The sequence below is a fragment of the Embiotoca jacksoni genome, unplaced genomic scaffold, assembly GCF_022577435.1.
Source record: "Embiotoca jacksoni isolate LCO1_2020_lvr unplaced genomic scaffold, fEmbJac1.0.p SCAF_14, whole genome shotgun sequence".
In the NCBI taxonomy this organism is placed as follows: Eukaryota; Metazoa; Chordata; class Actinopteri; family Embiotocidae; genus Embiotoca; species Embiotoca jacksoni.
The window spans coordinates 14,063,289-14,135,377 of record NW_027185274.1 but is presented as its reverse complement, the minus strand read 5'-3'; the positions used below and the strand labels follow the sequence as shown (position 1 = coordinate 14,135,377).

General features: G+C 43.1%; 3 protein-coding genes across 4 annotated transcripts in view; 2 read left to right on the top strand and 1 right to left on the bottom strand.

Moving 5' to 3' along the window:
- The first annotated feature begins 16,435 nt into the window (after window positions 1-16,435).
- On the top strand, window positions 16,436-53,144 carry npas1 (neuronal PAS domain protein 1). Of its 2 annotated transcripts, none has more exons than XM_069148122.1 (12): window positions 16,436-16,600; window positions 25,980-26,147; window positions 27,656-27,894; window positions 38,141-38,208; window positions 39,956-40,045; window positions 46,470-46,644; window positions 46,804-46,916; window positions 47,374-47,570; window positions 47,778-47,884; window positions 48,101-48,248; window positions 49,671-49,783; window positions 49,886-53,144. In XM_069148122.1, the coding sequence occupies exons 2-12, from the start codon at window positions 26,053-26,055 to the stop codon at window positions 50,974-50,976; spliced, it is 2,436 nt and encodes an 811-aa protein (XP_069004223.1). In that variant the 5' UTR covers window positions 16,436-16,600; window positions 25,980-26,052; the 3' UTR covers window positions 50,977-53,144. The 2 variants fall into 2 exon arrangements, with proteins under 2 accessions (XP_069004223.1, XP_069004222.1); XM_069148121.1 differs by having other exon boundaries at window positions 46,801-46,916.
- Window positions 53,145-57,987: 4,843 nt separating this feature from the next.
- tmem160 (transmembrane protein 160) lies at window positions 57,988-63,857 on the bottom strand. Its single transcript, XM_069148120.1, has 4 exons — window positions 63,515-63,857; window positions 63,264-63,288; window positions 60,896-60,988; window positions 57,988-59,321 (listed from the first exon to the last, which is right to left on the bottom strand). Exons 1-4 carry the CDS (start codon window positions 63,740-63,742, stop codon window positions 59,005-59,007), a joined length of 663 nt encoding a protein of 220 aa, XP_069004221.1. The 5' UTR covers window positions 63,743-63,857; the 3' UTR covers window positions 57,988-59,004.
- A 7,675-nt stretch (window positions 63,858-71,532) lies between these two features.
- Window positions 71,533-72,089, top strand: part of egln2 (egl-9 family hypoxia-inducible factor 2) — a 16,194-nt gene continuing 15,637 nt past the window's right edge. Inside the window, exon 1 of the mRNA XM_069148119.1 lies at window positions 71,533-71,827. The gene's annotated coding sequence lies outside the window, so the exon portion shown is untranslated. The remainder of the gene's footprint in view (window positions 71,828-72,089) is intronic.

Below are 72,089 nucleotides of genomic sequence, written 5' to 3'. Positions count from 1 at the left end.
TTGGACATCAATTCCCTTTTGCTTTCAAGAAAGATTGTTTTATATTCTAATCAATTCAACTCCGTCCTGTGAAATTAATTGACATTCATTCAATGATTTTAAATTCCTTCGAGGCTGTTCTTTTGTTTCAGCCTGTCAGTGAGCTGCAAGTGAGATCGGGCTAAATGTTTTGTCATCTCACACTCTAGGGTGAGATGCTCAAAGCGTGAGCCTGAGGTCATCTTCACCTCCTCACAGTCTCGTTTCTTGTTGTCTTTACAGCTCGTGAGCAGGGGAAGCGGGGAGACAATACAGATTCATGATCAGAAACTTGGGTGAAGCTCACTCTTCTGTGGCAGCCTTCATATGTCTCCTCAGGACCATTTTTTTTTTTTTTCAGAATCATAACAGGGGTTTGAAAGGACGAGTCCGGCGCTCTCAGGCCGGGGAAATAGAGGAGTGGTATTGGCTGGGGCAGCTTAATGCCTTTAGTTAAATGATGCTGGCACGTAGAGGGATTGCTTTGGGAAGTTGTCATCCATCATGATTTTAGAATGACTCAAAGCTGCATGCTGCTTTTGGGGTTATGGTCTGGGATCCATGATTGATGTGGAGTGGATGTGTGTGTTGGAGGGAGGAGTAGAAAAGAGACTGTCTATTATTTGTTTGCTGAAAATACCTAATGATTTGCCTGTAGTTAAGTCTTCCTTCGCAGAAGTTTGTTTATTTTCCCTTTGATCTTTTTTTGTATTTTGTAAAGGAAGCTAATGGGAGCTCTCCTGATTAAAGTTGGTCAGATAATAATGATTAGTGCAACATTTTGTGAATCCTACCATGTGGCAATATGTCTATAGCTGCTTGTCTTTGAGGGAGTTCTGATTCCTTGCATGTCTTTACCTGATTTTGTAAGAGAGCGCCTATGCTTGCGCCTGGATGCACCCACGTGTGCATTATTGTATTTCTTTAAGCTGAGGCATTTTGTCTGTCTTTGCCTTTCTCCCACTTCCGTTTTCCAGCTCCAACTCTCACCTAAGTTAATTCTCCAATTAGTGTGATCCCAATATTCAGGAGAGATCATGGAGAGTGCCCTGCCAATCGATGTCCGATTAGAGAGGCTCCCAGAGAAGATGGGGGATGACCGCTGTAGTCATTTTAGAGAACAGGAGGTCGGGGAGGGGTCTGGAGTTGAAGGTAGAGGTTTAAAGGGAGAAGGTGGAAAAAAGAAGGGAAAGGAGGAAGCATGAAGAAGAGATGAAAAGATGGTGAGAAGAAAGGATTCAATGTCTGTAAGAGTGAGGAGGGAGCACTGGGGTCTGAGGAGTTGGGGTGTAGATGTTAGATGCTCAATCAAGCTGTGTGAGGACAGTGTAATTAATCCATTGAAGATGTCTGATTGCAGATGACTTTGGGAATACCGGAGTGGTGGCTGGGCCTGAGGGAAGGGGGAGGGCAGGAACAAGATGGATGCAGGGATGCGGGGAGAGGAAAAGCGGAAGGGCAAACAGAGGGAGAGAGTGAGATTAATTGAGACAAGGAAGATACAGTACCTTTTAAATGAGAAGGATGAGTTTCTGTGACAATGTAGAATAAGGAAAGAAAGGAGAAAAAAAAGAAAGAATTGATCATGTTAGGGTTAGGTCGAACCATCACTCAGCACTGTAGGAATAAAGACCTCCACCAGAAGTCACGTATAGAAAGAAACACAACGTTGCCGACTCGTCCCTAACTTTCTTGCTGCTGAAACACTTTCCTCAGAGACAAATGGGTGTCCATCCTGTCCTAATGCTAATATGCTTTTAAGGTACTATTAGCTGGCAGAGGTTTGCCTTTTTTTAATGGACTATTAATTTGTTTGAATGCATTTCGTCTCTGTGGCTACAGTATAGAGTTGGCTCGGCTTAAGCTCACCTCCTTACCCACAGCTATTTGGAGGCTAAGCCTTTATAATCTAATTAAATTTGATAAAGCTGAGTAATCATCAGAGTATTATGGCGAGTACTCATCGTACTCATAGGGTGATTTTGTTCTGTTGTGATTGAATGCATTCATTAAGCTTTTTTTTTTTTTTGCCTTCATGTCGGAATACGTTTTAAGCTGCATTCACTGTGTTGCAGTGTGTGGGTGATGGAAAATAAAATATTCAGACAGTGACAGTACACTTTGCTGGATTTTCACAAGGTGTCAACTCTGGCGCATGCTGGTAAAAAATGCTGACAAAAGTTGGATCCTCTAAATGTCTGTTATCACGGCAGAAAAGACCGACTGGATCGTCAAAAAGTGCTTTTCCTTTCTTGACAATTCAATTCAAATGGGTGCACACACCTGTTCACAGTGCAGCCTGTAAGCAGTGGGACAGTGATATACCCTTGTTGTTTTTGGCTCTGTGCTGTTTTTATTTTTATTATTTAGTGTTGCTATTTCCATCCTGTGTCTGGGTTTGTGTCTGTTGCTTATATTCTCTACATTAATTGCAGAGCACCTTGTGACATCTGGTCTAGAAAAGTGCTGTATTAAACTTAATTTAGCAAATTGGTTTTAAATTAAACAATTACTATGTGATTAAAGCAGCTTTCAGCTTTAATTTGAGTGTTTACATATCAAATGAATAGTGTAGCAACTGTAGCACTTTTTGTAGTTGCTTATTAGAGGACACAAGTACAAGAAGGCAAGTTGATGACCCACTTAAGGCATGTTTTAATACATGTAAAAGTAGTTTTTCGGAAGGCCGCTAAATAATCCTGTATGCGCAGTATCGCAACTAACTCAGATTAAAGGTGAGCACAGAGAAGATGTTTGTACCAACAATGGAATCAATGTGCAAAAGTTTTTAGACACTAAAAGCAAAGTAAGAATGCTTTAAAAAATAATTCCATGAATAGTTTTTATTGGTTAATTAAGTTCATACAAAGTGCAATATTTAGTGTGACCACCCTTCCTTTACAACAGCACCAATGCTCTTACATTGTTTTATATACTTGGCAGGTAGCATCTTTGAGCACAGCTCTACTGTGGATGTAGGCTACCTTAGTTGCTAAGACTGACTTGATGATGTTGAGATCAGGTCTCTGTGGGGTCTCTACCATCTGTTATTGGACTGTTTTGTCCCTTGAGATAGCTCTTTGACTCTGGCTGTATGTTTGGAGTTGTTGTTGCATGCTGCAGATTGGTTTGTCATGATCATGAAATTTTAGTTGACCCCGAGTTGTGATATAAATAATTGTGATAAACGATGTCTTTTTTTAATTTTTTTTTTTCATTTCATGCCACTATTAAAATACAAAGCCTAAACAGATATTACATAACACCCACTCACCTAATCAACAAGAAGAGCCACTTATTAGCGCCTATGTTGTTGTCAATAAATGGTCATCGAAATATGGGCAAATATGAAAAGATAAGTGTCATGAGATAAAGAGCTGGTGGCGCAAAGCCTCCATACATGCCATTAAACAATAGCAGAAGAAGATGGCACAACAAGATGATCGCGCCAATCAAACCTCAAATGGTGAAACATCATGAAAATAGTTACGGAAATATGCCATTTCTGTGAGTTTCAGTCAGATGTTTTTACACAGATGAAGGAAAACGATTGTAATGATTATGCAAAATGATTGCAATCATCTTAAACGAATGCGATCAGGCGATTATGTAATTATTACGACAGGCCTAAACATCTAAAGTGCCTAAAAATTTTATTGTATATCATTTCACACATTGAAGGTCAAACATCCAAGTAAAATGAAAGCAAAACACATTTTTTTTAGTGGGGAACTGTAAAATATGTGTAAATAAATATGAAATAATTTCAGTCCTTTGCAGTAAAAGACTGTGTAAGTAAACAACCCACAGGCCCAAGCAGACATTTGATTTAATTTCTATCTCGACTATTTTATGCCTGCACTGCATCTACTCAGTTTGTGTCCGTTTCAGGGGATGTTTGTCTTTAGACGGTTCTTCAGCAAGTGAAACACATGATTAGTTGGACAGACAGATTTGCCACAATTCCACTGTTTACCTTTCTTTTGGTTGATCTTGCTGTTTTGTTTGTTTGTATACAGAAGTTACATTTAGCAGAGACCTGATAGCGGAGTGGTTAGGGTGCACACCACATGGGCGCGTGTGCCCAGTTCAGTTGCCGACTGGCCAGACCTTTATTGCATGTAACCCCCCCCCCCTCCTCCTCCACACATGCACACACACACACACACACACACACACACACACACACAAACACAATCTCTCCCCTGCTTCCCTGTCAATCTCCACTGCTGCTGTCAAATAAAGGCACAGAAATGTGCAAGAAATAATCTTTCAAAAAAAGTCTTAGGCTGTTCATCTAATACAAATTAGGGATGGGTAATGATTTTTGAAATTGTGAAATACTCATTACAAAATATTGAAATGCCTAAACCTAATACAAATACACAGTAATAAATGCCCTCAAAGCTTAGAGCTGAAACTCAGCACTCGGACCTCATTTGTAATCCAATTTAGAGTACAGAACCTAAACCATGTAATCACTGTCCTATGGACTACACAGTACATTTGTCTACTTGTGTTCATCTTCCAGTAAATATAAGGTTGTGAATGAACATCTTTTTTCTCAAGACTTTGTTTTGGGTCAGCTGTGTTCCTTCATTTTCCTCCCTGTATTCATATATAGCTGAAATGCAAAAATGTAAGCTTTAATACATTCAATGAATAATTGAAAATGAACATGACACTATTTAGTGGATTGCTTTTTAATACGTCTGCCTGCGTGGCTTGGCCAAGGTTTATGAAAATCACCACGGTAACAAAGGAGTTTAGCTTTGCAACTGCAGCACTGACCTGTCTGACTATTTACACTCCCGTGACTCAATGACATTGTAGTAGAATTACATTTTCAATTCAAGTTCAGGTTGACCCTCACGATTTTTCTATAAAACATGTACCAGTTTAATGACTAATGATCGTAAGAGAAATGAATCGTGATTCAGTGTCTGTGTGGGCCTGCTTCAGGAGTTTGTAACTGATAGCTGTAAAAAAAAAAACTACATAAAGTGCTTGTTTGTGCATGTGTGAATATGAATTTACTCGCGACCCAAAAGTGGGTCGCGGGGCTGATTTGACTGGGTTGAGGATGTGAGCATTAAAAACAATGTGAGCATGAAACTTTCTTTTTGAAGTCTACAGAACTTTTTTATTTTGAAGGACATGCATTTCTCAAGACGCAGCTCGCATGCAGTAGCGGTGTGCTACCAGCATTGTCATGACAGTAACTAAGTACTTACTAAGGGACTAATAAATCCATTTATTTCATTTCATACAGTTCAGTTTAGATTATTGAAATTTGATGGGCATCACCAGTTTAAGCTCGTTTGAAAAGCATGTTTATTCAAAATAAGTCTGCCATATATTTCATTGGGTTTTTAGCCCTGTTTTTTTTTTTACCAGTGCATGACAACATTGTGTTGTACTGCAATAGTTTTAATGAAATAACTTTGAGCTGCGACTGGGGAAAAATGTGGGTCCTCAAGTCGAACCAGTTGAGAACTACTTCTTTTGAAAGTTTCAAGTGCACACATATACCTGCCAACACAATAATACTAGCTTTATGACTCAATTCTGGCCCTCGCGGCTCAAGGCATCGGGCGTTCTCACCAGTAAATACCATCATTTCTCGGGGAGATCTGGGGGCACATGAGGTCCTGAATGAAAAAAAAAAAATGAAAAAACAAGGTGAAGAGGAAAGGGACCAAATAGAAATTAGTGGGTGAGAAAAGATAAACAGAAATATGACAGTCTGAGATAGAGTGATAGGGAGATACAAAAGGACTGCGGAGAAAATTGTCCAGAGTGGAGAAAAACAGTGAGAGGCAGTGGCAGAGTGGAGGGGGAAATGTAACAGACAGACTGGGCGAGAGCGAGGGCGAGAGAGAGACAGGCAGAGACAGACAGAGGGAGAGATAGACAGTGACAGAGGGAGAGATAGACGAGCTGTGTGAGGATGCAGAGTGTGTCCCCCTCTCTCGGCTGCTGCCAGAGGCAAACAGACAGCCTCTCTGCTGGTGGAATGCTAATGCAACAAGCTGCTCCTCTCTTGTCTTCCCGCCCTTCCTTACCTTTCTTCTTCTTTAACTCTCCTCTGTGCAGAAAGTTTAGAGACTATAGACGAAAGCGTAGACTTTGATAATGGAGACCCTGACTCTTTCTTATTATTTGCACTTTGCAGATCCATCTGCACGTGTTGCTTCTACAAATCAGGCGCAGCGGGCGATTCTCATTGGAAAGAAATGACCTAATGGGCGGTTGGTTGTGTGTGAATGTGTGTGTGTGTGTGTGTGTGTGTGTGTGTGTGTGTGTGTGTGTGTGTGTCTAGAGGAATCTCAGATTAGTTATTATTTGACCTCTCTCCTGCTCCTCGCCACCCCTAAGTCGTACACTGACATCATGTTTGTCTGGAGCTCAGTAGCCATGGCTACTGTGGTGTTGTGGGGGGGTGGCCATGTCAGGGGCCAACCGCAGGTCAGTCAGTCGACCTCTCTCTGTCTGTGTCACAGTCGGCTGACCTTTGACCCCCAGCTCTGAGCCACAGCCCGAACGAGAGACACAAAGCAGTTGTTCCGGGACGATAAATGTCGCCTGGCTTTATCGTCCAGGCAGGTTGTTCTTCCATCATTTAAGACATTCACGTCACATGGCACAGAGAAATGCCCGCAAGTAAAGGCGACGGTTATTTTTCCTCCTGAACTCCGGCACATTTTCCCGCTGTTGTGACAGTCATCAGTTCTCAACTTCAGGCAGGACATAACCTTGAGTGGAGCAAACCGGTTCAGCTTGGCCCCCCCAACACACACACACACACACACACACACACACACACACACACACACACACACACACACACACACACACACACACACACACACACACACACACCCGCCCAGTCTGTCTTTCCTGTGTGTGTGTCTGTCTGCATGGAGATGGCAGCTTCTGAGAAATGGTGGCACACTCTGAAGTGTGATCCATTTAGATAGCGGTGAGGTTCTCTCCCTGCGTACATGCACACATGCATCCACACTTAGCTGAACACACACCACACAACAAACACACAGACGTGAGGTGTACGCGTGGACATGGAAACAGATCTTTCTTCTCTCTCTCTACGCGCGCGCACGCACGCACGCGCACACACACACACACACACACACACACACACACACACAGACAGAGAGCAGTCTCTTGACATGCACTTGCGTGGTTGACAAGTCATCTCAGATAAGCTTGAGTGGCAGGTAGGGAGTGTTGACTACTACTGTGTGTAGAACACTGCGAGATATCGCCACCCTATGATTATTTTGTAATATTTATTTAATCCGATTTGTGTTATTTACTTCTAAAATAACAGCAATCGAGTTCTAACAGATATGGAGCAGATTCTTTTTTTTTTTTCCCCCATTTTGCTCTTCCTCTTAAATTCATCCGGTATCGGGTCTATTTTTTTAAGATGCTGCCTCCCACTGTTTCACTTTGGTAGTTCATTTCCCTGTCACCTTTTTCTATCTCTGTTCAAACATATTGCGCTGCCTCTTGTCATCTAGAAAGAATCTTGTCAGTTTTTTGGCAACAGATGTATGTTCAAGCTCTATTTTGTGGTTTCAGGCCTTTTATACCCACTCGCTTACACTCCCCCCCTCTCCACTCCGTCTGTCCCCAGGCCTCCCCGTGCTCCATTCCTCTATTTTCTTATCTACTTTCTTCTCCTACTTGCTCCTCTATGTCATTGCCAAATCTCTCCTGTCTGCTCCTCTCTGTCTTCTCCACTCCCTCTCCCACCTCTCTCCATTTCTTTTACACACCCTCTTCTCTCTCTATCAGTCTCTCTATTCTGTGACTGCTCCGGCTGGTCCCCCTGTGGCACACCGTGTCGTGTCCCTAATTTATTTATAATTAGTGCTCTTTGTCGGGATGCGCGGGGAATGTTAAAGTACACGCCACCTCGCTCTGGGTACAAATGGGCTGGTGTTCCTCCATCCACTCTGCCCGCCCCAACTGCCCAACCGACACGGCCACTGGGATGGACAGACCTTACATCCCAAACCCAGACACAGACTCTTTAAAATGATAACGACTCCACAGAAAGGGAGACTGTACACTGCAAAAGAAATCTCTGTTTCAGGGGGTAATTGCTGCCAGAACATTTCAGAGCGAATCAATTTGTAATTAATTTGTTAATAATTTTCAAGAAGTGAATGTCTGTATCTTAAAACAAGTTGATCCACCACAATCAAGAAAAAGGCAACTTGATTGAAAAATAAAGTAAAAATAAATCTTACCGTTGCAGATTTTTTTTTATTTTCTCTAAGGAAAGAAGACAAAAACAATGACTTAATAAGAAGCAGTGTCTACACCCTGACTGACACCTGCTGAGATACAGATACACATTGTCAGTGCATTCACCTGTGCCGCGCCTGAATGCAAAACAGAATAACAAGATGGGACAATGTGTAATCTGAAAGTGTAATTTATTAAACATCCTGTAGAATTTTAATGGACGTCACTTGTAAAGTTGACTTGTTTTGGGGATTCGAGCTGCAGCAAAAAAAAAAAAATGTTTTTTTTTTTTTATCGCACCACATTAATGTCAACGCCGTCGTCACATATAACGTACATGACCAGAAATGACGGCACTGACAGGACTGTGTGTGTGTGTGTGTGTGTGTGTGTGTGTGTGTGTGTGTGTGTGTGTGTATGTGTGTGTGTGTGTGTGTATGTGTGTGTGTGTGTGTGTGTGTGTGTGTGTGTGTGTGTGTGTGTGTGTGTGTGATCAGCCAGGAAGAGCTTTTGTCCTTGGGCTGAGAGGGCACCTGGCTCCTCTTCCTGTCCTTGTGATCTCTCTGTTCCCCCTCTCTCGTGCCGCTCTATCCTTTCTCTATCTGTCTCTTCCTCTCTTCTCCCAGCTCGGATCCCTTCATCCCCCCATCTAGCGCTTTCCCTCTCCTCTGCCCAAGGCGATGCCGTCCTGCAGGCTTTGATCAGGGGGGCCAGGAGGAGAGAGGAAGTGGGTCAGAAAGTTGTGCTGGAGACTGCAGGAGAACAAGGCTGGAATATCGAGTAGGTGAGGCAGGGAGTGGGAGAGATGGGGGTAATCTAGTGAGAAAGTGATAGAGCGAGAGTGGGTGAGATAGTGGGGGGGAAAAAGAGGGAGGGTGTGGGTAAAGAGAGAGGAAGGAGGGGTGAAATGGGGGGCAACCGTGAGAGGTACGGGGGGGGGGGGGGGGGGGGGGGGGGGGGGGCTGCCTGAACTAAACGAGTGGAAGGAGATAAAAAGAAAATGAAGAAAGCAACAGGAGGAGATAGAGGAGAAGGACGTGGGAAAGAAGAGGTGTCTTCATTTACTGAGAGGAAAAAAAAGACAACACATTTGTCTTGAACGTGATGCTCAGCATTTAAACAGCAGGTTGGAGGATAAGGCCCTGTTTTAACTAATCTACACAGTGCAGGAAAGATAGTTGAGCTCAGTGCGTGCGTGCTTGCATGCACAGGGCTGTGTGTGTGTTTGTGTGTGTGTGTGTGTGTGTATCCCAGCAGTATAGCCCTGACTGTAGCGCTTTGTTTTTTTTTGTGTGTTTTTTTTTTTATAGATCATTAAGATGCATGGTTTATTAATATTCAGATCAAACCATTAACATTCGCAGAGCGTTGCCGCTCTCCTTGTGTCGTCAGCTCACCTGGGACTGAGGAGGGCAGAGGGGGAAGAATAGAGGAGTGAGGAGGGGCAGATGTGGGAGGAGGGGGGCAAAAAGAGGAGTTTAAGGGGTAAATGAAGGAGGAGAAAGACAAGATGATGGCGGAAGTGGGACAAAGTGGAAGCGATGGTGGGGATTGAGCGGGACACCAGGAGACGAGGGGAGCAGAGGCTGCAGCGGAGGTGGTGGAGGCCCTATGAGGGGTCGGGCGTATTGTGATGGACAATCTGTCCGTGCGGGGCTGTGGGGCGGGGGTGGAAGGTTAGGGTGTTTGGAGGGTCCACCGCTGGGACTGTGAGGTGAGAGGGGTGAGGGATTTTAGCAGAGAGATTGGAAGCTGTGGGGTTTTGGTTCCGGAGTAATTGGGCCAATGGGAGGCTAACCGTAAACACACACACACACTCACATATTCAAAAACACACATGTCCATTTGCACATTGTTACATTTATATATTACGATCATTAACATACATTTTCACGCGCATACACACACACTTGCATTTGAATGTGTTTTATGTGTGTGAATAACACTTGCACACAAACTCATCAAACACTGATGTGCACAAACCATTAATGTACGCACGCATGCATGCACGCTATAATGTACACAAACAGAGACACTTAATCACACACACAAATATCTTTATGTAGTTCTATTTAGGTTGCAACAAATAATTATATTAGTTACTGGTTAGAGAGTTAATTGCTTCTTTGAAAAAATGAATAATTTGATTTGCTTTGTCTGAACAAAAGTCCAAAACCCAAACATGTCTTTGTTACAACAAAGCAAAGCAGCAAATCATCACATTGGAGATGCAGGGTTCAAAGATTGTATTCTAATTTATGGCTGATAAACTAACAATTAATTGATTATAAAAACTGATCGAGTGTTGTCAGTTCACGTAATCAACTATTGACTGCTTCTTTCACTTGTACTCACATTTATGTGAATACATGCACTTTATTGTCTCTCGTCTGCATACATAAACACACACACACACACACACACACACACACACACACACACACACACACACACACACACACACACACACACTCAAATACACACACACTCAAATACACACACAGCAAGTACTCCAGTCAGTTACAGATACACTCGGGCATGCACAAAAGCGGACAGCAAATTAAAGTGGTAATTACTTTTAAGCCCAGAAAGGTGAAGGATTGTATGGCAGGGAGCAATGGGTCACTGTTGAATAAAGAATAGCAGAGCAGGCAGACCGTGTGAGAGGCAGATATGCATCTCAATGAAATATGGAGCAGCGTACTCAACAAAAGGCGAAATGGCTCCTTAATGGCCACATGCCCTCAAAGAATTATTGTCTGATAGATTTGGAATATTATCTACTTTGTGGCAGTTATCTTTAAACACCCTTTTATGCTTATCCTCCATGTGAGCTGCTGTACAGGAAGAGGAAGAAAATGCAACTCGATAGTGTCTTTTTGGTCGAACCAATACTCCTCAGCACTAGTAAACCATTAAGTTGAATCTATGAGACTATTCTTATTTCTAGTCAACTGTCGAGACGAAACCATCTCTTAATAATTCAAGACTGAGAGGAAGACAAGGTTATATAGCTAAAACTTTGCTTTAACACCCGCTCTGTATTGAGTGATTGTTATCCAAAGAGAAACGGTTATCTATTTACTGTGTTGCTGTGACACTGTGTTTTTAAAATCAAACTTCAGTTTTTATACATCTTTTGTAGCCCAGTTTATTTTTGGAAGTATTTTGGCAGAGCAACTTCATTTTCATTCACGGCACAAACACAGTGTGTTTTAGCTGTAAAGAGTCTGCCAGTTTCACGGTGTTTACTTCCTACGGAAACAAAAAGCAGTGTGTGGTTGGGTCAGAGGACACATTATAGATCTCATCAGTCTCCAACATAAAACTGCCACATGTTTTCCCCGATTGTTTCATGGCCTCAACTTAAATTGCAGCTATAAGTTCTCTGTTTTTTGGGTTCGAGTAACATTGGTTTCCTATGATCCCCATGTTTTAAAGAAAAAGGTCTGTTTTTCAAGTAAAGACTTCTGCTCAGTTTAAACTCTGAACTCTTTTATTTATGGTATCTTTCATTGCCTACTTCCGATGCTGAATTTCAATGAGTGTATAGTAAGCTTTAAATACAATTTAGAGATAATTGTTACTTCTGTTTTACACTTATTTCACAGAGTTACAGACATATACAACATGATAAAAAATATTTGATCAACTTGTGAAAGAATAAGAATTGTCATGGATGAAACTACCCAATATTACGTCACAAAGAATTAGCTCTACCATGACCTGTTGTTACAGTAAAGAGGTGCATCATCAATTATATATCAGTAACGACAATCTATGATAATAAAAAAAAAACTAAACTTAGAAAAGGAACTAGAACTTTTTTTTTTTTAATGCAGATGATTTAAATTTAGCCTTTAGGACGTTTACTTGTTATTGAGTTTCAGTTTGTTGAAGCTGCTTTAAAAATGTTAACGTTTCTTCTCCCTTTGTCCTGTTTGCTTTTCAGAAAAGGCAGTTTCCTGTCACTACATCGAACTGGCCACAGCCGATAGCATGTGTAGACAGGCGGAGAAACAAGGTCAGACATGGGTGTGACTGTCTCGCTCACTGCAACAGTCGTCACATGCTATTCCACATGCAGAAACTCACTCACTCAAACACACTGAATATTATTTTGCTTTTATTTACCGACTGTTTTAATGACAATTCTCCCTCATCCGGCCGGGGTTTATTCTCCAGCTGCAGGTGGTTTCTGTTACTTCCAGGAGCACCCTGATTTGTGAAGGGAACACCTGTAATACTGCTCTGCGAGGCAAGCCTCCGGTGCTTAAGTCAGCCTGTGAGGGCTCAAACACACACTGTCACACACACACACACACGCACACACACACACACACACACACACGCACACACACACACGCGCACACACACACACGCACACATACACACACACACACACACACACACACACACACACATACACACACTCCAGAGTCAGATATTCCCCGCAAGTCTCCTTCAAGGACGCCTGGGGAAGACTTGGAGGACAAAATCACACACTCCCTCTCCCAGTGTCTCAGACGCGCTGCACTTCTAATGCAGACAGAAAGCCTCCTCCAAAGAGACGAGGCACACACAAACTCTCTCCCGCACAGACACACCCTTACACTTACACACACTTAAATAAACACACAAATACCCTGAAAGGCACGGCCACCTTCCTGTCCATGTGAGAAAAGCAGGACATTTTTAGTCCGTGTTGTTTCTCTTATTTTCACTCTCCTGCGCTCAGCTGTTTCAAAAACGTTGAGTGCGTGTCAGCGTGTGTGTGTGAAACAGAGGGGGCTCACTGGGACTCTTTGACGACCTCATTCAATCCCTTCTTCTCCCCCTCGTCCCAGCCACAGTCGACATGCCCAACAATGAGGCAGGAGGGTGGGAGTCGCACAAAACACGCTGAATGCGTCTTCATTTGCCTGAACTTTTCACACGTCTCTTCCCTTTTGTTGTGGGCCGCCGGTTCACTACAGTGGTGCGAGCCGCTCGGCCAGTTTCCGCTGCCAAGACAGCCAACCAAAGCGGTACCCCCCCCCCCCTCCCTCCCCTCCTTTGAGCCCCCACCCCATCCCCCCCCCCCCTTCCCTCCTTTCCACAATGTTAAGCCCATTTTTAGCTTGACATAATCTGAAATGGTACTTAAGTGAATTTATGTCTACCTCAGTGCATTAACTTCTGCTATTTCCTCCTTTATGTTGCTGTTTTTTTTTTTTTTTTGTAGCGGGCGCAGCGACAGAGAGGCAGCGAGAGGGAAGGAGAGATTTGAAACTCAGACCACGGAGTAGACAGCCTATCAGTATTCAGTAGAGAAAGTGAGTGATGGAGGGAGAGAGAGAGAGGGAGAGAGAGAGAAAGGAGGAGGGGGTGATGTATCAATATTCTGAGTAGTGTTTGAGGGCAAGGGGAACGAATAGAGGAGAGGGGGAAGGGGGGAGGAGGGAGGGAGATTGGTGGGAGAGAGAGTACTTGAGTGAGTCTGAGTGTGATTATTTGTTCACGTATAGGGTGTGGGTGCATCTTTGATCGAATGTACCCGGTTGTGTGTCGTTGAATGCATTGACTAGACTATAGATTGTACATAAAGTCAGTGGTAGAATATAACATGAATACATTTACTCAAGTACTGTACTCTAGTACAATCATGGGCACTTTATTGGAGTATTTCCATGCTATGCCTCTTTAGAGACGGTTTCAGAGTGGAAAGGCAGCAGGTCTTGACAGGCTTTCTACTGAACTCAAATATTTATTAAGAGAACCCATGTTAACCTTCATCACTTGTTTTCCGTTAAGGGGAGTATCGAGAAAAAAAAACAAAAAAAACTCTTTTCTACAAAAATGTGTATCCCAAAACTGTCCAAAGTTTTGTCCCGTATAATTAGAAGACTGATCAAGCTTAATTAAAAGTTGCAGCATGGATATTTATAGCAGTAGATGAGTACATTTTTATATCTTTTAGCAACGGGCAGCAGGTGGTTTTGCAGTCTCCGTAGAGGGGGAGAAAACGGATCACTATTTCAAATCCTTATTTTATTTACATTTTTTTTCTAACCTTTAAGTAATTTAGTTTTTTTTTTTTTTTTTTGAATGGTTGTGTTGTTGTTGTTTTTTTTAATCATCTGGTTGCAGATGATTCATAGATGGTTCCAGATCCAGAAGATCCAGAAAGTTTCTGAGGGGCCGCAGACAAGAGCGTTTCCACTGTGGAGTCCATAGTGAGTGTAATGCTACTTCACCTTTGTTTTTGCATTAGATTTTAGAGGCTTTACCTATACTTATTTGAGAGTTATAGTTTCTAGTTAATTTGTGCATGAAGATTTTTTTTTTTTGCTTATTAATGATACTAACTTACCTCTACTGTATCTCTCCATACAATCACTAAGCGCGCGTGTGTGTGTGTGTGTGTGTGTGTGTGTGTGTGTGTGTGTGTGTGTGTGTGTGTGTGTGTGTGTGTGTGTGTGTGTGTGTGTGTGTGTGTGTGTGACAGTGTGTGTTGAGCTCCTCTCTGTCTGATTGGTTGTGTTGCAGCTGTTCACTTGTATGTGATGAAAACAGACTCTTCACGTGTCTTTGGGGAGTAAAATGCCCCCGCCCCCCAAAAAAACAACCTACAGTTTGTTAATGGTTACAGGACACAGACCCTTTGTGATTTGGGGAATTATTCAGTCCTAGGCGCAAGTAGCCTGATATAAAGAATAGATGGCTGGGTGAGGAAAGCATGAGGTTGTGACACGGGGAGACTGCAGTTTGTGTCCAAGTAGCTGTTATCTTAACAGTTGTGGTGTCACATTGGTGTCAGTGTTGATTGATTAGGATCGGCGAGGCGTAAGATCCGGGTCTCTTCAATGGAGGAGTAAATTAAACCATGAACAGGTCAAAAAAAACACAAAAAAAACATCTTATAATTTCTATGAATGCTAATATTGTCTGAGTTGTTTTGGAAAAAAAAAAAAAAAAAAAGGGACAAATGTATTTTATTTTTGGAGACGTGGTGTTGGACAAAGATATATTCCTCACAATAGATAACCTGACATTTTTGGGGTAAAACTTGCCTTTGAGCTAAGCTTAGGGTAAGTGTTCAGGAACTAATATGTGTAACGTGTGTGCCAGCGTGTTTGTACAAGACAGGAGTCACACTTTACAATCCCTTTGGATGTGATGGAATCTCCCACTTGTTTCAGCCATCCTCTCTCCCTCTCTCTCTCTCCTCCTGTCTCTCTCTCTCTCTCTTTTACTCTCGCTGCTAATCAGCATTTGAAAGGCAGCTTTGACAGTGAGAAAGAAAGTGAGGGTGGGGTGGGGTGGGGTGGGGGGGGGGGCGGCACAGGGAGGTGGGGGTAAACGAAAGCATGAGACACAGCGAGTTAGGGAGGGAGAGCCACAGAGAGACTGAGGCTGAGGGGCTGTACAAGCATGCCTTTTATATTTACTAGTGACTGAGAGAGAGAGCGAGAGAGAGAGAGAGAGAGAGAGCAGCTGAAGGCAGAGACAACTGGTGTGCACGGCTTTCCCAAGAGGAAATGAAAAGAAAGAAGCTCAGCGAGGAGAGTGAATGAGTGAGCGAGAGAGAGAGAGAGAGAGAGAGGAAGGGTGGGAGGGAGGGAGCATGCCGGCTGGAGAGAGAGAGAGAGAGAGAGAGAGAGAGAGAGAGGAAGAGATTCTCACACTGGCTGTGTCCTAATCCGAGTCCATCTCCAAGAAGCAGCGGAGCAGAGTGTTAGTGAAGTGAGTCTGAGAGCCAAGGAGAGCTACATCAGCTAGCTCTACACACACACACACACACACACACACACACACACACACACACACACACACACACACACACACACACACACACACACACACACACACACATACACTCTCTCCCTCTCTTTCTCGCTCTCTCTTTCACAAACACACACTCTTGCAACGGGAGTCCACGATGGGTCCGGCTGGGCAGCCACGGCTTTTTGTGAAAGGAAAGTGAGGGGATTGACGCTGCCCCTGTCCCAGCCCCCTTGGCTCACAGACACAGTGTTTGTTTGCTGTGTTTGAGCTCGAGGTGCTGGTGGAGGTGGTGGAGGTGTTGTGGTGGTGGTGGTGGTGGTGGGGGGGCACTGCCAGGGCAGAGCAGGGGCACCGAAGAGGAGGAGAAGGAGAAGGAGAAGGAGGAGGAGGAGGAGGAGGAGGAGAAGAAGAAGAAGAAGAAGAAAAAGAAAAGGAAAAAGAAGGAGAAGAAGAAGAAGAAGAAGAGGAGGAGGAAGAAGAGAGAGACAAAGTGGATCAGATCAACAGCAGCAGACTGAAGGCTGGAAATGACCGTCAGGTGAGTAGATAATGGATCTAACAGCTTACAGTCAACACACACACATGCACATGTATGACCGGACACACACTTTCTCACTCTGTTGCTTAATATTCTCACACACACACAGACACACACAGACACACAGACACACACCGGAAACACACTTGTAAAGTTGTCTCCTTTTATTCGATTTTTGCTGCCAGTTTAAAAAGGGTGATTTTGACCCGTCAGTCTGTCGTTATGTCTGTTATTTTTTTTTTTTTTTATCTTGATAAAGATCAAATCTTGTGGAATATTTATTGTATTTAGTTAAATGTACTCCAAAAGTACTTTTTTTTTGCTTTAGATAAAATATAATTATGGAAGCATCAGTGACAACTTTTTGCTTTCTCCTTTATGACAGAACAGAAATGTTACGCCTAATCAAATATGTTACTAAATTGGATCATTTGCAGTTAGATTAAAGTCAAAATATTTTGTTCTTAAATCACAAGTGATAAAACAGTTAAAGCTGACCTTTCTTCTACTCACTATCTCGTTTTACTCTGTGACAGCATGTTTGAATACACATTTGAGAAAATACATAGAAAAATGTCGATATAGTTTTCAAGATAAGTGCATATTTATAATTCACTTCAAATTAATATTAAGATGAATGAAATTTTACAATTAGAGTAAAAGTACAGTTATTGTTTTGTTTTTTTACATGAAGTTCTTTGTGTATTTCGTCAGTTTAGTTTCCTGTCAAATATTTTCACTGCACTCACTCATTATTCAGATATAGCAAGTAATTCATGCGTGTTTATGTTGTGAGCTGAGTGCACCTCTTCCTGACGGATTTGAAGTGCATGTGTGTGTGTGTGTGCTGTTTGAGATCTGGAGGCAGTGAGTGAGCGGCGGCGTGCCCGTCTCCACCTGCAGAGGCAGAATTGGTCACAGTTTACTGGCCTGGTAACATTCGCTGCCTTCAGGGTGTTTTGCAGCAGGTGGTCCGAATTGGCAGAATGACTGTGACAAACGCACAGTGTTCACTGCCTCCTCAAAGTAAATCACGGCATTAAACCATCACACAGCGATCTCAGCTTCTCGGGGTTTTATTTTTTTTTTTTAATGTGACTTTTTTTTTTTTCATACTGTTTGGAGGCTCGTCCCTCGAAGTAAAAGTCAGACTCTCCGAACAGCGGAACAGGTTTTGCACAAAGAAAACAAATACGTGTCGGCATAGGAGTGTGCAAGTGGAGGATTTAAGTGTGGGTGTTTATTTTGTGGGATTTCGTACCAGATTCCCTGTTTGCCTTTGTACATCTGCGTCTGTCCATATGCAGATATTTGTCTTGAGTGTTTATTTTGTATACTCTCGTCGAGCATCGCTTCAAAATCAGTGTTGCACGTTTGCTTTAAATTGTGCTCTGTTTCGTACACTGCCAACAGCATCATTTACGCTCACACCTGCTGAGATTTCAGATGCTGCAGATAAATTACAAACCAAATTACTACCTTCAGTTCAGAGTCACTCTTTCAGGTGGCAGGATGAGGTGTCAAAATGTTACGAGTGGTGAAAAGAGTTATCGTCCACCGTAATCTGGCAGCCGGAGCAGCAATATATATATTTTTTTTTTTTTTCTTTTTTCCACTTTTTAAAATCCTATGTAGTGAATGTTTCCACTTAGCTTTTGGCAATGCTTCAGTAAAAGTGGGATACGGAATATGACAAGAAACAGGGTCAGACCGAGTCATTGCATGAGCGTGGTACAGTTTATACCCCGGCCCACTGAGCCACTAAGCCTCTCCATCCGTTTCAGTTCTGGCTTGTGCAGGATGCTTTTGGTCGTGACCTACCTTTAGGCCTTTTTTTTTTTTTTTTTATTAGACCCAGACGCAGGTTTCTTCTCTGGCTTTTTGGATTTGAGGAGCAGCAGTTCATGCCAACAGTCAACTGTGCGACAGACCCTGACTTGGATTACTTTGTGAAAGTGAAGAAAAAAAAAAGAAGGCGCCAAAGGGCCCTGTTTAAAGACTGACTTTTTTTTTTTTTTTTTTTTTTTTTTTTTTTTGTCACTTAGTTATATTTTTGTATATTTGTTTTGCAAATAATCATCACATGAGTAGGTGAAATTTCAGCAGGTCGGTAATTTATGAGTTCATCCAGGATGGTAGACGGAAGCAGTCACTACTTGTGACTCATTGACAAGATCGCAGATAGACAGACACCTCAGCTCTCCCTCCCTTCCTCTTTTTCATCCTCTCTTGATATTTTTGTCTCTCTCTGTTGCTCTCTTACACACACACACACACACACACACACACACACACTGAGGTGGTCAGTATGTGGCGTGTTGACAGACAGCCGCTCACACACTTCTTGCTCTTGTTGTGCGCGCGCGCGCGTGTGTGTGTGTGTGTGTGTGTGTGTGTGTGTGTGTGTGTGTGTGAAGAGCGTTGACAGACAGTGTGTGGGTCTGTGACAGAGGGTGTCAGCGCGGTGTCAGGGAGATGTGTTTAGTGTCACACTCTGCTGACCTGATCTCCGGTCGGACTGTCCACTCCGGCCCCGCTGTGGCTCCTTACATAACCCCCGCTGTCATTCACACACCAGCCTGAAGGGATCCTCCAGCCTCCGCGCGCGCACACACTCACACGCGTACGCAGTTTCTTAGTGATATGCACACAATGTATAGGCATCCACACACTTCCCCTCTAAGTCGAATATCAGAATCAGGTGCGGTCTGAAAAACTTTAGTCTTCCTCACGGTCAATCTTTCATGTCGTCTCTACGTTCTCGTTCTCAAATTTAGGCCATGACGTGATGTAGAAGTTACTTAAATGAACAATATATTTGGAAATATCCAAACAAAGCGTCCAGCTCCGAGCGCTGTGTGGGAATATATGAGGCCAGCGGGTATCCTGGTCTCCACAAGTGTGCTACAAGACACCTACACAACTTGTGCAACTCTTATCAAGAGTTTGACACCGGTCTGAACTCTGACATCTGCACCATGCTAATTGATGTGTCCATATTAGCATGTGGACTTCTCCACGCTGGTGTGCAGAATGAGAGTGTGCTTTCAAGTCCTGGTTTAGAGTACACACATTGGCGTGTGTGCGAGTGTGTTGGAGAGAGAGTGAGTGACCCTGTGTGCTGTTCTTTGGCCTCTGGTTATTTGGAGGTCAGTGCTGATGTGGTCTCTGCCCGCGGGAGTGGATTTACCATCTTCAGCCGTATGGAGAGCTGCATCCACTCGGCTGACTTCTTCCATACGGTTTCGGTCTTCTTTCTACTTTTACTGTTTGTTCACTATTTATTTTGGGAAGCATTTGAAAAATAGGAAGACTATTTAGGGTTGTTATCGGTGTTACCATCACACGAGCCCTTCGGCATTCCTCGTGTGAAAGTACTCCCAAGTAAGAAGCTCGTTTTATTGTCTTTCCTCACTTTTCACCTCGAGCCTTCGCCTGAATTCGAGTTTGGGTTTTGTCTTGCGAGCATAAATATCCAGGACGGTCAACTTCATGATGAACTGAACATTTTTATTCAATGCATTTCTTTTCAAAGTCATCTACGTTTACATGTTTTCTACTTGTATTTATAGCTTTCAGTTGCTCTGGTGAACTTTTTGGGTAAAACTATTATCCCCATCATGCCCATAATACTTTTACTCATTGGGGAAAACTAACCCGAAAATGCGTTTGAGTTTTTATGGCTCGAGGCGTAAATGATTTAAGAATAAATATTCTGTAATTGCCTTTTATTTTAACATACTTGCAGATACTGTTTGGGTGACCCGTCTTGTTTTTGTATGCTCGTCAGGAGACACATTGTTGTCAAAAATGTCAGTTCATGCAAGACAGTCTTTTCCTTTTTCAAGTTATTGTGGAACTTCATTGTTTTTAATGACTTTTATTATTAAGCAAGTAATGGACATTCAGCTTTTCTTCAGAAAATCTCATCAGAACAATCTTTAGAGAGTAAATCATTTTTCTCGTAAATAAATGGGATTCAGTGCACTGATAGTTCCAGCTTCATATTTAATACGGTGCAGGTGCAGAGGAGCATTTCTTTTGTGTATATCCAGGCCAAGGTAGACAGTAATTATGACAGGCATGGATTGGATTCTGCGTATCTCCACGCCCGTGAGGAGTGGACATCAAAGCACACTCACCAAAGCCCTCTGTAATAAAAGAGGAGGAGGAGAAAGATATTGATTACCAAGGGTGAACATTAGCAAATCTCTTTCTCTCTCCTCCTTTTTTTTTTTTTCATCTGTCTTCATCCGTCCATCATTTCACTCCCTCTCTCTCTCTCTCTAACTCTTACTGTCTGATTTGCCTCCCTCTGCCTCTACTTAAACTCTCTCTGTCCCCCATGTGCTCTCCATCCATCCCCCTCTACCTCTCTAATCATTTATTTATCGCTGATTTCTTTATTCTATATTCTTTCAGTTTAGGGACGGTCCACACAGTGACAGTGCTGATCCACTCACACACAGGCCGTTATCATCATTCCTTTACACCCTTCACAAACACCTCCTCTTCCTCCTCATCACCACGGCGATACCTGGGGGCGGGCGGGGTCACACTGGTCCAATCTTACGCCGTATTGATTCCATTAGATAATTAATGACCCAGGCAAGGGCCAGGGAGGAGCAAAAAAGGGGGTTAGAGTATAGAGAGATGGGGGGTGAGGGTGATGGGAGGCGCGAAGGGGGTGGGAGGTGTGTGTGTGTGTGTGTGTGTGTGTGTGTGTGTGTGTGTGTGTGTGTGAGAGGAGGGATGGGGCGGGGGCAGGGGGGGGGGGGGTGGACGCCAAGGCCCTTGAGAGTTGGAGAGAACCTTGGGTTGGGAATGATCCAGAGTCGTCAAGGTCAACAGCAGCCGGAGCTTCGATACGGAAGCAGAATGCCGAGCGAGTTGGAATATGGAATGCTGAGCGAGAGAGGAGGGAGAGAGATCTTCGTGTCCAGCAGCTGTCGATTGATCAGCGGCTGAAAAATTGTACATTAAAAAGTCTTTTGACTTCCAAATCCTGAGGTCCAACCAGGGCCGTAATGCATGATAAGTAGTTTTCAGCCCTCCAACCAGAATACCAAACTTCATCTCCCCGGATGCTCCAGACACTCATTTACAACTACTCAACAACATGAAAGGCAAGACAGAAAACTAGCTACATCAAATATTCTGTTCATGTTATTTCCAACCATGTTTTCGACATCTTTCATGATATTGAACGTTTTCTGTTTGATAAAACATTATTCCCATGAATATCTTACATAGCTGTTGTATGTGTATTGCACTTTTACCTTTAGTTTGAGATAATTAAAGAAGATCGAGCGCTGGAGAAAGAGAGGAGAGCTGTATAAAAAGCGTTATCATTAAAATTTTACTTGCGTAAATACTGGAACGACTATGTCTGGAATGACTAGAATGTTAAAAGGCCAACTTTTTCGGCAATTTGGGGGGCAGGTTCTGCTTTTTTGAACACAAAAAAAGAGGAGAGGAAGAAGTGAAAGGACATCTACCAAGTGTCCCAGGCCAGAGCCCAAACCAGGGTGCCCCTTCTTTCTTTTCTTTTTTGCCAGCTTGACTTATAGGCACAATGCAAATGACAACAGCACCATGTTTCAAAAAGGGTCTGCCAGTAAATTACAGGAAGTACACAGCTCATTTATTGAGGTTTGAGGAGAGAAATGTGTCAGAAACGGTGAAGAAATGATCTAAAATTGCAGTTCGTATTGTGCAAATTTGTTTAAATGGATCTGTAGGTAGTATTGCGCTGGCCACTACAGTAAGCCATCAATCAGGACGTGCATGTCCTAAAATGTCCTAAATGTGACTTTTTTAACTAAAGGGAGAAAATACGCAATATTCTTTTGAAATGAATCTTTTACACCTTTCTCAGATTTTCTAATTCTTCAAAATTGGTCAAAAAGCCTAAAAAATCCTCACAACTGGAACTGGTCTTCTTTTTTTGTTGTGAATTGTGCATTGCATAGGTTTGTTCCTGCTCTTCACCTTTGCATGAATTCAGTGTGCATGTAGTCTCTGGTGGGCTATGAGTGCTCCTCTGCCTCCGCATTCACAGTCTTGGCCAGGCTCTGTATTGGGCCCCAGGGGTTGGGGAGATGAGGCATAAAACAACCATGTCTCTACCTAGGGGAGCTGGTGGCATGGCAGTGGAGCTATTGTCTGTCGGCGTGCTGTTTGACTTAAATGTGTTCATTTGCCTGATGCCCCTGACTCCCTACTGGGAGGGGCGGCTTGGGGAGAGGAGGGGCATGCTAACGAACCTCTGACAGCTGGAGGCCCTAATTAAACGTCCCTGCTGAAAATAAATAGAGCAGGAGCCAAGCGAGCAGCCAGAGAGAAGCGCACAGCAAACAGCGGCTGTGAACGCTCGCCGCAGTGCCCTCCTCTCTGTTGCTGTTGAGACCATGCCAGGAGAGCATGGCTTTATAGGGTAGGGGTCTCAATCACACACACTCAGATATATATACACACACACACCACACACACACACACACACACACACCACACTTATGAATATGTAGCACTGCAGCGACACATTGTGAACACCTGCGGTCACACTTGATACAAGTTCATCTCCACAGCTGTGGGCACGGTATATTTTTTTATTCTCAGCGTTCTCAGAAGTCACACTTTCCTTTTCCATATATATTTCCCACTGTGCCAGAAGAAGTGGGCTCCGTCCTATCGAGCGGGATTGTTTCACACTCTGTCTAGATGACACTTCTGACATTCAGCCTGTTGTGCTGTTAGCTAGCCGGAGCATTAGCAGTCAAAGTGGCGGGGTCCATTTGGGTGAGTGCATTAATGGGCCGCCCAACCTGCGACAAGGTTATGAGGCTGATTGAATAATTACTGTGGAGGCCCCTGTCCATTACGCCCCTGTGTCTGCCCAGATAGAGGGAGATGGAGAGATAGTTTGAGACAGAAAGATGAAAGGAGAGATTAGATAAGCACAGATAGGGTCAATTAAGAGATAAACATACAGGTATGGGTTGGAGGCAGACTGTGTGTGTGTGTGTGTGTGTGTGTGTGTGTGTGTGTGTGTGCGTGCGTGTGCGTGTGCGCGTGCGTGCGTGCGTGCGTGTACGTGTGTGTCCACGAGGCGGTGAAAATTTGAGAGTAAATTGTTTCCTGTCTGTGTCTCCCTTTTGATCCCTTTGTCCTACTGTACACAGTTTAATTTGACTTGTAGTGCATTTATCCAGGTGAGGAAGGGAAGGTGACAAAGGTGAGGTTGTTAGACAGAGGTGCGCTGCCCTCTGCTCGACCCTGTCTCCTCTTCACCAGATGCTCTGAAAAGAGGACTGTCAATGTTGCAGGCTGGTAGCTTCAGGGTAAAAGATATAGGTTTCCCATGGATGCAAAAAAAAGCGTCGGCCTTCGACCTTAAGCTAGGACAAAATATTCTGTCAATGGAAATGCCCCGGAAGGAGGCTGGAAAATGAACCGGATTGATCGAATTAGCAACTTTATCAGTGTCTGACTGACATACATTTACTGGCACGGCAATCGATTTGAAATTCCCTAAAATAAAAGTAAGAGCAGCTGCTACAGACACTAATATCTAACTAGACATTTAACAATCAATCAGCCCACTGAAATCCAGAAACTTAAATTTGTCATTCTGTAATTGATCATGCACTCGTTTATTTTTTATCATTAACATAAATTAGACAGTTTACTGTGATTAAAATTTTAGTTGAGCCGGCTCTAGTTATCATCTTTATCTGCAATAGGGTGGTGCATTTATACAAGTTCATGTACTGTAGCCATACTAGTGACCTGGCCATAGGCAATGATAGTCAATTGGTCATTCCACTACTCTGATCAAGACTGGAATGTATCAACAACAATGAAATGGATTGATATGCCGGACGTCCATGATGAAGAGGATGAAGTCCACTAACTCTGGTTGTCCCTTTGTGTTTCCTTTAGTGTTGAGCTTTTTAGGCTCTATTCATGCATGCTTTTTGAGCAAACATTTCATGGTTAGGAAGCAGCTATTCAGACTATATTCATTTCTTGAGGCCAGTCAGTCACTGACACAGGACCTTGTTCCAAATAGAAAAAAAACTATTAAAGGTAAGTTGATGACCCCATCTACCCTCTCAACAACTATTCTCTCTTTGTAGAATTGATTATTGACTTTTCCGCCTTTGAAATGTGCCCAAGAAGTTTTCTTGCATACACTTAAAGCCGGCTGTTTCAGCTCAGATTTGTGGAATGATATCTGCCAAACCTGCCCGGCTTCCGCTGACCCCTCTTAGCCAAGGTCAGCATAGCCATGCTCAAACTCGAGACATAATCCATTTTCTTTTGCCCTGGCAAAGCTCTACTGACACGATTGTGCTGACCCAGCCTCGCCAAAGAAAGAGAGCGTTACAGAGTGAGGGGCAGAAATGGAGAGAGAGAGGGCATCTCAGGCCCAAGGGCATGACACTGAGGTGCTCGGGGCCACACCAGCCCTTTAAATGTCAACACAGCACAGAGGGGAGGGAAGCTGGTGAGGAGTGGGGCTCTGTTTGAGGACAGGGAAGAATATTGGCAACTTGCACTGCAGGAGGGTGGTGTCGGAGTTTGGCAGAAGGCAGCAAAAGATCTGGAAGAGAAGACGGTGTGTTTTGTCTTCAGAGATATTTGGTTAAACTCCAGTCACAGAAGTTTGAATAGTCTCTCAGGAATGAGGGGAGACATTTAGAGACCTCTGATTTTTAGTGTAATTGTGACTTCAAAGGAGGTTCAGTGTTTTGTCTTATGCCTATTACCTTGGTAACAGCCCTTGACCTTTATTTGGTGAACTACATACGGTACCTAATTGCTCTTTCTCTCAACTGCAGTACTTCTTTTTCTACCTTTCTAAATTTTTGCTACGGTTCCAATAAGCATTTAGCAAAATGCATTTGTCAGGTATATCAAGGAAGAAATCATGCTGATGGGTTATAATAATAAGCTTTTTTTATGCAAATTATGTTTTATCAAATTAAAAGAGCTGAATGGAAACTGCAAAGGGAGAAAAAATGTCAGTTTTCTTTTCTTTCTTTTTTTTTTTTTTTTTTTTTTTTTTTTTTTTTTTTTTTTTTTTTACAAAACAGGCTTCATGCTCTCTCCAAAATTTGGAAGTTCTTTGCCGAAAAAAAAAATTATGCGATAGGTTTTGATGAAAACATGTTTACTCATTCTAAAGTTATAGGCTCCTTAAAATGTGTTAAATCTGAATCTAAATGCTACACGAGCTCTCACCTGGAAAGGTGGAAGTAGTTTTATTGATCTGACTATTTAACAGACGTTATTGGTGAATGAACCAACCTCAATTCACTCACTCTTTTTTCCTCTTTTTGTCTTTGCTCCTCTGCTGTCTCTCATGGATCACCAGGTCTGAGCGTGTCACATCCTCAGCCAATCAAAGCCTTCGTTAACAGCGGCGTCGGCGCGTGATTGGGAGAAGGATGGCAACCATGCCGTTTGTCAGCGAGGGGAAGTGTGTGAGTGTGGAGTGGGATTTCCTACAAGGACTACTGGCCAAGCCTCCCACCCTGCCCTGGTGAGGCACAACACGCACACGCACACGCACACACGCACACAGAGTGATACTGTATAAGCCTGCATGCATGCCCATGAATTAATCTGTGCAAGGTGAAATCTATGCATTAACACCCTTGCAAACACTGACAACCTGAAGAAGAGTTTCCTGACAATGAAACACAATCCCGAAGACATAAATCTGTTCTCCTCAGTGCTGCATATAACCCGCGTTGTTGCTCACCTGCCAATCCTGTCAGAGCCGTGAATCCCCTCCCCTTGGTGGGAGCTTAAGTAAATTTGGCTGGAATTATTAATGGCCAGTCATTTACAGGCGGATATAAAAACTAAGCAGAATCAATGTGTGTGTATTGATTGTTCTCTGTGGCTGGGGTCGAGGCAGTATAATAATGAGATGTTACAGAGGCTGGCAGCATGAGTCCACACACACTCACAGAAAGACACACTGATTTCACTTACTGGAGACTAACAGGGTGAAATACAACAGCTGTGTCAGCTGATTAAGATACAAACACATGTACACACATGTGTGCTGGTCTTTTCTTTGTTTCTTCTATCACGCATGCACACACACATGCACGCACACGCACACACACACACACACACACACACACACACACACACACCTCACTGATGGTCCCTTATAGGATGAGCATTAACAACAGACACGAGGGAGAATGGTTGGCCTCTCTCTCACACATGCACACTTTTTCTCTCACACACACACACACGCGCACACACACACACACACACACACACACACACACACACACACACACACACACACACACACACACACATGCACACGCACACACTTTATTCCAGCGCAGCACCGACACAAATTGTGAAGTGGCTGTGACAACATAATTCCACCACTCAGGCCCCATTGAGGAGAGTCAATACCCAATCACAGAGACAGGCTACCTGAGCCCCCTCTGTCACTCTGCCCCTCCCTCGCCTATTGATCCCTCAATCACGGCTTCAGCTCACTAGCCCGGGACCAGATGAGAGCGAGGGAGAGAGGGTGAGAGCGAGGGGTTGGACAGAGGGAGGGAAAAAGAGAGATAGGCAGCGAGAAATTGTGTATGTGTTCACATATGGATTTTGGAGCAAATGGTATTATTAGGACTCTGCTCTGCTAGATAAAAGAAGTGAGTTTGTCTATAATTACCCAGACAATCTGCAAGAGATGGGTCAGAATGGAGATTGTTTCACTTAAATTGCAGAAGCCATTACCATTATATGTATTTATGAAATGAGTTTTCTGGATTGATGCTGAGGTCATTTATACAGAGCATGAATCAATCAACAGGTGGTCAGTAAATGGCCATAATGTGATACACTTTACCAGTTTCTCCCATCTTACACACTGCTGATTCAGACTCTCTGCCCTTCTGAGATTTTCTCTCCTCCCTACTTTCTTCTGTTTCTTCTCTGTACTTCTATCTGTGCCCCTCTACACCACTTTTTACCCATTGCCTTTTACACCCTATCTTGTCCACCTCTCAGTCTTCAGAACTTACGTAAAGAGAAATCTCGCAATGCGGCTCGTTCTCGACGGGGGAAGGAGAATTTTGAGTTCTTCGAGCTGGCCAAGATGCTCCCGCTGCCCGGAGCCATCACCAGCCAGCTGGACAAGGCCTCGGTCATCCGGCTGACCATCAGCTACCTGCACATGCGCACCTTTGCCAGCCAGGGAGACCCACCGTGGAGCCCTCTGCTGGAGGGAGACAGCAACTGCAGTAAAGGTGAGCTAAAGGGAAACGCACAAAAAGAAAGAGTACTGTAAAGAGTCACTGCCCAGAAAATGCATTGATTCACTTGAGTCTGCTGTACAGGAAGAAAGGTTTTGATTACTTTTGTAAAATTGCCTTTTTAGAACCAAAAAGAGAACCCCAAAAAATCGTAACCAAAACTATTTTAAAACTGGTTTTCAAACACAAAGTGAAGCAGATTCTCACCTCGCACCGTTTGCACAAATAACCCTAACCCTTATTCCTCGACTGTGTTTATTTGATCTAAACATCAAATGTTCCAACTATACTGTAAGATACAGTAGCAAGAACAGACACACTGACCATGACTGCTGCAGACTCAGTATACTTAAAATTGATTAATTTTACACGGTGAAAGGATTCACTGTACGTTTCCCTGCACATTTAATTTTTGGCTGCTTTTAGATGAAACACTATTTAGGCCACAAGTTGGTTAACTAAATCTACATAGAAGTGAATAATTGCAGGAAATAAGGAACTCCAGATAATACTAATTTTAGGGTCTTTTCTTGGGCCTGGAACCTGGTCAACATCTGTTAACTGTTTTCATGAGTAGATTTAATTGTTTTATATGTTCACAAATACAAGTGTACAGAATTAAATTAAACATGGTTGTGACGGAACGATTACTGCAGATAATTTCCTCCAATTTCAACCTATAAGAAAGCTGCACAGCAACGACAATTAAGATGATATGTCGCCAATGGACACAAACTGTTGAAATCCACGTTTCAACTCACATCTCACTTTCAATCCTCAGCAGTCCGATCCTGCCCAAAGAGACGCCGCACGCCACAAAAACTCAGTTCAGACAAGGACATTTATCCAGCCTCCTATTAGCGATCATAATCACTGCTGCTCTGTATGTGAGCGCATGAGCTCATGTTCTTTCACAAGCCTATAAACATACATGTCCATATTATCATATGCTAGCGTGAGCAGAATGTAATTTTTGTGTTGTGTGTATGAGAGAGAACGGGAGGGACGTAGATGATACACAAAGAGGGAGGAAACTATTGGTGCAAGTTGTAATTACAGAAATTAACTATATAACGAGGACATTGTAATTATATAGCCTGTCTAATTGCTACTATTACTGAGGGGAAACGATGCAGCTACAGTACAATTAGGTGTGTGCGCGCGTGCGTGTGTGTGTGCGTGTGTGTGTGTGTGTGTGTGCCTCTTGATTTGAGGAAATGTGAGCAAAAAGCAGTCATGTTAAAAGCATGTTTCTGTTTTTCTTTGTGTGGCGTGCTTTACCGCGATACGTGCCGCCCAATCCTGATGGCGAATAATGTTTTTGTTACTGTGAAAATCAACACTGGTGCCGGTGCCGAGCCCGAGTTTCCACACAGATACCAAAACAATACTCTTCTCAGAATCCTGAAAGGGACATTCTAGTCATTTTTCATATAAAGATCAGATGAATTGCCATTTGGAAGAAGTACTCACCCTGTGAAAACAGTCGTGTTTCGTCTTTTGTTGGGCTTAGACAATTCAACTTTATTACAAGAAGCCTGAGGTGTGGAGTTAAAGACATGGCATATATCAGACAGAGATGCTCTAATGAAATGACGCAAGATGGTTACATTATGGAAAATATACAGCCTGGTGTTTTGTTTTGTATTATTATTTTGAACTTGAACATTATTTCACCATAAACCAAAAGTGTCCCCCTCAGTAAGCTTAAACTTCATAGTACGTACACAGTGAGCCCTAATCCAAAGCCATAGTATCTGAAAATACCTTGCTATGGGTGGATGCATCGGGATCGCTCCATACCAAATCAACCATGCTGTGCAGCACAATCTGAATGTCTAAGTGACATACATACACCTGCACCCGGCCGGAAGCCTTAACTGTATTCAACATGTAGTGAATTGTTTTGTTTTAGTGTTGAAGCTTTTCTTGGCCTTGATACAAAGTACCTGCCGTTTAGAACAGTAGGTGTGCAGTCCTGTGTGGACTGGAAGGAGAGTAGAAAGACAGATGTGAAGTATGCTATTTTCACCACAATGAGAAGCACCCCTCATACAAATGTGCACAATAACTGTTAAAAACCCTGTACAGAAGCCTGCAGCAGCTACTTGAAGGTCATGGAGACTTGTGAGGCGCTTGACAAACACACCGAATGGCAACGCTTTTTGCCAGCTACGAACAATAGTAGTTTCAATAATTCTTACCATTTTGTAGAGAAGATCGGAACCTGATATCTTAAGTATTTTATTAAATGTTTGGCGATTTTTACAAGCAAGTCACACAGTCCCCGCAGGGCCAACACTGAAAATGCAATGCTAATTTGGACATCAGTTTGAACAAGTCTACCCACAATGCATTGGCAGGGTTTTAAGTGTGATGCATGACTTTAATTCCGTTAGTGGAATGTGGTCAGAGATCCGGCTGAAAGGGAGAGGAGGCCGGAGAGGAGGGGAAGGGACAAATGTTGGAGGAATAAAGACAGAAACAGGGGAGGAAGGAGGAAGGAGAGGAGTGTGAGGAGGAGAGACGAGGAGGAGGAGGAGGAGGAGGTGGTGGGGAGAGGGGGGGGGGGTTGCATTCCTCCACATTCCCTCTTGTCCGAGGGTTTTTGGATGGGCGCGGGCCAGCGTAGAAGGAAGGAAGGTGGAGGGTGGAGGAGAGGGATGGAGCGAAGGGGAGGGGCCGGAGTGGCTTTTGTCTGCTTCCCACGTTTCAAAGCCAGTCTTGAAAAATGAATAGACAGAGGAAAATCAATTGCATGACCTTCACACAGAGAGAGAGATTGAGAGAGCAGAGAGGGGGGAAGAAGGAGGAAAGAGACAGATTATGGAAGGAAGGAGCAAACGAAAAGGAAAGGCTGAAGGCAGGAAACGTAAAATGACCCATGATGTACATTCCCATTCGGTTTGTGATTGTGTGTGTGTGCCTATTTGCACAGCACATTCAAGGACTATTCCAACTCATTTATATTTCAAAACCTCTATATTGAGTAAATTTTGCTTTGCGGGACAGTTTTATTTCCTATTTCCCTGCCTTCTTAAATGTCATGTTACGAGATAAGTCCGATTTATTTTAATCGGAGCTGTTTCTTACCTTTCTCCTGCTTGTGATAAGATTGTACTCACCATGTTAATTGCTGAGATCTGGGAAGAGTAGCAGCATCACAAAAAAAGCAGAGACACAATCGATCAAACAAGCTAAGAGTTTACCTGATTACCTAAACTGATAAGACCAGCGGCAATGTCCTCACTGGACAGGAAAACTGTGCCCTTACAGCTGCACCGCGCCTAACGGTGATGTCATATCTGCACACCCTGAACTACACCTCTACATCCCTTCAGTGAAGTCAAACCACATGATGTCAGTAAAAAGAGTTTTTAGCTGCTGTTCAGTTGCTTTTTAAAACCCGTATGATCACCTGAACCTTTGTGTATCTTGCAGAGCCTGACCACTGCTGGATTTCTGAGGTCAATCATTGAGAACTGAAAACAACAATAATCACATATTGGCTAATATTCTGTTTTTTAACAAAAACAACAACAACATAAACACATTTGAAAATGGTCTTTTAATTTGGCAATTAAAAAGCTGTGATCATAACATGTACAGAGAGAGACATTGAATGGACTTGAGTGTCTTGGTTATGAGGCTTCTCCCAGCTTTGATTATATTCGGGATATGACATTTACATGGAAAACGGAGAAATCTGGTTCTTCATATTACCTTAAACATGAAATACTAGTATCCTGGTCTCTGATTACTGGATGCCTGAGTTATTTACAACATGAACAGGGAATTTTGACATTGTGAATCTGATTTGACTGTTGAAAAGACCCGACTTTGTTCTAGTAAATGCCAACATCACTTTGAAGATTTAGTTTGTCCACCTTAATGCCAGCAATGATAGAGGAGAGCGACAGGAAATATGAAGTATCATAGTGTCGGGCTGCCACTGAGGATACTCAACCATTACTGATGTCCTGTCGCCCATACACTATTCATGCTTTAACACGTCGGCATGTTGAAGCTCTCCCCAATCTAAACTGCCAACTATATTAAATTCTTTCATCACTGAAAGACAAAACTCTCTTTCTTCATTGCTCCAGAGATGTGGCGCTTTTTTTTTGCCACCATTGTTTGTGTTCCTGTTACATCACTTGGCTGAAGCCGTGGCTGCTCAGGTAGTCAGCAGAAAACAGAAACCAAGATGAGAAGAAAACATGCAACAGTATCCTGGTTTCGTAAAGAGGTCTCCAGCTACTGTAATCATGTTTCTGAAAACCGGGTTAAAGGCTTATCCAAGTTTCTGACATCATGATATGCGTCAACACAAAATGGGATGCTTAAAAAAACTGCAATCGCCGGAAATGCACTCATTGTGGCGTATTGTGCAACTATTTAATGCCAGATTGGTTTGTAGTTAGCTCAAACCTGTCTTTTGCATTGTTGTGCAATTCCATGTTACTTACAAGCCTACAGATGAGTTAATACCACGACATCTGGGACAAGCAAATATTTACAATCAACAGTAAATGCCATGGTAATATAAGTTGGCGAGTATAACTTTAACATTAAGGATAGAAAATAAGAATAAAAGCAAAACTTATCTTTTTAAAATCTTGAAGTTCCCACAGTTTGAGTATTTTAGATGAAACAGAAAAATAAATCAAATTTCGAGCACATCAGCCTTTAACAGGTGCGATATGGCAGCTGGAGAACCCCTCAGTCTTTTACAAGGTGCAGTACAATGACAACTCACTGCCAGCAACAGGGCCAGCTGAAGTGTTTTACTGTCTCGGCTAGTGAGGTCAAACACACCTCTCTCCTCGCCAGCGCTGGTGACATTGACTTTCATTCTGCCTCCACTCGCTCCCTCTCCCTCTCCCTCTTCTGCTTTCTTTCATTGCCTCCGTCTCCCTCACCTCCCTTCTGTCTCCCCCACCTCTTCACGATCTCTCTGCGTCTGCCTCCCCTCTAATTCACAGCGTTTAAAGCAGCCGGGGCTTTTAAGGGAAGTTAATTGCACTCAAATTATGTTCGACCGCAAAAGGAGCGAGGGAGCCATGGAAAAGAGACGGTGAGATAGAGGAGAGATAGAGGGAAGGAGGGAAGGAGGGATGGATGTCAGAGGGAGAAGATAATTATGCCAGAGAAGGACGCTGCGATTAGGGTCACCCTTTCTCTCACTGTCTGTCGAACATCCGAAACGTCACATTTGGATGGTAGTAAACAACTTGGCATGTGATCAGGCTCTTGTTTTGAAAGGGTAAAACTACAGCGGCTGAGCCAAACTTGAGAGACAAAGATGAATAAGAAGATAGAGAGAGAGGGAGGGGGGGGGGTTCACTGCGTCTGTTATCTGTTTGGTTCCCATGGTAACACCCTAACCTGGTTAAAAAGGTTGACACCGGGGGGGTGGAAGGGAAGACGGTGAGTGTGTGTATGTGCATGTAAGTAGGGGGAGGTTTGGGTGTGTGGCCATTTCTCATGGACTTAACTGGAACTAAATTATGTATTAGACAGAGGTATAATGAAAATCATTCAAATTTTTCATTCAGTCATTCAAATCTTTTCTTCTCGTGGGGCGCTGGGGAGACCCTGAGAGTTGACCTGCGAGTCGGACTATAATTAACGTGTCCGATCGCGCCCTGTCCCACTCTGTCCCTCATTCCCACAATGAAATTAAACCTCACAGCAGAGTCCCGGGGAGCTAATGAAATGGGAGTGTGACCGAAGGGAGCGATCAAAGATCACAGGTGCACGCAGGCCTGGATCCAGGTCTGCACACAGACGTACGACATGCGTGCGTACAGAAGAAACAGTCAAAAATACGAGTGTTCACTCACATAAATCATTTTAAAGGCGCCACCATTTCTATGGTAACATTATACTCACTAAAGAAATTGCTAAGATCTGGAAGCACTGAAACAAAGCAAGGACAAAGTCAGACAGAGCAAGGAATGAGTCAGCAGGCAGTCGGACAGGTTTTGAATAAGTCACTAGTTTACTCAGACTGTGTGGAGCGCTTTATTGGAGTTGTCAGTTGGTAGCAATGCCCTTTTGCTAACAATTCAATTAGGCCAGGAGTCGCTTGTGTGGAATCCTGGTACATTAATCTTTTATCAGACTAAGTACCATCTTAGTGCTGCCACTTTCTGTTGAATGGAGGTACTCCGATTTCTATTTAAACAAGCCAGACAAGGTAAAACTGTGCATCTGTATGAGATGCAACATTTTGTACAAAGAATTTAGATGTACACGAATGCCCCCAAACTCCACGAGCAGGATTGTGGGGCAATGCAAATAGCAAAGATGTCCAAACCTGTATGAAATGAAGAATGCACAGTTTATTGTCGGATGAGGGTTAGTTACCAGTGTTTTGGGTGGACTCATTTGCAGTTTTATCCGCCGCACTGAACATCTGTCTCCTCCCCCTGCCAGTGAGAGTGATCACAAAAACACCGTTGACACATGCTCACGTCACGTCCTGCCGTAGCCTACCCTGTGGCAGCTGGAAAATAGTGGATAAATAGTTTTGGGCATCACGACACCCACAAAATGACTTCTTACATGAGTTCGAATTTGATCTGTTCCGCCCAATAACATTTGGAAAGTCTAGAAGTCTGAATTATTTTATCCCCATGCAGGTTAGCATGGGGGATAAACCTGGAAGTTATCCGGCTCGGCTGACATCCCTGCTTCTCTTGCTCTGCCCGTAGAGCACGTCCAGCATGCATTCATCTGTCCAGTGCAGGAATGTCACATCGGACACCAGATTTTAAATATCTTGTGTGCTGTGAAAGTTTGCTGATAAGTTCAATCAGCATTGTGTGAAAGGGCGTGAATATAACAGATGTTCAATTATATGTTAAAGCCACGCACTCCAGCTTTACAAGAACGTGTCTACACTGCTGGTGTGTCCACTTGTGTCTCTTGTTGCTATCCTGTTGTTGTGTTGACGTTGTTGCACAGCCGGGTTTTTGCAGGACAACCTTATGAACTTAGCGAAGGCCAAAACAACGGAAAAAAAAGGCCCAAGTTGTAAAAATCTGAATCATCATATAAGGGATTTTGAACAATGAACAATTTAAGATTAGACAAGATATTGTAGAAGTGATAATATTTAGGGATATACACAGAATAATGTAAAGCCCTCACTCTCACTCTCTCTCTCACACACACACACACACACACACACACACACACACACATATATATATATGTATATATATATATATATAGAAGAAGGGCTTCACAGCACCACTACAGAAGGATCTTTGTTCTCAGGGTGAGATAGCAACACCGCTGTGAGACTCTCTCTTCAGATGTGCACACACACACACACACACACACACACACACACACACACACACACACACACACACACACACACACACACACACACACACACACACACACACACACACACACCAGGTCCACTGTTTTGGTTTCCTGGCCGCCCTATTGTACCATGGCAGTCTTTAATAAATGGTCCTCTGTGTATTTGTGTCTGTGTGTATGTGTGTGTGCACATGGGTGTGACTCATCCGTCAGCCCCGCCGGCCTCATGTCACATCCAGCGTTTCCTTCGCCCCGCTGACACTACTCAGCACAACTGATCACCCACCATCACCTTCACTCCTCCAGGGATCTGCGGCATGACACTCAGGACACACACACACACACACACACACACACACACACACACACACACACACACACACACACACACACACACACCAAGTATTTTTATTCACTCTTGTGGCATGTGCAAACTAACATCAAGGTGTGTTTGTGTCCTTTTTGATTCATTCTCATATGGTCATAATGGGGGTTTGCTTCCTCCAGACTCCCCAGCGCTGCAGCTCCATCCCTGCCCCACAAGGGAGCCTGACAGGCAGGCAGAGAGCGAGATGGGCTCCCCATCCCCCTCCAGGCAGCGACTGACTAGGCTGAAGGGTCCCAGCACCAGACCCCCTTTCATAGCCCTGAATGGACTTGCCTTATTTATATTCACACTCTGTCACACAGGGGGACCCCAATCTCACAATGCCACTGTGGCTTTGTCCGGCAACTCTGTATTTATGTGTGTGTGTGAGAGAGTTTGTGTGTGTGTGTGTGTGTGTGTGTGTGAGCGCCGGTACTTGTGTTGTTTAATCGGAGGGCATGTTGCTGCTGTGTAGTCTGTGCATGAGAATTCATCGCTGTGTGTATTCCTGGAGTGTGTGTGTGTATGTGTGTGTGTGTCTATAGCTCTAATGGAATGCCTCCCTCTTCTATTCACCAAGCCCACATCACAAGCAGGCAGCTGGGCAATATATATATATATATATATATATATATATATATATATATATATATATATATATATATATATGTATGTATGTATGTGTGTGTGTGTGTGTGTGTGTGTGTGTGTGTGTGCGTGCGTGCGTGCATGAGCACTGCAACCCTCCCTCTGTGTTCAGTTGTAACCCAGAGCAGCGCTTTCATTTTCCTGTCATAACGTGTATTGATTTCCCTCAGCCTTGCAGCAAACACACACACACACACACACACACACACACACACACACACACACACACACACACACACACACACACATACGCACAGATATCCGTTGATCCTTAAAGTCGCGCAGGCAGACTTGCCCACATGCACACATTCATATCCTCTTGTACACACACAATTTACGTGCACACACATACACACATATTTTGTCTCTGCTGGATGGGGAACATTGTGTTCAAAAGCAGCCTTGTTGGAGTGTGATTAGTTCTCACATATGGTCCCCACTTTTGCAATCACACACTCGCAGGTGCCTACACACACCGTCACATACTCTTTCTGACATAAAACAGTAAATACGGCTGATTGCTAAATTAATCTTCCATGTCACTGCAGGCCCCTGTGCCCACGTTTGCTGGGGAGAAAGTGATCACTCTCGCCTTCCTTGGTGTTTTTTCATTTTCCCTACCCTCTCTGCTCCTCTCGTACCTATCTTAACCCCCCCCCCCCCTCTCTCCCCTCCGACTAACCACCTCCAACTCTATTTGTATTGTAATTGCCTCGGTAAACAGCACCACTTTGGCACTGAAGCAGCTCTGATAGCTTGTGTTTGGGATGCATTAAGAGTGGTGATGCAGACACTAGGTGTGTGTGTGTGTGTGTGTGTGTGTGTGTGTGTGTGTGTGTGTGTGTGTGTGTGTGTGTGTGTGTGTGTGTGTGTGTGTGTGTGTGTGTGTGTGTGTGTGTGTGTGTGTGTTTGTTTGTTTGCGCGTCTGGTTGAGATTGAGCGGTGTGCATCACATAGCGCCCCTCCTCATGCGAGATCGTTTTCCAGACACGATCAGACATAATTGGTTCAAGTTTCACTTTTCATTTCAGTGCAGATGTAAAGACATCACAGAGATGCAACATTTTCACAAAAGCCCACTGTTTACAGATCACTTTGTATAATTACTCATATGTCTAAGTCGTATTAACCCAGCCTGAGGTGGAATAACTGCCAGGTTTGACAATATCTTTCCTGATACTACAAATGTGCGTTCAAATATTCAGCTTTTCTTGTCATTTTTTTCGCTTCTTGCTGCAATTTTTCTTCTTTTCTGCAAATGTAAAGATACACATCAAATTTCTTGATAATATTTCAAATGTGTCATGTGGCATTTTTTTTTTTACTTTTATTAGCGAGCTGACCATATTGTGACAGACGGTCAGAGAAGTGAGAGATTGGGAACCTCATGAAACATAACTCCACTGTGGAACTCAAACTGGGACACACCTTCATTCCTCAAAATTAAATTAAAAATATCTCAATATCTGAGAAATCATTTGGCCTGAGGGGTTAAAGTTTCGTCCACAGTATGTGCTACGCCGGCAGAAACGGTCTAACATCTGTATTTAAAATAATAAATCAATTGCAAATGAAATGTCTCTTCATAATGGCAGCGCCTGATCATTACTGCCAAATTCTGAGCATGGAGGTTTGTCTGCAGTATTTCTGCTTTTTTCATAGGAGATTTATTGCCATGCCAAAGTAGGAAACACAAAGGTGTGTATCATATAATGAATGGCATGTTATTAGTAAAACCTCTGCTTCTCCCACAGGTCAAAATGCCTGCGGTGAAAAAGGCCTGCTGATGATAAAACAAAAACAATCCGTTTTATAGTCCGAATATCAACAGGTCATGTTGAATTTAGTCCGTATCTGATGTGTTTGTTTCCTTTCTCTCTGCAGTCAGACGATCATCTCGCTCTCTGGCCACTGACATGTTTGAGCAGCACCTAGGGGCGCACCTCCTGCAGGTAACGACCACAGCACCCTCCTTCTTTTGTGTCATGATTATGATGATATCAAGCAACTACATGTATTTCCCTGATGAATCAGCGACTGTAGTCTTTTTAAAAGGTTTATTCAATCCCGTAAAGGAACACTTAATCCCTGTCTGGTTTTCTTTGGATAGCGAGGCTTTAATGTTTATGTTGAGAAGCTTTTGTTTTTCAGATGGATCACAAGGTTAAATTTGTATTTTCCTTCACAGACCAGGCCATTTGTCTCCTAATTATTCTGTAGTATGTCGCTGCCATATGTGATCACAGTTTGCACTGGCTCAAGTCTTCCTCCCTCCACTTACATTTCCAGGCAAGCTGCTAAACACATACACAGTCGCACACATCTCATTAACCTCAGATGTTCGGACGATATTGTCGGCTGCCAAAGAATGCCTCCCTTTTGCACTGACAGATGAATGGAGCCTGAGGGGTATTCTGGGGCAGGAGGGCTGAAGGGGTGACGAAACGCAGAATGTAGAGACAAAAGACAAAGGTAACACTGCAGACTTTACTTTGGAGGCGGCTGAGGGAGGAGAGAGACAGGTAGGAGTGGGAACAGGTAAAGAGAGAGAGAGGGGAAAAAAAAAGAAAGAATAGAAGATGAGAATGTAGAAGTGAAAAGGTTGTGTTAAAACAAAGAAACATCGCATATGTCTGCTCTCCTCTGGCATTTTAAAGAGGAAGGAAGGCTTAGGGAATGGCGCTGATAGAAATCAAATTAACGCTCCAGAAAAACTGTATGATTCTTCCCTCCCAGCCGTCCTCCCGCCGTAATAGCCTGATAATTGCACTTTAGTTCTCCGACATTCAGGCGGCTGGTTCCTCTTCGCCGCGACACACGACGCCCCACACCCCGGCCACATATTTGCATACTGGATGTGTCACTTGCATAAATTACCACTGCCACTTTAAGCACTGGGTCGCCAAAATAGCAATCATTTTTCTAGAGCAAAGTGGCACATGTGTGCTTGTCTGTGAGGCTGAATCTGCGTCGGCTCACTCCTAGATGCTTGTTATGACGATTAATATTATTCTCTGAAGCAGTCCCCTCTAATGGGCTGCCTGTATACCTTTCACTTCTCATTAGAATCACTGCAGGCTGTAATGACTCTGGTTCCGTCTGTGTCTGTACCGATGTGTCTTTTTGTCTGCGTGGCTGCAGATGATCCAGGACCAAGCTTTGACTCTTTTTATTCTAGTTTATTACAGTTGATTGAAACAGCCCTGGCCTATAAACTCAGTTTCTCATGTCTCTTTGCTCACTTTGTTTACATGTGCGTTTGGGGATGTGCACATGTGCGATGTAGCGGCCTCTGTATATTTCTCCATGTGTTTGATAATGCAGGTCTTGTGCTCAGCTGTTATGTGTCGCTGCAGCTTCTGTCTATGGGGGTTGTGTCATGTCTGTGCACATTTATGCATGTGTGTGTGTGTGTGTGTGTGTGTGTGTGTGTGTGTGTGTGTGTGTGTGTGTGTGTGTGTGTGTGTGTGTGTGTGTGTGTGTGTGAGTACACTTGTGAATTGAGAGGAGAGGCCGAGGGGTGACGGGTTGTTTGTTCTCCAGCTCATTGTAATTTGTTCGATACGCACTAATTGCTCTAATTTGTCTGTCTTGTTTCTGTTTTCCTTTATATGTGTGTGTGTGTGTGTGTGTGTGTGTGTGTGTGTGTGTGTGTGTGTGTGTGTGTGTGTGTGTGCGCGCACGCGCGCCCGTGCGTAGTCTCTAGATGGCTTTGTGTTTGTGGTCAGTCAGGAGGGACGCTTCCTCTACATCTCGGAGACAGTTTCTATCTACCTGGGACTCTCACAGGTAAGACGACCTCATCTCTCTCTTTCTCTCTCTCTCTCTCTCTCTCTCTCTCTCTCTCTCTCTCTCTCTCTCTCTCTCGCTCTCTCTCGCTCACTCTCTCAAACACACACACACACTTGACTAATCCTTTGTATATAAGTGCATTTGCACACATGTGCCAGTGTTCTGCTTCTGCTTTATTATCCCCTCCCAGGAGAGTGTGTGTGTGTGTGTGTGTGTGTGTGTGTGTGTGCGCGTGCGTGCGTGCGTGTGTGAAAGTGAGTGTGAATATCTTTGACTGCACTCTTCGCGTTCATCTCTGGAGTGCAACTCTCACAGGGGCAAAGCTACTCTCTCTCTGCCTCTCTCTGCCGCCCTCTCTCCCTCTCCAGGTGCTCACCTCTGTTGATTGCCTGTGGCCTCTTGTACTGTGAATGTTAAGTCCTGCCATTTTGCCCAGATGCATAAATAATAACAGTAATTACTGGCCCAGCAATCAAAGTGTCGCCCCAGCGCGCTGGGCCTGTCTAGGGGAACAAATCGATAGGCATCTTAAAAGCCACATTGATTGCAGGGAGGGGGAAAAACACCAAGGGGGATGGGAAGATAGATAGAGACAGCCAGAGAGCGAAAGAGAGGGGGAGCAAAGGAGGAGAGGTGTGATAAGAGAGAGATGTTTCAAAGTAAGAAGAATGGGTACAACACGAGAGAGAAAGAGGGAAATTAGTGCCACAATAACAGAAATAATTGAGTGGGTTTTTTTTACGTGCAAAATTGCTGTGATTGGGGGATAACATTGGCAACATTAAAGTAAAAAAAAATTTCTTGTTAGGAAAACTCTCGTGTAGGTCTAAAACTCACTGATCACTGTTATTATTCCGGTGTAAGAGATGGTGGCAACAGAGCAGACAAATCAAATGGGTGTCCACCAAAGTTACAGTCATCTATGAAATGACTAAGAGTATAAGAGTATATTATAAGAGTATAATGTCGATAGATCTTCCTTGCTTAGCCATGGCAAAGGGATACTGTACTGGTAGCTGCATGTAGTTTTGTTTACAAGACACGATGCAGATGTTTTGTGGCTTCAGACTGCTGAATCATCTTTATTTTCTGCTGAACGTCACAATACATTTTTGCACAGACTACAGATTGTTGTATTTGAGCTAAATTTATACCTCCACACATAGAATAGGGGAAGTCCACCTATTGTTCATTGTTGCATTTCAGTCATTGAATGAGAACTAGATTTATTGCCATGCAAGTTATCACATACAAGAATTTTGACTTGATGTAGTGGTGCATTACAATCAAAACTAAAAACGACGAGGCAGCAAACAAAGTGAGAAAATATAACTCATGCAAAGAAAGGTGGTTTATAAATACAATGTCACGATAAAGAAAAAGTACAAAAATATGTTCTTGTGCACATGTAAATATTATAAACAGTGTGTGAAATGTGCAAGTGTAATCTTGGAAACAACGACGGTACCATTGCAACACCAGAGAGTTGGACTGAACATGTCTGGATGTCGGAGGCCATATAATTCTTTAATTATATACCGACAGTAAGTGTTTGCAGTCTTGTATCCTGACTGCACTACTACATGCTATTAGTGTTATTAAAATGCATTCTACATTACACAAATTGCAGCGAGCAAATTTGCAGTGGAGATGTTGCTTCTCGATTCATGTTACTAAAAGTCTTTCCTCAGCTTTTGTTAAAAAGTAATGCAGACAAGTCAGTGTTGTTCTGTCCTCTTTGGTTGAATTCTCAAGCCTGTTTAACCATCACTGATGCTGGGTGTGCTCACACATGCACTTTCCTCTCCAGGTGACGAGTTAAAGCACATACAAAAATAAGATTTGCAGGAAGTGTTAAGTTCCTCTTTAAGAAAAACACAAAATAACTTCTTTAATGTACATATGGACATGCAATTATTATGATAAATGTCACAGACTTGGAGGTGAACACAGCCAGCCTGTCCTTTAAACTGTCCTGAATCGAGGAATTCAGTGTGCGTGCATGGAAGATAAAGACAAGAGTGGTTTAAATTTGCCTTAGAGTTTTTGGAGTCTTCACTTTGCAAATACACATACGCAATTAATTCAAATGTGCACACTCATTTGTACAGATTAAACATGTCAGGGCAAAGAAGTTATAAGACAACAAGCCAACAGCAGGAGTGGTGGCAGCTAGAAGACGGAACAAAAAGGGAGATCCAGAGAAACAGAGAGAAGCAGACAGACAATTACGAGAGAGAGAAAGAAATGAAGCAGGAATGGAGGAGAGAAAGAGAGAGAGTGGTAAAGAGGAGAACGAGTCTGAGTGTGTAAATAGAGTTTAAATGTGCAGTAGGAATGAAATTCGCCTTGGGATTGCCTAGGTAAACAAGACAGCCGAGGCTTTGGTGGAGATGCTAATAAAACAGAGCTGTTCTTATCAGCTGAGCAGATGGCCTAACCCATCACATCTACTCAAACAGGACCTAAGCCATCAGCATTCTAATGAAATTATTTATGATCGAAGATTACATTCAAAACCTTGAGCACACAACGCTATGTTTACCTTCCCGAAAATATAAGAGCGGGCAGGGACAGTGAAGGTTTATGATCAGAAAGAGACACCCCGAAAGGGCAGATCGAGTGAGTTAGGGGATATATAAGAGGGAGAATATAGTATGTTTATGGACACAAACGATGAGGAAGAAAAACATACAAAAAGAGAGAAGGGGTAGGTGGGAGGGAGAGGACAAAAACACTTCGACATACTTTTTTGGTGAGTGGAGACGGACGCAGGGGAGAGGGGAAGGACAGACAAACAAATGATGCTCTGAGTGAAAAAGTATAACTGGTGGTTTGTTTTAGAGGGCATGTCGCCCCTGTGGACCGCCCCTTTGTCTCCTGTCCCCCCCTGTCTGACCCCTCTGCCCTGGCTTACACCGTGGGCCGCTCCCCTGACAGTGGGGTTGCTTAGCCGGCTTAGCCCAGGTCAGGCACCTTGACCAAGGGCACAGCCCGTCGGCCACTCCCCCGATGCCTACAGGTATCATTTCTTTCTCTCACTGGGTTTCCGGGCTCAAAGAACGGGGATAAACCTGGGAAGCAGAGGAGGCAAGGGAAGAATGGATGGAGAGACAAAGGGGTGGAGAAGATGAGGAGGAGTCGGAGGGAGGAGACATGGAAAGGATGGAGAAGAAAGGGGGGGGGGGGGGCGGGGGGGCGGGCTTGGAGGAGAAAAAAGGGGATAAATGGGGTAAAGAGAAGGGAGGAAGGATGGTAGATTGAGGGAGGAGAGAATTGATCTGCAAATGGTTAGTATGCAGCCCCCACGCCCCCCCGTCCCCCCCGTCTCCCCCCCCCCCCCCGCCCCCCTCCCTCTCTCCTCTCCCATCAGTCAGTGAAGGCTGAGGGCTGAGAGTATGTTGTGGACCACTGCCCGGATGCCTCATACATATTAAAGCCCCCTGCTATTATTTATATCATGTCTCTCCTTCCCCTGCTCGCTGCCCTCCATCCCCACCACACCACCATACGTACATGCACGTGCATATCAGCATATACACACACGCACACACACACACACACACACACACACACACACACACACACACACACACACACACACACACACACAGATGCACTGACAGACAACTACTCACAAACAATGACACACAATGACACACGGAGACATAAAAACAGACAGTCTAGTCACATACACAGAGAAACAGAGGCGCGCTATGTGCTTACACACACACACACACACACACACACACACACACACTCACTCTGAGAGATTTGAATGATCTCGGTCTCTCCTCACGTCTCCCTTTGCGCCACATTCTATACCTGTTTTTATGTCTGAGCCTGACTCATCCTCTCAATCGCTCCGTCTCTTTCTCGTCTTCTCATTTCTGTCTGATCTTTTTTCAATCCCTCCCTCCTGCCTGTGATGGAGTGATATTATTCGGATAGGTCTTAAGCCCGGTAAAGCCCATAAGGACCTGTTTGTCTCTCTACCTTGTTTTCCAATACCACAGGGCCGGGGGATTGTGTCTCTTTCAGATGGCTCGTCCAGTGTTCTGAGCAGAGGTGAATTTAGTCCTTGTTTGAAAACGACAGACAGACACATGGATCGTGATCAAACCTAAAATTTTAAATAAATGCTTAAAGCTGGGTTCATCCAGAATTTAAAGAAACCAAACCCAATTATTTTATTTGATCAATTATCCAGCCTCATAATGACTCCTAATTTGAAAACATTCATGAATTAATCCATTTTGATGTCAGACTCAAAAGGGGATACCACAGAAAAGTAATTACACTGATAATGTTACATAAATCTGAAAGTGAAGAGGAAAGGGATCAGCAAAAAAAAATAAACACTTTAGATTCAGGATGTTGTTGAGCTTCCCATGTAACCCCTTTAATACACCGGACAAGTATTAATTATATTATAATTACAGGTCATTACATTTAAATGCTGTTTCATAAAACAAAAAATTATTTATGGACAAACTTAAAAGTGGCCTCACATTCTCACTTGTTTGATCAGGAGGAGAAATAAATAAATCACACCTCAACCACAACCTTTGGAAGTGGACGTTTTTGCCTAATGAGATCCAAACCTATTATATTACTCTGTTAGTGCAAGGGTGCTCTTAAGTGATGGGAGGGTATAGCAATAGTTACACTTGATACATTACTCCAAAGTTTGAGATAAGTCTTTACAAATATTTAAAGTCTTCAGGAAAATAAATACAGAAAAAGACATGTATATATAAAGATATGAAATTATTCCTTAACATATATTAGCAATATAACAAGAAGTGAAAGAATAATGGACACAGGGAGATAGGATTTTTTAAATATTTTTTTTACAAGTCATCTCATTTAAATTCTGCATTCAGCATTTGACTTGCTGTGGCCTTTAAAACCTGAATCTTCAGTTATCCAGTGATCTGATGGTAAGACGCATACAAACTGACTGTAGCATCTTCGGTTCCCTTTCGTCTGCGAATCCTTTTTTTTTTTTTTTTATCTTCTCCCCTCTCCTTAGCCGTATTTATTGTCCTCATCTTGACTGTCGCTATCAAATACAAGCAAAACATCTTTTAAACCCACAAATCATAGAAAGGGTTTATAAATGCTAAAATACATATCAAAATAGGTATTTTTAATGTCTGGGTGTAGCACAGTTTGTCAGTCTGGAGGAGAATTACCACATATGTTGCCCATCAAATTTAATATTTAATAATCTGTTTATTACCGGTGGCACAAATTCAAAAAGAAGGCCATGTCTCAAGAAATAAAGCCCTGCATGTCTGGGACTAAAAAAACTCTTCCATCCTCACTCGTTGGGGTTTCCTCCATCCTTCCTCCCCTCTCTGTTCACTCATCCTCAAGCGCTCTCATTCCTTTGCTCCCGCCTTCCCTGTTCCCCTTCTTCCTTTCCCCCGGCTGTGATGTCCTTGAGGGCCTGCTGAAGCTCCCATAAAGCCTGCAGTAAATGGCTCTAATCCGGTAATAAATGGCTGTGTCCTACAGACAAGGGTGTGAGGCTGCTGCAGCCACGGCTTTATCAGATGGAATGGTATTCAGCACACAAACACACATGAACACGCACACATATATTCACAGATGGAATAGAAGCTGCATGGATGCGTGGAAGCAGGCATACTCTCTCCCCCCTTTCTGTTTCTTTCTCTCTCTCTCTCTCTCTCTCTCTCTCTCTCTCTCTCTCTCTCTCTCTCTCTCTCTCGCTCTCTCACACACACACACACACACACACACACACACACACACACACACACACACACACACACACCTTTATAGGGCTTCAGATGGAATCACACCTTCTCCAATTGTGCTGCTTTTATGGATGCTGTGCAAGAGCAGTGCCATTATTACCTTTAAATGATTAGAGATGCGACTATGATGCATTATGATGATAGGATCATATAGAGCTGTATGAGCTGTTGCACTGCTCATTATGTCTGCTGGGATTGACTAGAACTGAATGAAGGAGCTGGGAGGGACACGGGGAATAAGAAGAATAGTAATGTGACCTTTGGAGATAGTTGGAGTTCACCTGTTTTTAATCAGCAAATACAATTGATTTTTATCTCCCTTGGTTTTATTTGTGTAGCACTGTAGTCACTCGGTCCACTGAGACTGGACTTAAATGTATGTGTGTGTGTTGGGGCGGTGGGGTGGGGTGTGTCTTACAACCTCCACATTCCTTGTTGAGTTGTAATGCTGAGCAGCGCTTTCATTTTCCTGTCATAACATATATAGATTTTTTTTACCTCTGTGTGTGTGTGTGTGTGTGTGTGTGTGTGTGTGTGTGTGCGTGTGCGTATGCGTGTGTGCGCGCTGGCTCACTTGTGTGTATTTATTTGTGCTCCCAAGTATGTGGTTTTCATCGGCGTGTGCTCTCCTTCAGGTGGAGTTGACCGGCAGCAGCGTGTTTGACTACATCCACCCAGCGGACCACGTCGAGATGGCCGAGCGGCTGGGAATCAGGCCCCATCTGCGGGCCGAGGCCGGCTGCCACACGGTCCCTGAGAGCGCCTCCAGCTCCGCATCCACCTCCTCCCTGGCTGGTACCCCTGAACCCGGTACGGTTATGCTGTCAATTTATAGCAAGAAAATAGAAATAAACAAAAGCAAATATATTATTTTTTTATTAATTTACTGAATTCAGTTTGCATAATCAAAACAAAATAACAATATTTAAATGTATTGTAAAATTCTTCTTCTGCTCTCCTTCTCAGCAGCTCCATCCAGTCCTCACTCTCCTGCTGACGAACCTCCTGACCGTGGCTTCTTCATCCGCATGAAATCCACGCTCACCAAACGAGGCCTGCATGTCAAGTCTTCTGGATACAAGGTAGCTGTGGAAATAACTCGCCACCATTTGAAAACATATCTTGTGTTATGCATGCTTTAATTTACCTACTCGTTCTTGAAGTGGTAAAAACACAAGCAGAGCCATTTTGTTTTGTGCTCCCAGAGTTTCATAGCACCGTCAGCTTGGTCGTTTTCTGTATATTTTATGGCTGCGACCTTATTTCACACTGAGCCGCCGCACATAACACAGTTTACTGCACTCACTGCTGTAATAGCAGAGCTGCCGCATTCCTTTTTGTTTGTGTTCTTCTTCTTGTTTAATGTACATTGATGAATGTAATATTTCTGAGCTCCTATTCTTGTTATTGTCATTTTATTTGTCCTTAGTTTTGTAACTGTCTCACAGTGCATCAATCAATTCAAACTTCGCCTGATTCTTATTTTGTCATCCTCTTGTAAATTAGCTTTGTGTGTAAGGAATACATTCTGCTCGACAGGTAATCCACGTGACGGGACGAATCCGCTGCCGCCCTGCACTTGTTCCGGGCTCCACGCGCTCCCTGCGCCGACCGCTGGGTTTGGTTGCTCTGGCGCACACACTCCCCCCTACCACGCTTAATGAAGTCCGCATGGAGAGCCAAATGTTTGTCTTCCGAGTGAACATGGACCTACAGGTCACGTATTGTGAGAACAGGTAAGGATTTTGTGCACAGATAACGTCAGAGGAATGCTGAGTATCTCTGCATATTTTTCAAAATGTGCCAAGTTTTATTTTGTTTTTCGGAGTGCTCCCACCTTCAGGTTGTCTCGTGAGTACCCAGCCAGTTACTGGGTTCAATTGACACATCTGCCTCTGTTAAGTGAACAAGCGTTTGTTTTTTTTTCTTGCATTGCTTTACAGGATCTCGGAGTATATGGATCTGACCCCAGCAGAGGTGGTGGGACATACCTGCTATCATTTCATCTATGTAGAAGACCTGGAAAACCTCCGGCAGAGCCATGAGGACTGTGAGTCATCCATATGCGCGTGTAATATGTGAAGTTCATCCCCACCCCCCTGATTCTTCATAGTATCTGAACTTGGGAGGTTAGAGGAGCCTGTTGAAATCTCATCCTGTCCTACTGTGATAGGCGCCCTCTGCTGCCACTATCATGAACTGCCAAACCAATAACGAGCCCTCTCTGCTCTCCACTCTTTCCACCCTCCACCCGTCTCCCCCTCAGTGCTGAGGAAAGGCCAGGTAGTGACGGGATACTATCGCTGGCTCCAGAGGAGAGGAGGCTACTTGTGGATCCAGTCCACTGCCACCGTCTCCATCAACCACAAAGCCCCCCACGAACGCAACGTCATCTGGGTTAACTATGTCCTGAGGTCAGTGCAACCACAGCGAAACATCAGTCTGGTCTCCAGGAGAGCTGATATGAGCCCACTTTAAATATGCAGGCACCGTGCTGTGAGCCGAGATCCTTTGAAGGGATAGATGATGAAATTTGGTAGGATTATTGGGATAGTGAGTTTCACCGATTCCAACATGTCAGAAAACTGGTGAGGATACTCATAAAATAGTGACATCAAAGCAAAACACATCACCACTGCCTATTGATTTTAATAGGATTTTTTTTATTTTTTATATTGAATTGTTATGTAAAATGTTGCTGACTCAAAAACATTTGTCATCCTTATTTTTACAGATTTTAGATCAATTTGATAACAGATGACAATTTTTCCAGTTTTAACTATTATCATGACAAAACTAACAAATTCTTACATTTAAAAAAAAAGTGGAGCTCAAAAAAACGTTTACTGTGTCACTTTCTTAAATGTAAACCTTTCATGCTGCTCTGTAAAATATTCATTTTGTTTATTTATTTCTGTAGCATGAAATAATTTCAGTCTTACTAACTCAGAGTTCTCAGCTGCTCAGTGTTGTTTAGCTTCAATACTCAGCAACAAAGCATTATTATATAGAATTATATATATTTGATTAAATATACAGTATTTAGTGTTATTTAATGTCATAATTAAATAATAATACTCTGAATTATTTGACATAATCTATTAGAAAAGCTTTGGAACTGATAAAAGGATATTTCAAAACTCTGCACCGTCTCTATTCAAATATAAATGACCCTTTAAATGTAGAATTACCTTTGGTTAAGGCTTTATATATTCATTACACAGACCTTGAAAAAAATGCGCTCATACACACACACACACACACACACACACACACAGAACATAAAATGTGCGCACAGCAACAGAGCAGTCAGACAAAAACAAGAGGAGGAGGCTGAATTTTAATGCTAATTGGACTGAAGCTATATAATTACAACAAATGGATGTCAGAATTTTGGGGCTGAATGGTGTTTTAGTTAATTAGTGCTGTAATTACAAGAGCTCATTAACTTCTCCAACAGCCTCCTCCTTGTCTGAGCTTAGTTGTGTATAGGTGGGCTGCTGAGTGGGGCAAAGTGTGTGTTTTGGTGCTTTTCCTGTGTGTGTGTTTGTGTCTCTTGAGGGGTTGGCTCTGCCTATGTGTCTGTTTGCATGTGTGTGTGTTAAGGGAGGACTGGGTGTGTGTTAGGTTAGAAGGGTGTGAGGCAGTTTGGCTATTGGAGGTTGTTATTAGGCTGATTACATGTTGTTTCCATCTCTAAGTATTCACTCAAATCAGCACACAACTAGTGGATTTTTTTTTTTTTTTGTAAGTGTAAGTGGCTTTAAGTGGTAGATGATCATTTGTGTATACGTCCACCTTTTCTCCCTTTTCCATTTTCACATCTCTCCATCCAGTCGAACGGAGTTGCCCGACACTCCCCTGGATCTGCAGCAGCTACCAGAGAGCATAAGAGCCGAGCGACTCCGAGTGAGCTCGTCCCCCACTGACAGCTCCACTCAGGCCCGAGGTATGACTCTGTACACATTACTGCCTTCCCATGATGCCCACTGACGCACAGAAATACCTGCCTGTTCCTCTCCTTTTCATAAAAATATCTCTTCCTCTCCAGGATCACAGCCAGTGAAGAGCTCAGCGGGAAAGAGTGACCCTGACACGAAAGGCAGAGAGAAATTCAACACCGCTGCCATCCAATCAGAGGACAGGAGGAAGCGCCTGCTGAGGTCCGACCCTGAGGGCGCACCTCCCGTAACCCGCCGCAGACTGGAGGAGCTCCGTCACGCAGAGGAGAGTGTGTCAGCCTCCTCGGACCTGGCGAGCGAAAGCGAGGGAGAGGAGGAGGAAGAGACAGAGTGGGACCAGGGGGTAGACAGCGACAGATTGAAACAGGAAGACAGCGGGGGAGGAGGGAAACAGAGTCGAGGAGGAGACACCACGACCAGAGGGGAGAGGGGGGGGAGGGTGCACAACGGCCGGGCTGTGATCCAGCAGCTGAAGAGCGTGGTGACCCCGTCTCCCCTGCCGGGCAGCCCCGGCATCAAGACTGAACACGAAGCCCTGACCACCGGGGGGCGTTGGGGGTCACACACACAAACCTCCACCTCGCACACACACCTCTCCCAGACCCAGCCCTCACATGCACACACACCTTCCAGCAGCCTCAACGGTGACAGCCCCACCACCCCGATCCCCGACTCTTCCTCCAGCAGTGAAGCCCCACCAAAAGGCTTGTTCACGCCCCCGTCCCCAGCTCTGTCCCCCGCCATGTCCGTGTCCTCCCCGCTGCCCCGTGAAGAGAGGGCTGTGTCGGGGGTGGTCAGTCGGAGCAGTGGCGGCGCAGGTAACTGTCCTGACTTTGAGCTGCTTCAGAGACTGGCTGCAGGCGGTGCAGCAGGGCGGGTCCTCTTCCACCCCCTTGCCCTCGGCCCGCAGGGCCCTCAGAGCCTCTACGCCCCGAGCACTATCCGGTACGCTCCACCTGAGCTACCCCCCTCCCACCACCACAGCGTGGGACACAGTGATGGCCTGCAGCTACGCTCGGACCACCACAAGGGACCCCCACCGGCCTTCTTCCCCCACCTACAGCGGCTGGCCGGCCTGCCACCCTTCAGTGGTTTCTCCCCATCTGACAGCCCTTTCTCCTCCGGCCTGCCCTTCTGTATGAATGGACTGAGGGGGGCCGCGGGCACAGAGGAGGACTGAGACTCCGAGGGGAGGAGGTGAGAGGAGAAAATAAAAATGAAGGACGGAGCGAAGTGACAGGAGAGCAAGAGAGACATTGAAAAGGGCAGGAGAGACAAAAGCGGCGGGACATTAAGCCTCTGAGGACGTTACTAATTGGACAATGAGTTGAATAACTGCAATCTAAAATATGTGACAAGTTGCTGCCATAGGAATTTATTGTGTCGGATTGCTGTGGACAAGTGACAGCAACTCACAGAGAAAACGGGACATGGAAACTTTTGACTGCTTGTCCCTAAAGACTTTTCGTCTCTACAACAATAATGAACTCTGCTCTGTGTCTTTCTCTAGATGACTGTGTTGATTTATGTGTCTCTTCCACTCAGAGAAGCCATATTGTATATAGAGACAAAACCATAAAGACCCTCAGCTCACATCCCCGTTACTGTCACTCCAATTAACCCAATTAACCCTGAAACCAGTAGAAAGAGTCAGACACTTGTCTGTAGAAATGAAAGTGACTTTGGAATATACATTTTTATTATTGCAGTATTATACAAATCATCTCTTACACTGGGCTCCAGGTGAGAATTAAATGATGGGGTTTCCCTTAAAATAGATGGAGACCAGAGACTTCTGGTGTTTTGTACTGAGACTCAGAATATTAATAAATAATAATTAAAAAAAAGTATTCATCAGTCAGCCATACCTAAAGCACACTGTTGGGGCAAAGTATGAATAAAATAGTCCCAGACATTCCATTATATATAAGGGAAGAAAATGCAATGCAGACAGGATGCCACTACTGTTGTTTGATTATAGGAAGGTAATGTGTTTAACTGAGTATTAATTATAGTATATTCTGTATGATGCTGCAGTTGTGTTTGTGTATGAAAGCCATATTCTTGTTTTTTTTATTTTCTAAAGTCTTTATTGATTTTTTTTTTATTATTATTTTTTCACCAGATCAAACAGATGGAAGAATGGGGCAAAAAAATATGTCTAGACGGACAGAATAGTGTCATTTTACTGGATGTACAATATCATCCAAATACCTTTTTTTATTCTCTCAAAAAATATTTCTAAAAAATGCTTTAGGAGAGAAAATGGTGCTGGACAAAAGTGTTTTTGTCATTCAAACCTTTTTCTGAGCACTTACTGAAATATGTTCTGCTGTGAACTCAAAGCACTTCATGACTCAATGTGTGATCCTGTTAAAACAGATGCAAGAGTGGTCACTAATATCATAGCCTGACCACAGTGCAGTGGATGGGATAAATGCTCATTTTAAAAAGACAGGCAAATAAACAGACCGCGTGTGGGCATTAAAATTCGACCGTAAGAGGTCAATAAAAATAAAGCAGAATAATCCTGGTGCTGGTTTCAGTTCAATTCAACTGAAAATGAAGTTTGAAACAAGTGAAATGTCAAGACACTTTCTTCATAAAAAAAATGAAATAACTTTAATTTTTAATTAGTGCAAGTAGGAGGTAAGTCAGACAATGTGGTGGTTGTTTAAAAGATACTCAAACAACTGAGGATTTTGATTCCAGAGTATAATATTTAACATTTAAAAATGTTGGTATCATTACAGCCAAAAACATGCGAGTAAAGTAAAATTGATCAGTAATAAACTGATATAAATCATGAGAAATAAACATGAGAATTATTTAGCACTTTGGAATATAGTCTTTTAGATTGATCTACAATTTGATCCAAATACACATGAATTTCTATAATCTGTTGAAAGCCTTCTGGCACTTTGTTTTCTTGGAGATTGAGATTACGGCCGACAGTCTGATCTGAGGATTCGGTTTATGTGGAAACAACTTCTCGCGTTCTGATGTCGGACAGGAAAAAAAAAAAATCTAATTGTCAGATCTGTCACATATAAATATGTGAGCACACATATTCTCGGGCGTTTACTGGTATAATACGTGTGTATGAATGTGTGTGTGCGCGCGTTTGCTTGTGTGTGTGTTTTGGTTCTTTTTGTCGTTGTTTTTTTTGTTTTTTTGTTCTTGAATTAAACCGCTAACCCCTTGCCCATCACTGTGAATCTAACGCTATCCTCCCATCTTTGTGAATACTCCACCCTCTCATCAAATAAAATGAACCAATGTAAAAATACAAACAGTGATACAGATGATGATAACAATAAAATATTCCATTAGAGGAGCACAACTCAAGGTTTGGTTGGTTTTTTTTGTATTGCTTTTGCAAGCACATAAATTCAACGTGTATGATGTATGAAAGTGCATTGATTCAGATAATTATATTTGATTCAAAGATCATTTGGGACACTTTTTTTTTTTTTTAAAGATAAACAGGTTCAGTCCTCTCTCACATTTCAATACAGTGGATTTGTTAGACTTAATATCAGTTACTAACATGCATCTTCTTCACAAATCATTAACATTTCAAGTATTTAAACAACATTTAGGAACAGTAAGACCAACAAACATCCAAAGAACACACAGCTAAGAGTAACAAACAAGTGACAAGCCAGAATAAATATTTTAAAAAATGTCTGTGTTACTGCCAATACGTATTTATCTCACATTATCAACGGAGAAAGTGGGCCATCCTGCATGTCTCTGAAGTGGAAAAAATAAATAAATCAATCCTTAATCAAAAAAAAAGTAAAGTGTGGAGCAGTTGAGCGTGACCCTGGCAGGACGTTGCTCCAGTGTGTTGGATTTAACCAAGCCTTGGCCATAAATTGGTTTTAAAATGAACACAAAAAGCACAGAGAGTATGGAGAGCGTCTCACTTAATGAGAGACTATATGCCGGCCGGCATCACCACGCGTGTGCGTGTGCATGTGAGTGTGTGTGTGTGTGTGTGTGTGTGTGTGTGTGTGTGTGTGTGTGTGTGTGTGTGTGTGTGTGTCCACACTGCTGGTTTGCTCGTGTGTTTGTGTGTGTGCGTGCATCTCCATGAATTTGCGAATGTGTGTGTTGTCTGAAGCAGCCCCAGGGAGGGGCTCTGACATTGAAGACGGGTTAAATCCTGTTTTACATTCAAGTGGCAGGCCCCAGTTCATTAGAGTGAGGATCATTCCTCCTCAAGACCAAAGGAAGCGCATACTAAACAAGAGCAGTTGTTGGGGAGAAAATGCCATTGTACGTGCAAAACCATACTGTATAAGTGTGTGTGTGTGCGTGTGCGTGTGCGTGTGCGCTGATGTGCTGATGTGCTGCGAACGGAGCCGCAAAACAGCCTTTCTTCTTTATCGCTTCTTTCCTGCGGGGCAATGTCTTTATACAGCGAAGTAAAGGTGCGGCTTGTGCAGTTGAAATCATTGTGTGCATGTGTGTGTGTGGGCGTGTATGAGCATAAGTCATGGCAGCTCTCCTGACTGCCTTCTACTCAGCCTGTCATTGAGTCACCCATACGCCCTCTCTGTCACTAACTTTGATGGCTTATCTTACCCTCTGAATGAGAGTCGTGCTCCCGGGGGAAATACCTCAGCACATGTAAATGCATTTGAAAGAGTAAAAAATATGGGAAGGAATAATAGAGTGAGGGATGGAGGGAGACACCCAGACAGTTTCCACCTGACATGAGCTCACTACACCTCCGCCGCTCTCTCTTTCCTTCATCCCAGCACGATTTCCATCTTTGTCATTGTTTCCTAACAATCGCCTCTTTCTCCTCTCAGCCAGGAGAAGGCCAATCCATACTTAATGCACTTCTCAAGGCAGATCCTCTGATCCGTACGTATGGCATTTAACACCTGAGAGCAGATGAGCACTCTGCACTAACAATAAGCAGAGGTTACGACTCCAACTTTCAGGGCTGAGAGTGTAGATGTGGAAGCTGAGGCTTGGAGATGTATGAGGCTAGACCTGGTCTTTGGGTTGCGTTGCGGTTCCTGTAGCTGCTCAGGGTCTGGGGTAGATGGTGTTTGTCAGTGAGGGCGCGTCTCCTGCCTCTGGGCGCCCTGCCCTTTAGACGCGCCAGGCCTCAGGAGCCTCCTGCATGCCAAACAGACCTGTGCAGTCAGATGCAGCCACAGAGGAGAGAGGAAGCGAGGAGGGGGGGAGGGGAGGAGGAGGAGGAGGAGGAGGAGGAGGAGTAGGAGAGGCAGACGTGAGGAGGAGTCCAGAAAGAAAGGACTCGAGGGCGAAAGGGTAGAAGAGGATCTGAGGGAGATGGAGCTGTGAGGGGTTCAGTGGTGGAGGAGGTGGGGTGTTGCTGGTCACACTGCAGCCGCCATCTATATGGTCGCAGCCTGCATGTGAAACACAAAACTGCGCTGAAACGCCCGGGGAATAAGCGAAGGAGAGGGAGGGCGGTGGGGAGGGGAGGGGAGGGGAGGAAGAGAGGAAGAGAGGGAGAGAGGGTGACTCTGAGGTGAGTCTCAACAGCAACACTGTGTGTCGATGGCTGGGAGATATCACAGACCTTCGCCCTAACCCAGTCAGCGATAGTTATCACAGACAAAGCCCCCCCATCGCCAACACTCCCACACACACACTCCCACACACACACACACACACACACACACACACACACACACACACACACACATTTACACACACATGCAACAACCACACGCTGCTCTGCTCAGTTCACATATTCACGCTTGGAGACGAGCAGCTCATTATAAAAATTATTCATGTACAGCATGAGTGTGTGGACAGTTTGTACATCTTTTGACTCCCACTGTTGGCAGAGTAACTCCTGACTCTGACAGCACGAACACACTTTACTGGCCGTGTTTGCATAATCTGGAAAAATAGGATAACTTTCTTAGAGGCGTTGGGTCACAGGTATGTGCTGATAATGTGCCGCAATGGAAGGTTTTTGATTCAAAGAGACGTTTGGACATTTAGTCTCTTTTTCTATTCGAATATATATGTTTTTTTTTTTATCATGGAGTTTGTGTTTTCAAAACTCCTTTATGTCTCGGTGCCCCTGGGATTTCATCAGTTTCATCACATTTGGGCAAGCTGACATTCTTCATTTTAAATTGTACATGTGGTGGGTGGTTTAATAAGCCACGTCCTCTATTTCTAGACCTGCAGGGTACGTTTGGGCCAAAGAAATGTCAGAAAAAGAACAAAATTAAGACAGAAAGAAGAGATTCATTATCTGTAATTTTACTGCTGGCGTGTGAGGGAAGGCTTTGAAACAGCCTTAGTATCGTTTTAAAAAGAAAACAGAAAACTAAATAAACTAAATGTGAAAATTATGAATGTTAGAAAAACACTCTTTTGGTGTCGGCTCAAAATTTGTAAAAGGCTGTGCTGGTGCATGTCTGCCGGCGGGTCCCGATTCACCCCCACGTTTAAGTCGACCTCCACTAAATATTTTCATGTTCATTCACCTTTCTTAAAAATATGATCTAATTGAACTTGTAGACTGAATGGTTAGTTTAGAGTCATCTAACGAGTTTAGACACACTGGCCGTCATACACACTCTGTTTACATTTTCTGTTTGTCATCGTAAACAAGGTTTTTATAATTATGTAAACTATGACTTTAAAGGGGTGACATGTAAGATTCGAAAGTTGGAAACCTCCAAAAAAAGTAACTAAACTTACACACACAAAGTGAAGCAATAGCCATTTAGATGTCAAGTTACAGACGTCACTGTCTCCTGTTGAAGAGATATCTACTGAAGTTAACAGCTTCTGCTGTCCTGTCCTACTTTGTAATACCACCCCACACCTGACGAGGCAACAGTGAGGCACTGTGGCATCCGGTCTGCCCTCAGCACAACGTCAAAGGAACAGGAAGTGTCATTCAAACCTCCTGGTAAAATGAACGGAACCGTAAACACAACAATTGCTGAAACTCTTGTTAAATTAGAAGTAAAGAAAAGTTAACATTGGTGTTGTAAAGGAGTGAAGTTTGACACTGAGCTCGCAAAGTTTCTTCTCCAGTAAATAGCAGTTCGCTGTTTGTCGATAAGAGCAGTTCCAATAGGTGTACGTGTCATTTAGCTGTCTACCAAACTGATGCAACTTATAGGAAGCAAAAAAAATTCCGACCTTGTTTGGACAATTCAAAATGGATATTGAGTTAATGACAACACAAACTGTGGACAGGCTGGACCCTGAAGTGATTCACTATGGCCTCCATTTAACACGTTTAAAAACAGGCTAAGTTTGCCATCGTGAATGGGTTCTTCATAGAGTCTCTGGAGAGGTTTAACTCTCAAGCATTAAATGCTGGGAAGTCTGCTCATTTTACTTCTTCAAAAACTTAATTTCATCAGTTGAATGAACTCTGAACAGCACAATTTAAATGATTCATTTCAGGTCAAAAAAATACCTCAAAAGCTCTCTGGTTAGAATAAGTCATATTTAAAAGTGCTCTGAAAATGAACTCAAAACTTTACATTGAATTATCATAAAAAATGATCCAAACTTGTAGTTTTACATTAAGCTCAAAAGAAAAGATGAGTTGAGCCCACAGTGCTCCTTGTGGCCTCGTCATGCGCAGCACTTCCTACAGCAGCTTTATTACATGCTTCGAGATCAAGGAAAAAAAAAAAACAGGACTCCTGTGCTGGATAAATACAACACAGCCACCAGTGTTATGTGTTCATAAAAAGAAATCCCTAATTATTTATTATATGCATCGTGAAAGTATATCATAAGTTTAAATAATTAAGACCAGGTTATAATTCAGACCTCATTTGTGCTTTTTTTTTTTTGGTGCAAATTCTCTTGACAACATTTGGAATGAACCAAATAACAGTTTGGTAGTTTTGGAGCCCGGCAGATGCAGGGAAGCTGCCTTCTTGGCTTTCACTGAACTAAAGATCTTTATATATTTGTGGTCCGCACCAAACGAGATGGGAAATTAACAGAGAAAGCGGTCACATTGGTATTGTGTAATTCTTTATGCAGTTAACTGTAGCTTATTCAATAGTCTATTTAAGTGGCTGCCGACTTTTTCGGGCCTATCACTCTCTAATTATTAAGTATTTCCTTAAAAAACACAAGCATAAATCCATATCATAACACATATCTGCAGAACGACCTCTTCAAAGCACTGCAGCTCTGACTCAGCACAGACGTCTTCTCACTTTATTACCGTTATGTACAGTAATGTGCACTGAAAGTGGTGCAAACAAAAAAAAAAAAGCAAACGTAAACAGCATGAAACCCGACTTCCACACATCAACTCTTCTATTATCCACTGAAACAGCGTTCACGGTGATTCACTCAGTTTATGGCTACAGTTTGGTGCTGTACATGAATATCAACATTACAGAGCAAAAAAATATGATCACAGAAAAAGCTGTGAAACATACTCTTTCCAAAAGTCTAGAGTCACTATGATGACAAACAAAAGTGCTATTTCCTTTATATATATATATATATATATAAAACTATTCTAATCCCTCAGTGATTTTAAGTTTACAACAAAAATACAGACCTGAAATGTGCACATTGTACCCCGAATCTTTATAGCTCTCACAGCATATCACCACCAGCTTGTTTTGTTTTCAAGACTTTTATGAAGACTTTAAGTAGTCGATCACAGTTAATTAAATTGAGTAAGACGAACAGCATCCAACCATAGTTGGCTGGGAGGAGAGCTGTGAAAAGTAAACAAATATATGATGTTCTCAGCGAGTCTTTGTCGAGTGAGAGGATGTAAAAAATAATAGTAAAAAAAAAAAAAAAAAAAAATCAGTAACATTTTCAGATAGATTGATGATGTGAACGAGTCAGCATTGAACATATTTAATTACAAGAAATTTTACAAAAAAGTTGATTTATTTACCAGAACATTTATCACCAATTTTTTGCATTTTCTCCGACCGGTTCTCCAAAAGGTCTAAAAGCCTTTCGACTCCTTAATAATCGTGTTTATAACAATAACTAATAGGTTTGTAGCTATACACTCATGCACAGCCTCCATATGAACATGTAGGCTGCTTACACACACACACACACACACACGCACGCACACACACACACATACACACAAGTGAAACCCTGAATCAGCGCAACACACACACACACACACACACACACACACACACACACACACACACACTCTCTCTCCATTCCTGGAGGATCTCTACTTGTTTTGCCCCTTGCTGTCATTGTCCTCGCTGGCGTGCGAGCCGCGGTATCCCCGGTGCTCGCGCCTCTCGCGGCACTCCCGGCATTCTTCCTCGTCCTCTCCCTCCTCCTCCTCGTGGATGATCTCCACCTCCAGCCGGCCGATGTAGAGCGATACCGCGCAGAGCCAGAAGAGGGCGACGCTGCTCACCGCGGCTCCTTGGAGCAGCAGCGCCGGCACGGTCAGCAGCATCAACCTCCGCAAGACGAAGAGGCTGCCGAGGTACGAGGCACCGCCGAAAGACACACACATCCCTCCCAGGATGAAGAAGGCTGAGGACAAACAGATTGATACGCTATTATTGTAGGGGCCCCAATTAATTTTCTTCATAACTCACTGTGATTAAATCTGGCGCGGAGGCAGGTTGGTTCTGCTCTTCCACTTACTTATTCACATGAATAAAAGATCAAGTGGAATATTTTCTGGTCTTCAAAATGATTTTAAAAGTTAAACCGGCTGTGTTTATGATTTAACATTGAGAATACACGAAGTAGGTCAAAGGGTTTAAAATAATACTACACTCATCCCCTGATTTAGTAACATGGCTGCCAAGTTTTGTTTTCAGGGTTTCTTGTTCATTAGATGTCAATCAATGACTATTTAATGATTTAATGAAGGTCTTGTTTAATCAAATTTTAATAGTCCAAACTGGTATTTCAGGTAGCCATGACATTGGTTCATCAAGGATCCCGACTCCCCTTTTTACTCGTGATTTTAAGTCAATTGCAGAAATCCTTGTGAAATTATTAATTGTAAAACTGCTGCTGTATCAAAGCAAATGTCCATCACAAGGTTTTCTGAGAAATGTTTCCATTTTAAGACAAAAAGAGTAACGTATTTGCTGTAGTTAAAAAAAGAAAAAGAAAATCACTTATTTTGTGGAGAATCATTCATTTCAAAAGCAACTGCAGCTTTCATTTTATTTGTGTTAAAACCGCTAAGAATTCAAGACTACAGCAACCCTTCAAATCACAAGCCTCCGTTACCACAGACTTTAGACTTAAAAAAAAGAAAATGTAGCACTTTTATGTTGATGTCCGATCAGTGTTGATGGTTACAGTGTTTTGGCTGAATTCGGCTGCATTTCTTAAGGAAATGCAGCAAAGGGAGGCTGCGGATGCGTTCGCCACGCATCCAGGAACTCTGCTTTAGAGAGCAAACAGCAACTAATGGAGTTATTGTTCAAGTTGTCCTCCGTTGCCTACAGAATTTCAGTGTGGGCAGTTTTTCTTGGACACTATCGCAGAGCGAGAGAGTCGTGCGGGTGATACCGTGCATTCAAGTTTTACTGTTTACTTGGACGGAGGCGCGCTGCAGACCTTCTGTAGGGTACCGACGATAAACTAGGAACGAACACCTGCAGGGCCGAGACAACCACAGAGGGAGTATTTCTGTCACCTGCGTTGGACAAGCAGTTTTCTCACCACGTTGTTGTTGTTTGTATTTACAATAGCTGCTAATGTTAACAGTATTTGATCAGCACTCATTGCTTCCTGATGAATAACCACCTTCCTTCCTGTCTTTATCTCTCTGCAGACAATATCATGAGGTTGCGTATCGTTGTTGTTGTTGTTTTTTTTTGTTCAGGTGAGAGACCTGGCAAACTGAAGGATTTGGGGTTTCGGTGTCAGAAGCTCATGTGCGACGCATCCTGGTGGAAGTAGGCGCTGCTGGCATGGCTCAGCGACTCCGGTTAATTTACCACGCACTGAGGGTTTTCATTTGATTCAATTCACGACATTTAATGTTAACACTGATAGGAGATCAACATAAACGGGTGGAGACTTTCCCCGTTAAGCGTGCCGCTGTGCTCTGCTGTACATGGCAAAGTGTTAAGAGTCTGTACCATATCCTGCTTCTCGGCCCACTTCACTCTGGACGAATGCGATGACTCCGATCCCCGTCGCCAGCAGGCCGTTCCTGAACCACGACAGGAATCCTGCCAGACATGAAGAAACAGACGCGTTTGTAGTGAGTGACCGGAAAGCTGCCTGTTCGGCTGCATACTGCAGTCTGATCACTGGCCTGACAGCGGCCTTCCTTCATCCAGAGATTTTGATGTAAACGCATGGCGCGTATAGTCACAGCTATACAATAGAGTTTCATATAAAACAGTGTAAAGATTCGGACGTGAATGAAAATACAGTGGGGCAAAAAAGTATTTAGTCAGCCACCAATTGTGCAAGTTCTCCCACTTAAAAAGATGAGAGACGCCTGCAATTTTCATCATAGGTACACTTCAACTATGAGAGACAGAATGGGGGGGGAAAGAATCCAGGAAATCACATTGTAGGATTTTTAATGAATTAATTGGTAAATTCCTCGGTAAAATAAGTATTTGGTCACCTACAAACAAGCAAGATTTCTGGCTCTCGCAGACCTGTAACTTCTTCTTTAAGAGGCTCCTCTGTCCTCCACTCGTTACCTGTATTAATGGCACCTGTTTGAACTTGTTACCAGTATAAAAGACACCTGTCCACAACCTCAAACAGTCACACTCCAAACTCCACTATGACCAAGACCAAAGAGCTGTCAAAGGACACCAGAAACAAAATTGTAGACCTGCACCAGGCTGGGAAGACTGAATCTGCAGTAGGTAAGCAGCTTGGTGTGAAGAAATCAACTGTGGGAGCAATTATTAGAAAATGGAAGACATACAAGACCACTGATAATCTCCCTCGATCTGGGGCTCCACGCAAGATCTCACCCCGTGGGGCCAAAATGATCACAAGAACGGTGAACAAAAATCCCAGAACCACACGGGGGGACCTAGTGAATGACCTGCAGAGAGCTGGGACCAAAGTAACAAAGGCTACCATCAGTAACACACTACGCCGCCAGGGACTCAAATCCTGCAGTGCCAGACGTGTCCCCCTGCTTAAGCCAGTACATGTCCAGGCCCGTCTGAAGTTTGCTAGAGAGCATTTGGATGATCCAGAAGAGGATTGGGAGAATGTCATACGGTCAGATGAAACCAAAATAGAACTTTTTGGTAAAAACTCAACTCGTCGTGTTTGGAGGAGAAAGAATGCCGAGTTGCATCCAAAGAACACCGTACCTACTGTGAAGCATGGGGGCGGAAACCTCATGCTTTGGGGCTGTTTTTCTGCAAGGGGACCAGGGCGACTGATCCGTGTAAAGGAAAGAATGAATGGGGCCATGTATCGTGAGATTTTCAGTGAAAACCTCCTTCCATCAGCAAGGGCATTGAAGATGAAACGTGGCTGGGTCTTTCAGCATGACAATGATCCCAAACACACCGCCCGGGCAACGAAGGAGTGGCTTCGTAAGAAGCATTTCAAGGTCCTGGAGTGGCCTAGCCAGTCTCCAGATCTCAACCCCATAGAAAAATCTGTGGAGGGAGTTGAAAGTCCGTGTTGCCCAGCGACAGCCCCAAAACATCACTGCTCCAGAGGAGATCTGCATGGAGGAATGGGCCAAAATACCAGCAACAGTGTGTGAAGACTTACAGAAAACGTTTGATCTCTGTCATTGCCAACAAAGGGTATATAACAAAGTATTGATATGAACTTTTGTTATTGACCAAATACTTATTTTCCACCATAATTTGCAAATATATTCTTTAAAAATCAGACAATGTGATTTTCAGGAATTTTTTTTTCTCATTTTGTCTCTCATAGTTTAGGTATACCTATGATGAAAATTACAGGCGTCTCTCGTCTTTTTAAGTGGGAGAACTTGCACAATTGGTGGCTGACTAAATACTTTTTTGCCCCGCTGTATGTTTAAGCACCATGTTGAACATGTTTCACTCTGGCTGATCAGATCTTTGGCTCAGCAGGAACACAAAGTCCTGAGAAGACCGGGTCGAAATAAAAGACTGACTTTTGTCACAGGAGCTGAGCAATTAATCAATATTATTATTATTATCATTATTATAATTGTGTATCAGAACGTTTCCTTTTCTCCTTTCCCCTCCCAGTAATCATCTGACAACCCCTGGCATGTATCTGCTGTCCCTGTTTATACAAGTGAATGTAAAGTAGTTACAACATTAATATGCTTCTTCCAGTATAATCTAATGATCTCGTATATAATATCAGTCGAAGGGACAAAACCAAGACTTTTACTTTCCTACTATAACTATATTTTGGTGCTGATAATGTATGTGATTGTAGTTAAGTGGGCTTTTTCCATGTAGGACATGAAACGAAGGACGTGATTTAATCCACATAACGTTGCAGTGTGATCACCTGTTTCATGGGACTTTCTCAGCATCTGCAAAAAAAATAAGAGAAAAAAAAAAAAGAAGCTGTTAGCGGTATCACCCCTGAATAAATTAAGGCATATTTCTGCAGGTTATTTGACACTATTAAAAGCAGAAAACGCATTTTATCCGTAACACTAACTCTGCCTTTCATTTCCTCCAGAGAAACGAAACCAAAAGCAGCAGTGCCGTCGAAGAAAAGCAACCTCAGGAACTCTCCTGCCGGGCTGAACCCACCAAAGCGTCCGCCTTGTCGAGGTCTGTGAACTGGTACTGCTGGTGCTCCGGTCCCCGGCTCTTCCCCCACGGCCCCTTCTCCACGACCCGCAGCCGGGCCGAGCCGTGCAGCCTCCTGAGCGGCGCTCCGGACGGGTAGGCAGGCCGGACCAGCTTCGCTATCCGCGGGGCGAAGTGGCACGCGGCCTGCGGCAGCTGCCTTCTCATGAACAAAGTCAAGAAAGCCATCGCATCACTGTGGTCTCAGCTCGCTAAAAATACGGGCTGGAAGCAAAACACGACCTCCGCATACCCTGTGAACTCTCACACGGTCGACGACGAGCCGGAAGAGTTCCCCGGCGGAGAGGCGAAAGGTAGGCGGCAATCAAACAGCGCCACCGTGCGTCCGACCGGAAACAAACTGATTAATTGCGGGGGGTGGGGGAGTGGGGGTAATTAAAATTGTTTTAACCACGGATTATTTTTTTTTATTATTTTGTCTATCGCATTCTCCCTTTGGAACATGTAAAATAACCTGCATGTGCATATTTATACCACACGAGGGCGCCAGAGGACAAGATGACTTGAGGCATTTTTACATGTATATATTTAATTGCAAACAGTCCAATGCACATTAAGAACAACAACATAACATACTTTCAGTTTAAGAGTTTAAAAAAAAACACAGGCAAGTTGGTGAAAAAAAAGGGACAGAAAGACAGAATAAGAGTAAAAATGTTATGAACAGAGGTAGCTGAGTAGCAGAGAGAAGGTTTCCTTCACCAACATTTTGTGGGACTATTTTACAAGTTTGAAAAGTCAAATTTAGGAATTTGAATCTTTTAGTTGCAAAAATGACACACTTAATTGTACTTGATTCAGTGACATGTCAAGTGAGTTATAGAAGGCTTTTCTTTGCTTCTTTTTTGTGCTAGAAGTGTAAAAATAAGTAGAGTAGTGGGCTTTAGCATTTTTTAAATAATTTTTTTAGATTAAATCATTCACAGGATGTTGATCTGTCACCATTTTGTGTATTTGTCTCTTTTGGAGCGACAAGGAAAGCTACATAGAAAAAAACCCAACTCATTTAAGCTTCAACCTCTGTATTACTAAGGCTGCTTTATAGATATTTGGTTTTCATTTCTGAACTCTTTGGGTGCATCTTTGTAAACTCATGTTGTTCAAAGCCATTTACTTTGAAGTAAATCACAGTTGAAAAGGTTTATGGGCACCGGTGATGTCAGCCTGATGTCTTTAGAGAAATTTGTGATTTGTATTTGCAAATTGACAGTAAATAAACAGTGCATCTGTGATTGTGTAAAAGAGTGGAAAACATCTTTAAGAGGAGCCTGAAAAGAGACAATCAGGAGTTTCTTAGAGCTACATTGTGAATTAGAAAGCTTATCTTTGTTTTTAAGCATGCACACAGTTATTCTTCTCCTCCATTGAAAACTCTTCACACTGATAATGTGTAACCCTTTGAACCTGTGCGTGTTTGTGAGGGAGGATTTGTGCTCCCAGCGAGTGAGGATGAGCGGACAGCCTCTTCCTGGGGCTCTTTTGTCTTTTTGGGCCCGCTGGGACCCCAGAAAGTCCCCGCCGGGACCCCAGAAAGTCCCCGCCTATCTTACCTGATTGTTTAGTGTGAGGAGCATGGAGCGCGACACAGATGTGTGTGTGTGTGTGTGTGTGTGTGTGCATGCGCTGACAGTGGGGCCAAACCTTGTGATGCATCTGACCCTCTGGTCACTCTCACGCCACTGTCCCCTACACAATGGGAGACTGATGTTTATTTACACACATGCATACATGCACACGCTTAAATGTGCACGTACAACAGTTTTCAGTTAAATTTGCAGTATGCGACAGAAATATATTCCGGAAAGGGAATGACTATTTTCCATGTACAGTATGTGTCCAAATATACGAACAATAGGTGAAGTAGTGGTCAATATTGAGGGGAACAATGGAAATACAGTTTTGCCATGTAATTGCTATATAATTTGATATATGCAAATATGTTTTGATCAACTACACATTTTAACATTTATCAATGGATGTTCTTTATACAATGGATTACCATCCTGACATGTACAGCTAAACAAAGGATTTATCCGATTTTTCAAGCTTGTCTAACTTCAAAAAGAAAACATGTATATCTAGAAAGCCTTTTTGATGCAAGCCAGGACAAACTATACATGAAGTGAAGGCGTGTGTGTGTGTGTGTGTGTGTCTGTCTGTGAGGGGAGGACAAGGACGCTGCAGTAACTGAACATGTGCCACTGTAGATGTACCCTGTGTCCTAAACCCCCACTTAAAGTGTGTTTATTTTCAACTCAAACAAGTTACTCTGCTGCAGAGGACCTGAAATAACATGGAACCAAGTGCACCTGCATTAATAAACACACTGTTGATACTTCAGTGATTACAGTAATACAGATGTTTATATTGCACCACCAGATGAAGTATATTGGACTGAATAACAAAAGATCACATTTTCAAACTGGACTTATTAAACCATCGCTCTCTGAATCTCGGTGTCCTTGCTCCTGAACCTTGACTGTGTTGATACTAATTGTATGTCTGGGTCACTTTTGATGTTAACAAAGCAGAGCATAGACAGAAATGTTAAAGCATTGTAACTGTAGACAGAAAAATGCTCAATGTCTCCATGGGCCAGTTTAAGGAGGGCGAGCAGCACAGTTGATCCTCCAATTCCCCTGCCTTCCCACTTTACTAACCTCTATCACGCTCTGTCCTCACTTTCTGTTCCCTTTGCTCTCAGTCCGTACTTTTACTCAACAAAGCTTCTTCATCCTTTCTTTTGAACTGTTTTTGAGCATTTCGCAGGTCTGCGCGACGGTTCTCAAAAGGCTTTTTTTGTGTATTTTTTTACTTGGATGCTTCTAGTTCATTTTTTTTTACTTAGGAAAGACATGATTCTTTTCGATGACTGGTTTTTACAAAATGTTATTTATTGTGTCTTCAATTAGCTCCTCCTCTCATGCTCCTTAATTCCACACACTCAACACACGGTTTCTGTATTTTTCAGGATCTGTGCTGCAACCTCTTTTTTCCCTCAAATCTCTCCTCATCGTCTGTCCTGCCACGTTCTCCTCACTTCCTCTTAGATAAATTAAAAAAAAAAAATAGTCCATGACACACAAGTGCTGCCGTCTATTTTTAAATTGCACTTCATCTGACTGGCATGACCTTCATCATTTGTGTTGTCATGCATCCGGCAGCATTAGGCATGTCTTTCTCAGTTTTGACCAGCCAACACAATTTGAGCCTAAAATATTTTGTGTAAATTGATAATTCCATTTAACCCAGACTCGTTGAAAAGCCTTTTTTGTTGTTGTTGTTTGTTAATCTATCTGAAAGAACGGCAAAAAAAACTAAGTAAGCAGGTTTGCTGGAAGGTCACAACTGTGTGTTAACTCTTTGTTAACTCCTCAGTATGATTTGTGTTGCAAGAGGAAATAGAGAGGCAGATAGAGGGAGCGACAGAGAGGAGGAGATGTGTATACGTGCAGAGCTGCACTAGTCTCTGTTACACAGTCTGGGGGATTCCAGCCAGCTGCACTGGGAGCACTGACCTTGGCAAAGAGGACACTGTTTTTCAGTCCATGGGACAAACAAGTGTAAGATACAAGTGTCAACTCGTCAGCAGGCAAATGATTTACCGACGGACATAAATAAGTCGCTGCGCTACTGAACATATACACAAGAATTTAAATATAAAACAAATAAACAAATGTTTTATGAATGTACAGATTTGCTGTTTTCAACTAGTTTATGTATTTCTGCCACATTTCATTATGTCAACGCTGCATTGTAAGGCATGAAATACCATGGAACAACGCTACAGGATACAGGATGGGAAGCTGTCGGGGTTATTTAATGTTGCAGGTGTGTGAATGTGTTTGTCTCCAAGTTTGTTGTTTCCTTCAGCTTTCCTTTTGATCTCCTAGAACACAATAGCCCTGATGTATTTCGAGGTGTTTTCTCTGACAATAACTCTCCCGCCGATTCTCAAAGCCTGTACATTAAAGTTCATTTATGTGCTTTAATGGATGTGTTACATCATTATGTCCGCTATAATCACTTCATTGTTAAGTTCTATGCCGGATATTAGATATTTCGTGAGCGGTTCAAACACTACCTTGAGCAATGCAGGAACTTGCTTCTCCTTTACAATCAAACCCAAACAATGAATGCATCTCTCACACTGTGAAAACAAGGCATTCATTCTTACAGTAATATCTGGCCACTCCGGTTGTTTGGCAGCGGCAAAACTTGGAGCGATTGTATCATTTCTTGTTAACTTGACTCACTGTGTCCACTGTATGACTCTAAAATGAACTCATTTAATCAAACACTGAGTTGTAAGTATTTCCTTTGTCCCTTTAAGCTCACTATCAACCTCAACCACAGTTATCCTTTGGCCGAGTGTGTTCTGGAGGAAAGGCTGCTCCGGAATCGCACACCCTTCCTATCATATCTCGTTTTCCCAAATCAACGTCAATAAAATGTGTCACATGTCCATATTAACGACAGTAAAACATTTTGATGGGCTGGACTCCCTTAAAATGATAATAAAATTACCTTTCACCTTTACTCTCAAGTAGCATTGTATGGTGATTGCAGTATTCTTTGAGGTTACGTCGCTGATGTACTGAGATGATTAATAAAAGATTGGCCGAGCACCCACAAACAAAACATTTCCCAAACTAGTTCCCTGAAGCCAAACAAAGTATCAGTCTTCATACTGATCCTAAAATATGTTCCCATTTCTTGAGCCCATCCACGAACCACAAACCCAGTTAAATATACAGGACTGCTTTTTCACGGCTGATGGATCATTGCTGGTTTTCCATGTGATTACCTCTCTTAAAATTGGACTACTTTGGCCAGTTAATTTCAGAGTGATGTGTCATTAAGCATTTGTTGTGCGCACAAACTTTCCAAAAGACGTAGACAAATCTTCATTGGCTGATTTCACATCATTTTGTGTTTGTTAGACACATATTGTGTTATACAGTGCTGTTTACAACTGTGAATACAACCTGAAAACTACCCTGCTATTATACAGTCTAATGTAGTTATGGCCACAGTCCTATATAACGGATGATCTTTTCAGCTACACAGATGCAGTAACAATAAAAGCTGGAATTTTGTTTTGAAGTCAGACTATGAGGAGTTCTTTGATCACATGACTTCTGTGACTTGACAAACACGTTCTATCAACAGATCAGTTTTAACCTTAAACCTATTTAACCCCATCTTCTCTTCAGCTTCATGACGTCTCCATGCTGCTCATTGTCCTATCCACGCAGAGTTTAAACAAATAGTTCAGCACCTTGGGGAAAAATGCTTATTTGCCGTCTTGCAAAGGTTTCCGTGAGCAGATCAATATTGTTTTTACGTTTGCCGGGGAAATATGAGCCAGTCAGTTATCTTGGATCAAAGACATTAAACAGGAGTAAACAGCTGGTTACAAAATCCACCCACCAGCACCTCCAAGCCTCAATTTCATTCAAACATCTATTTGGGAGTGCCCACTAATCATAGGTTGGCGGATTGATCCCCGCCTCCTCCTGTCCACATGCCTTAGTGCCTTTGGGAAAGGCACTGAACCCCACATTGCTCCCGATGGCGTACCATTGGTGTGTGAATGTATTTCTGATGGCGAGCACCTTGCATGGCAGCTCAGCCTATTTAGTATACCGTACGTGAATGTGAAACAGTGCAAAAGCTCTTTGAGATAAAGCGCCACACAAGTGCAGACCGTTTACCATTTTACCAGTTTATTTTATGGAGGTTTGGTGACGTTCCAAGATATCAAACCATCCCTTTAAGTTCACCTGTTAATAACTCACCTTGTTGACATACAGAAGCATGTACATGCAAACATGTAATACACCTTGTCACGCATACTCTTTCATATAGATGTATAGGATATGTATATGCAGTGTACAGTGTGCATGCCTGTAAATGCTCTGTTTGTACTCTGTCAGCCCCTGAAGCAGAGCTGGCCTGGACTTTCTTAGTTTTGGCCCACAATGACATTTGACCATCTCGTGCTTACTCTCCTTATTCTTAAGTGCTGTAACATCTTAACCGTACTGACTATATGAACCGTACATTTAATGCAGCTAAAAATGACACAATATGAGTTTTACAGCAATGTGCAGTGGTGCTGTTAAGCTTCTCTATTAAATTACTTTGGCCTACGTCTTATCTAGCAAAAATGGTTGTATTCTCTCTTTCCTGCTAATGTTCATGTGCTGTTAGTGTGTCCTATGTCAGTGACTTTGGGCTGCCAGTCAAGATGACAGATCGAGGCGCTAACAAGAGAAAAATAAATAATTGAATTGGCAATTAAAGAATTTCTGCAATATAATACAATTATTATCGGGAATATTGTTTTTAAAAAGTCGTGTTTTAATTATTCTGAAATTATATTTTAGTTTTAGAACAATAAACATTTACTTTTGGATCTTCAGCCCTCCATCCAGATTAATTCTTGGCCCTTCATCGGAAAGAATTTGGGCACTTCTGATCTCAAGGTTCATTGTGGGTGACTGCTCATGTTGAAGATGAGGACCAGTGGCATTAACATGTTTGTATATACTACATAAGCATGCCAGTTTTAATACCTCCTATAGGCTGAGCGAGGGCTGCACTGGATGCACGTGATGGACATGGCGTGCCAATGTTGTGTCAATACACTCTGTCCCTAATCTCTCAACTTGAAGTGCTAATCCAGTGCCCTAACCCCTGGCCTGGCTTCATAATGGTACATTACCTCATTTCCTCTTGCTATGTAAATACATAGGTGGACCATAATGTGTCCAATGTAAGCAGAGTTATCTTGCCCGGGGTTTAGTGCTGAGGTCACAAAGTCCAACATCATGACAACGACACACACATCAAAACTCACTCACTCTCAATACTGATAGAAACTGTACAACTGCTACAAACATCAAACAACCAAATCCTATTGGGCTGTGCAAAATATTGCAGTATAAATTGTGAAATAATAGAAATTTGTCAGCTGGTTGAGGTTTTGCTGCTTCTGTTTTTAATATGTCTGGTTGTGTTTGGCCATTGAGCAGCGAGGCTGATTTATTGCAATAGTGGATTAACAGCATTTTCACTTCACTTAGCGTGAAGTCTCTTGATTTATCAGGCATTCACTGAATTATCTTTTCTGTCAAAATTATCGATTAACTTGAAAAATGTAGGGGTACTTGTGCAATTGTGTTGTCTGTAGTTGAAGCTAATTTGCAGCCACCTCCTTGTGTGCACACGTCAAACACGTGTCAAAGACAGATTAAGAACTGAATCTGATAAAACAGACTTTTAGCTTACATGTATATGCCTCTACAGTATACAGTATAAAGAGTGTTGTATGTGTGTGAGTGTGAATGAAGGCTGACACGCAAGTTAACACATTTACTCAGGTACTGCAGTTCAACTTCTAACTACGTCCATGTTACGCAACTTGTTACTTTTCCTTTCCTTTTTACTCCACTGCACATTTATTTATTTTTATGTTCATTTATTGCTTACTTTGCAATCATTGACGATAAAGTCATGAAAATGCACACGTTGTTAAATGATTGAACCTTAAATGGTAAATAAATAAATCGTCTCCATACCAACCAAATACCCCAATAAATGTCACAAATGAATGCGTCAGTGTACTCAAAGAATCACAGGGGACATTTTCTTCTTTTACTCGTACTTTTGCATACTTTCCTACTGTAGATCAGGCGTCGGTACGTTTGCACAGACACATACAATTATAAGTAAATAAATGAATCCCTGAAGAAGGTGAAAGTTAAAATCTTGACAATATGTCTTGTTTTCTGTCGTGAAATGAGGCAGCCCGCAGCGGAAGGTTCGGTTGTACCGATGTGGCCTATGTGGTCACATGGCCTGTACGCATGTAAATGACAGGCGGCGGTGGAAAGAGAGAGGGCTGTGCGAGGAGGAGGAGGAGGAAGAACAGTGGTGGTGGTGGTGGTGGGGGGGAGGCAGACACAAACTGGGGTCGCTCACCGACACATAGGGGAACGCTTTTTTTTTTTTTTTTTAAGTGATTGAGCGGACCTTGTGTGGCTCCCAGCATCTCGCTTCGTCCCTGTGTCGGGTTGAACGTGTCCGGTCGCCCTCGGCTGCCATCAGCACCTGGAAATTATTTATAACCGACGCGAAAATTGGATGAGACGCACACACGGGCAAGACGGTCCCGGAAATAACATGCGTACTCTCAGCCTGTCACGTACGCTCGCTGAGGATTTGCATTGCTGCAGGCTGCCGTAGGTAAGCTGAGGATCGCGGTCCCGCGGGGAGACATTTGACTCGCTCTTTGACGCTATTCGCTTCGTATTTAAGTTATTTTACACTCTGAAAACGTGTGTTTTCAACAGATCCATTAAATTGACGTCAGGCTCTGCTCAACTGTTAAATCCGGAGCCTGCTAAATTGGTAGGCTAATCAATAGCAGACAAAGACGGAATATAAGTATTTTTTTTAATGGGTGTTTAATCCAACAACAACAACAACAAAAAAATAAATCAAATTG

Bases quoted from the DNA above. Each gene is read 5' to 3' on its own strand.
- npas1 (XM_069148121.1), top strand. From the start codon at position 26,053: ATGGCAACCATGCCGTTTGTCAGCGAGGGGAAGTGTGTGAGTGTGGAG. The intron at 27,895-38,140 runs GTGAGCTAAAGG...TTCTCTCTGCAG, and splicing joins AGACAGCAACTGCAGTAAAG to TCAGACGATCATCTCGCTCT. The intron at 46,917-47,373 runs GTAGCTGTGGAA...TCTGCTCGACAG, and splicing joins TCAAGTCTTCTGGATACAAG to GTAATCCACGTGACGGGACG.
- tmem160 (XM_069148120.1), bottom strand. From the start codon at position 63,742: ATGGCTTTCTTGACTTTGTTCATGAGAAGGCAGCTGCCGCAGGCCGCG. The intron at 63,289-63,514 runs GTGGGTTCAGCC...TTTTTTTTGCAG, and splicing joins TCGACAAGGCGGACGCTTTG to ATGCTGAGAAAGTCCCATGA. The intron at 60,989-63,263 runs GTGATCACACTG...CATGTCTGGCAG, and splicing joins GAGAAAGTCCCATGAAACAG to GATTCCTGTCGTGGTTCAGG.